The following is a 68,453-nucleotide window of genomic DNA, read 5'->3' on the forward strand; positions in this document are numbered from 1 at the left end:
CAATTGACCCAATTTGTAACAGCTGGGGAGGATCTCAAAGGCATTATGCTGAGTGAAAGAAGCCAGTCTCAACATGTCACATACTGTGTGATTCCATTTATCATTTTTGAAAATACAAAATAGAGATGCAAACAAATTAGTGGTTATCAAGAGTTTGGGATGGTGGGAGCAGGGAGTAGTGTGTGTGACCATCGAGGGGTAGCACAAGGGTCATCTTTGTGGTGATGTCATAGTCTATCTTGGCTACCTTGGTTATGTGGTACAGTCACATAGAACTATATACATACGTGTCGTACCAATGTCAGTTTCCTGGTTCTGGTGTTGTATGTTATGTAAGAACCATCGGGGAAAGTGGGTAAAGAGTATAGAGGGCCTCTCTACATTTTCTTTGTAACTTCCTGTGAATCTGTCATTATTTCAAAATAAAAATTAAAAAAGCAGGCCAAATTTGACATGCAGGCTATAGAGCTGACCGCATCTTTAGAGCAACAATCATAAATAAAATGTTGTCTTAGTGCACAATGAGGTGTCAGTAGTGCTGCAGCTTGGGAACCATTGATGAGATCTTCAGCAGTTGACTTGTTGCAATGACTTGGATTAAGTAAACCTACTGAAACTGCCAACATTTGTTCTTGACAGTAATGTCAAGTATATGCCACAGCATTTCAGCTATTGACATTCTTTGAGCCACAGAGTGCCAAGTGGCATACTGATATTAAAAACAACAAAGCTTAGGCACCTGGGTGGCTTAATCAGTTAAGCATCCGACTCTTGATTTTAGCTCAGGTCATGATCTCAAAGTTGTGAGATCGAGCCCTGCATGGGGCTCCATGTTGACAACATGGAACCTGCTTGGGATTCTCTCTCTCCCTCTCTGGCCCTCCTCACTCGCCCCGCTCATGCTCCTCTCTCAAACTAAATTTTTTAAAAATGAACAAAGTTGGGGCGCCTGGGTGGCGCAGTCGGTTAAGCGTCCGACTTCAGCCAGGTCACGATCTCGCGGTCCGTGAGTTCGAGCCCCGCGTAAGGCTCTGGGCTGATGGCTCGGAGCCTGGAGCCTGTTTCCGATTCTGTGTCTCCCTCTCTCTCTGCCCCTCCCCCGTTCATGCTCTGTCTCTCTCTGTCCCAAAATAAATAAACGTTGAAAAAAAAAAAATGAACAAAGTTGACTGTGCAACAGCCTTTAACATGAGTAGTTTCAGCAAGGTCCACTTGTATGTAGATAAATATTTGTGCTCATCACAACCTAGAAACCTAGAGCTAGATGAGGGAACCCATTTGGGATAATATAAGAAAAGAAGTTAAAATTATAGCATTCTATAGATTCTCCTCTCTTTTCCTGTAAGCTTCCATTGCCTATTGAGTACATCCTGAGTTGATTTTCAAGTGTGTCACACATTTGAGACCACTCCTGACAGATTTCCAAACTGGGGACTCTTCTCAAAAGACAGATTTCTAATACAGTGAATAAATTATCTCAGTGGATAGTCTATCTCACTGGATAGACTGATGCCAAGAGGTATGGCTTCCTAAATGCAAAAGTCAAAAGATTGTCATTTAAAAAAAAAAAGATTGTCATAGACATATTGGAATTTCTTTTAATCAAGTCACCGCTATGTAATGGCATACACAGTAGACTCACACAATAGCCTGTGTGTGGCTGTGAACATTGCTAAAACAACAGAAATACCTAATGTGGTGCTAGGACAGCAGAAACTTACCGAAATTGGCCAGCATGTCCTATTATATGCAGGAAGGGTTTCTTGATGCCAGGAGAGTACACAAAACCTCAAGCTTCCCAGCTGAATTTTCTTCTTTTATGAAATTAATTCACCACGACTTGGGTACCAAAGCCTTTGGCAGTTGTACACGTGGCAATGTTTGTTAATGTATGCCGACTCAGGAGCTTTAGAGGGCCCTCCCAGATTTTTTGCTGGGTGGCTTTGAAAAAGTCCCTTTGTCTTCTACTTGCCCATATTTCAGAGGTTATGCTCATCTTCAGGACTTTGCCAGTAGTATTAAGTGGTTATAAACACATAAGAAACTCTACTTAAGTAGTGGAGATAGGGCTAATCTGAAACAATAGGTACCCAAAAAGTCAGGTGTATATGACTATAGTGCTTGTACTTAAATTCAAATGTATTACTTGAGATCTGTAAATTCATCTGTGAGACAGATGCCTGACCCCAACAGAAAACAGAGGTGGGATTTGCAAATTGTTTTGCCCGGTCAGGTTCACTTCAATTCCATGTTAGCCTTCTTTATGATTAACTGTGGAACTCTGAAGAACCAAGACTAACCTCCTCAATGAATGGAATCAAACTTCCATCCCCAGTAAGCTTTTTATTCCCCCAGCCCGGATTTTTCAATCTGATTCTCCTTTATTCTATTTGTCTAATTTGCAATACCATAGCATCAAAAACAGACTGTGCAGACAACACTTGCCTAAATCTCTGGCCAATTGACCCATTTCAGACTGATGATAAGAGATTTATGCTATCATGATCCAGTCATCACAGAATTGTAATCCACTGTTGTTCTAACATTACCCAAACTGGAACTCTTTGGAGTATCAATTTTGAGAAGTTCATTTGCCTGATTCACAGCCTTATTTTCTCTAATACTTTCGATTAAGGAGGAAGGAGTTTTCCCAGTTCTCTTTGGCTGACTCCCAATGCAGAGTCCCTAGCAGGCAGATCAAACCTCTTCCATTCTTCTCTAAGCCCTGATTCCCCCAGCATGGGCTCTGCAGACCCTGCTTCCTCTGCTCCACAGCTCCCCGCTCCATCTCAAAAGAGGCTGCCACAGGTAAATGTTCCAATGCTTTTCTCCAGTTTTGGAAAAAAAGGGCCCTGGGCCTGTCCAAGGCCATCCCTCCTCATATCCCTACTTATTTTGATTTTTTTTCCCCATTTCTAGTACCTTCACTTCCTTCTGCCTTCAAATATGCCCCAAATTTCCCCTGTCCTGAAAAGTGAAAAACCAAAAAGTAAAAAAAAAAAAAAAAAAAAAAAGTGCAACCTTTGCCTGCCCCTGCTGTTTCTCTCCTTCCAGAGATGAAGCAACCAGACTTCTCTCAGGGTCTGGCCTCTCCTTCCACAATGTCCATTTTTGCTTCCATGAAGTCTGGACTCTGTTCTCCTTGCTTCTCCAGATCAGTAATCCAGTAGTTGTCAGATTTGTTGGGTTTGTTATTGCTTTTTTGTGCCTTGACCTTTGAGTGTAGGTTAAATGAAACAATGTGTATTTTCAAGGGCCTAGAACACCACAGCCCTAAGTGAATTATAGCTACACTTCATCAACACCTTCCTGAAAGGCTTGTCTGGCCTCCATAATGTTATGCTTTCACTGCTCTGTTTTCATGTCCCACATTCTTTTTCTTCCTTCCATATCCTAATTATGGCATTTCCAAAACTTGGTCTTTGGACTCCCCTATTTATGTCATTCCTATTTCATCTGTTCTCTCAGCCTCAGTTCTTGCTTGTGATGGCCCCCAATTACCTCTAGCCCCAAGCTTCATCTCCTGAAACTCTGCCAGATTAACATTTCCTCTCTTTTCAAGTAATCAAAATATCCAAACCTACTTTTATCACATCACCTCACAACTCCCCAAGCCATTTCTTTCTTTCTTCAGAAGGCTTTACTTTAGTAAGTGACAATTCCCCACAGTAAAAACCTGCCCTGAAGAATCATCCAATCATACCTCAACCTCCATCAAACCTTTTGGCCATTATCATGGTCACATATGATTGACTCATTCTACCCCATTTATCAACTGTCCTTTCGTGCCTTCCGTGTATTGCATTAGCTCTCATACAACCTTCCTCTCTAACACCTCCCTTCTCTACTCTAACCCACCCACCATAATGCAGACTAATTCTCCTAAAGCACTACCTTCACCATGATACTGCAATCCAAATCTTACGCCTACAAGATAAAGGTCTGAAATCCTGAGCCTGAAAGTTGAGATCCTTAACCACCTGGCATAACCATTCCTCTACATAAATCTTTCTTTCCAGCTCCCTCCCTGAGCCACCTGAAGCACACCAGGTGTGGGCCTGCTTCATGCCTTTGCTCATCCTGCAGACGTGACTTACATGCTTCCTGCTGGGGCGAGCACCAGAGACTGGCTGAAATTAGAAACAAGTGAGGCAAGGATGTAGCCACAGGTTCATATGGATGGCTCTGAAACTGTGAACTTTTACATCTCAGTGAAAATTTTCTCATCAAGCATCTCACACAAACAAGGTGAGAGACTCCAGAAGGGATATAAAGACCTGTCTAATCTATGACCTTCAGGAACGTAATCAAACCAGTTATATAAGATATGTATAAATAAATAAGTGATGGAAAATGCTATGAGACTTCTTACTGCAGTGGGTATGGAGCTTCACTTTTGCAAGATGAAACATTTGTTGGAGATGGGTTGCACAATACTGTGAACGTACTTAACACTACTGAACCGTACAAGAATAGTTAAGATGGTAAATTTTGTTATGTGTGTTTTATCATGATTATTTTTTTAGTTGTTCCAGACAATCAGTGGAGGTGGTTGCTGAGTTAAGCCCAGGAGTATAGATGGGACAGTGGCAATATAGCTGATACTCTATCCTGAGCCCTTTTTGCACATTAACTCTCTTAATTTCCTCTGACCCCTACTAGATAGATACTACTATTCTCTCCAGTCTGACTCTGGAATACAGGGAAAAGGCAGAATTCTTTAGTTTATCTTACTCAAAAAAAAAAAAAAGGTCAGATGCCAAAATATTCAAAAATGTCCACAGAATGTCCAAGAGAAGAGAATGGGTACATATAGGTTTCTGTAATCAAATTTATTCATGTAGAGAGATGTTGTTTACTGCTTGAAATACTGCCTGGAAAACTTCAACACTGTAATGGGCATCTTGCAAATGTTTGTAAGCATGTAATTTTGATACTCATCTTTTGAATTTATAAAAATTAGAAATGTCCCCCAGATAGTTTTGCAATGTGACAATAGAACCAAAAATATCACAGCTACAGCTACCATCTACTGAATGCTTGATTTAATTTGACAAAAAGTAAGTATCTTTAAATATTTTTGTTAACAAAAGGTTTATGAAGTGGTAACCTTCTCATGTCTGAGCCTGGCAACATTTCAGAAGCATCCCTCCTTCCCTTTTTTCAACATGAACCAGTTTGGCCATATGACTACCGTGCTAGTCCAATCAGTTCCAAAATAAAAAGGAAAAGGTTGATTATGTCCAAGTAGATGTTCAGGGCAGCAAAAACATACTCCTCGGGGTGCAGGTCAGAGTGATGGTGGCGCCCTCCCACCATGAGCTGCACATCCATCACCAAGTACTTAAAGAAAAGAAGGAAGAATTAGCTACAGAAATGGTATATTTCTATCAAATAAGTATCCTAAATTACCTGGAGAAAATATTTCAGCATCAGTAAAATATACTGCATAAAGTCGATTTATGGCTAAGTTAGGTTATTTTTACAGCCTCAACCATTCACTATGTCCCGGAGTTTGTACTCTATTACAAGTGCTTCATCCTCCTGAGGCCAGCAGGATCAAGTCTGTGAGCCTTCTTTTGCTTTCCAAATCCAGAAAACTTTGTTCCTTTAGCCAATGAGGTGGGACAATTGGACACAGAGATAAACTACAAACTGCCCTGTATTTGTGATTTTCCCACATGTTCTTGGTGAACCAAGAATGAAAATAAAGATGGTTCCTGACCTTTAGATTGATGTGCAGCAATAATGCTGAAATTCTTGGAGCTTTGGATGATAGCATTTTTCAAACCTTGCCATTGGAATGGCTTTATGATGATGTTAGTATTTCCAAAACATAGAATGAGGGGAAGGTGGGATTTGTATATAGTTAAATATTTCCCCCGAATAAAAAGTGTAGCTCAGCTGCAGTAGGTAGAATGAGGAGCTCCTAAAACTGCAGGAAAAGAGCCAGAGACCTCGCTCACGCTTGTGTTTGTGGCTGGGTGAGCAGCCCTGGGCAGCATGAGGACATTAGAGGAGGTTTCCTTAGAAACCCCTCGGTCCCAGGCAAACCAAGGACAGTTGGTCACCCTAAAAAGCAGGCTGCACAGCAGCTGAGCTTCCAGACTTCATTTATAACCCTGAGGTCCTGACTTCTACAGAGAAGCGCTTTTCTCTCTTCATCCCCTCCAAGAACTCCTGAATTTACCTTATTTCTTCTCATAAGAGGGATAATAACTTCTAATCGTTTCACAGACATGCCTTGGTGGTTAGGAGTACACCTTCCAGGTGAAATTATGTTTTTGAAGGCAGACAGGAAAGTGAGAGTGAGATGAGCTGGGATCCACCTGTCCCCCTCCCCCTCAGGGAGAATGGGGTTCAGGACACAACCCAAGACACAGCCAGCCCACAGGGAAGCCCCAGTTGGGATTCAAATCCCCAGGGGCATTTGGGAGTAACACCCTGCCTCACTCCCTACAACTCTGGTGGTTAAGCATCCCCTCCCTACCCCGCTGAAAAAATGTCAATGTCCCTCTTGCTTTATCTGTTTAGTGTTGGGTAGACCTGTCTGAGGCTACAAGAATTTTTGCTTTGCCTCCAAACTGGGAACAGAAACACCAATGTACTTTTGCATGGAAACAAACTAAGCCTGAAACAGGACACAAGAAATATAACAGCAGGCATCAATTGCAAAGGCTGAGAGCATAAGAGTAAAGGAAAATGAGCACAAGTTAGTTCCTTTCGGTATTAGGAGAAGAAATAAGAAAACTGAATTATACATACATAACTTCCTGGTCTAAATTTTTCTGACATTTGAAAATAGACAAGACATAATTCTAATAAAAAGGAACGTGATGAAGCAAAATGTGGATATTTTTAAGCCGGTGATAGTATGTGGAGTTTATTACTCCATTCTTGGTACTTCTGGGTATGTTTGGAAATGCCAAAAAATAATTAAAGGAAAACCTAAAATATGTGACACGATAAAAGCATAAAATGGAATACCATGTGCCTTTAAGAAAGAATGAACTTGGGGTGCCTGGGTGGCTCAGTCAGTTAAGTGTCCAGCTCTTGGTTTTAGTCAGGTTACGATCTCATGGTTTGTGAGTTTGAGCCCCACATCAGGCTCTGTGCTGACAGCACGGAGCCTGCTTGGGATTCTCTCTTTCCCTCTCTCTCTCTGCCCCTCCTGCAATCTCTCTCTCTCTCTCAAAAAAAAAATAAACTTAAAAAAAAAAGAATAAGCTCAATCCATAACTGCTAATATGTGAATACCATTATTTTTGAGTGAAAAAGCAAAGGTAGAACCTTCTATATAGTATGATTACACTAAAAAAAAAAAGAGAGAGGGTGGGGGGTAGGTGTGAATGGCCAACACAACATTAAAGGAAAAAAACAACATTGGAGGACTGATTCTGTCTGACTTCAAGACTTACTATGGAGTAAGACAGTATGGTATTGATGAAAGAAGAAACAAATAGATCAATAGAACAGACTAGAGAGCCCAGAAATAGATTCATGTAAATATAGTCAAGTGATCTTTGACAAAGGAGCAAAGGCAATACAATGGAGCAAAGATAATCTCTTCAACAAATGGTGCTGGAAAAACTGGGCATCCATATGCAAAAAAAACAAAAAACAAAAAACAAAAAAAACAAAAAACTGAGACAAAGACCTTACATCCTTCACAAAAATTTGTTTTATCATTGACCTAAGTGTAAAACACAAAACTATAAAGCTCTTAGAAGATAACAGAGGATCTTTTACCTAAGGTATGGTGGTGACTTTTTAGATATGACCCCAAAGGTATAATCCATGAAAGAAATAATGCATAAGCTGAAGTTCATTAAAATTAAAAACTTCTGCTCTGTGAAAGACAATGTCAAGAGAATGAGAAAACAAGCCATAGATGGGAGAAAATATTTGCAAAAGAAACATCTGATAAAGGACTGTTGCCCCAAATACACACACACACACACACACACACACACACACACACACTTAAAACTCAACAATAAGCAAACAATCTGATTTAAAAAGATCATTACTTGTTCTCTGGGCTGAAAAACATAAGCGATACCTCACCAAAGAAGATACATGGATGGCAAATAAACACATTAATAGATACTCCTCATCATATGTCATAAGGGAAACGGAAATTGAAACAACAATAAGATACCACTATTAGAATGGCCAAATTTGGGAACACTTACAACATCAAATGCTGCTGAGGATGTTAAGTAACAAATTCTTATTCACTGCTTGTGGGAATGCAAAACGGTACAACTACAAAACGGTACAACATACTTTTAACCATCTGATCCAGTAATCACACTCCTTGCTATCTACCCATTGGAGTTGAAAACTATGTCCACAGAAAAACCTGCACAGGGATGTTTACAGCAGCTTTATTCATAATTGCCAAAACTTGGGAGCAAACAAGATGTCCTTCAATAGGTGGATGGATACATAAACTGTGGCACATCTAGACAATGGAATGTTATTCAGCACTAAAAAGAAATGAACTATCAGGCCATGAAAAGACCCAGAAGAACCTTAAGTGCACATCACTAAGTGAAATAAGCCATTCTGAAAAGGCTATTATACGGTGTGCAACTATATGACATTCTGGAAAAGGTAAAATTTGGCAACAGGAAAAAGATTGGTGGTTGCCAGGAGTTGGAGGTAGGGGAGGAATCAAAAGGTGGAAGACAAAGGGCTTTTAGGGCTTTTAAACACTCTGTATGATATCATAATGATGGAACCTGTCAATATATATTTATCTAGACCCATAGACTGACTGTACAACACCAAGAGTAAAGTCTAATGTGAACTTTAGGTGATTATAACGCATCAATATACATTCGGCAATGTAACAAAGGTACCACCCTAGTGAGTGATGTTGATCGGGGGGGAGGCCATGCGTGTGTAGGGGCAAGGGATATGTGGGAAATGTCTGTGCCTTCCTCTCCCTTTTGCTGTGAACTTAAAAGTGCTCTAAAAATTGTCTTTATAAAGAAAAATAGGGGCGCCTGGCTCAGGTCATGATTTTGCAGTCCATGAGTTTGACCCCTGCATCAGGCTCTGTGCTGAGACCTTGGAGCCCGGAGCCTGGAGCCTGCTTTGGATTCTGTGTCTCCCTCTCTCTGCCCCTCCCACACTCATGCTCTGTCTCTCTCTCTCTGTCAAAAATAAACATTTAACAAATTTTTTAAAAAAAGAAAAAGAAGAAGGAGAAGGAGGGAAAGGAAGAGGGGGAGGCATAGGAGGGGAAAATGAAATACTGACTCTAGTTGACTCTGGGCCTAGCACTTGTCAATGCACAGACCATATTCTTTGTCAAAGAGAGGGAGAAATTAGACTCACAAGTGAGAAGAGTACAGTTCCAAGTCCAGCATACAATAGGTGCAACCACTGCAAAGAGAAGAAACAATTGTATGTTAAGAAAAAGGTCTGGAATAACGAAAGGGCTCACTTAGTTTACTGCTGTCAGATAAAGACCCAGTATTAAGGAAAGTCACATCTGTGGGGAATTTCATCTTTTTGAACATAGTGGTCAACAGCATCTACTCAATTCCATTCAGCAAACACATGAAAACTACCCTTGCCGAATCAGTTTTGCTAGATAAGTGCTAAACATCTCACGCATGGTAGGACAAGTAGAACATACTAGATATGGTTCACTTTATGCACCATTGCATAGCCCTTCTAGGGCGTCTGCCCCTATACTCACTCTTGGAATGGGTGGCTCTGCGAAAATCGTGACCCTCATATACCCTAGCTAGGGCTAACTGACAGGAGGTGGAAGATGTCTGCTCCAACAGCAGTGACTCTCTTGACTGACCAGAAAGTAAGATCAAACAGATGCACCAGGCCAGTCAGAAATCAATTCCCAGAGGCTGTTGCATCATCAGCTACTGTTGGGGCTATTACTATACAGAGAAGGCTGATCAACTCAACCCAAGAGAGGAATGTGGGATTTCCATTTCTGTGAATCCTGCCGCTTCTTCCCACCTAGGAGTTCCATGAGCTTCCCTGGGTCTTTGCCTCGAGTTAGTCTGGGTAGTGTCTGTTCCTTGCAACCAAAACAGCCCTGATCAGAATATGGGACTGATGTGAATGCCAAAGGGGTTGGCTCTATAGAGGGAGAGGATAAGAAGTGGTATATAACATCTGAGAAAAATAATGTCATTCACTCTTCAGGACAAGAAAGCTCATCCTAGACAAATGGAGCATTCTGCTAACCAGGGAAGATCCTTGGCCGATGACATAAACCAGGAGTCAGTGACATAGTGTGGGAGGGACAGTATTTCCGGAATGAGCTAATAGTAAGAAAATACCTGATTACTGGAGTCTGAAGAATTCAAAATTGCCAAAGTCAAACAAGCCTGTATACTTACAACAAGGCTCTGTCAAAAGTCTTCCCTTCCATTTAAACATGTGTGTAAGATTAAATATTGTAAATATTTGTGAAAGGAAGTTTACAGGGGGAACAAAGGTTCATCTATCTAGTAGGAAACACTGTTTCTTAACTGCACCTAAATGGTATTGTAAAGACCTATGGAACCAACCTAATAAATATTTGTATTATTCCTACCAATATTATTCCTACCAATTTGTATTATTATGGCTACCAGCCATAATAATAAATGGAGAGCTGTGTAGCCTTTTAAGGCACATCTTTGTTATATCTTCGAGTTTACCTCTAAAATATAGATACTACAAAAATAAATAAAAATAAAATAAAACAAAATCTCCCTAACTATAAGTCTACATAGTCATTCATAAAGCTAAACCAATTCAGGCTTAACTCTTAGTTATATGTCTGAAGATCACTTAACAAGTCTACTTGTTGCCAAAGAAACTCTTGGATTCAGCAGTTGGGCCAAGTTGGCCTTAGGGCTTTAGTCAAAAGGTCACAGGCTCTAGGTCAATCCTCAGTGGAGCTGGCTGCCCATAGGGTCTCCCCACAGGAGCCAATGACAAGCCGGGCCCACACCCCCTCTAGCCTCCATCCACAGACTGTGCGCTGGGAAGAGCATGGCACTGGCGTCCCACAGATCTGGCTTTCATCCCACCCCTACCACTTACTCCTTGTGTAGACCTGGGTGAATTATTTAATTTCTCTGAGCATGTGTTTTTAGCTAAACAATAGATGACACATGTACTTTTCATAAAGGTCATGAGAATTAAATGTAATGCCTACGAGAAAACCACAGGCTTATATCTGATATCTGGTAAGAAGTCAGTGAATATATATAAGGAAGAAAGGAAGAAAGGAAAGCAAGCAAGCAAGCTGGAATTACTCTACGCTGCCATCGGGAAAGTCTGAAAAGCCCATCACTCCACTTTCATTACTTCAAACAAGCAGCACCCAGGTATAGGAGAAGTCTGACCAGCCCTGTGGGTAGGTTCACCCCAAGACCCTCTTACGGAAAGACAGCTATAGTCTAGAGAAGTAGCTCCATTTTCATGCCCCACACTTCCAACAGGACCCCAACCACACCACGCTGGGCGGCCGCAAGGACAGGCCTCACAGACCTCCAGCTACTGGGAGGTGCCCGGCCGCTGTGCTGTGCAGCCCACTGCAGTGATTTTCTGGGCCACGCCTATCACTTGTCAGTCACTGGGGAGCAGCAGAGTACTTCCTGGGAGACACAGGACTACAGTCAACTTTAGCTCAAGGAACACCCCCCTCACTCCCCCTACAGCCTTGCTGAACCTTCCTCGACTTCATGTCTAGAATGTTCCCACTGCCCACTTTCCCTCCCCTTCACCTGGTGTCAGATGTGCTACTGTGGTGGGGCACATCTTCCAGCCCTCAGAGGCTCCCCAGCCCCTTTTCTCTCACAGACACTTCTCCCGTTCAAGTCCTCATCCAGTTCACCCAACCGAGGGTCTGCTTCACAGAAGATCTAGGCCAACACAACCAGCACTTTGCCCTCTAACAATTCTCTGAGGTTCCCAAACAAGATCCCACTTACATATGAGCGTATGAAGAGGAAGAACATTCCATAGATGAACAGTACGAAGAGAAAAACGAACAGCATCCCATTTAGCATGGTGAAATCCCACTGAGGAAATATAACACAAAAACAGCTCACTTATCATCTGGAAGGAATTTCAGGAGGTTTAGAGATGCACCTTATGCCCCATAGATAGAAATTGGCCCATTTGCTAATAATCTACCCTGGACAATTCTGAGAACCATAGACATCCATTTGCCCCTATCACTGAAAAACACTACATTAAAAAGTGTGGTGTTGACTGGAATTTGCTTCATGAGGGAGAAGAAGGTAGGAGTATGGATGAAATAACAAGAGCCGTGGATACATGAGGGCTCATTATACTATTCTATTTTTGTATTTATAGGAATAGAATGTACATTTGTACGTACAGTATGGTCATATTTCTGAAAGCATGTGCATAAAATACAGCAATGAACTGGGCGCCTTTCCATGTTGGTATGCATATATTTTAATAAAAATATATACACTAAGCTTTCAGAAATTATTGCTGATTCTTTTGTAATTTTGAAATTTATTAATATGCTTTTTGGTTTTGCCTTCATAAATCAGGGATGAAAACAGCCTGGGGAAGCTGAGGAATTTTTTTAAACAAAGGGGAATATTCATCTTCTGACCTGAACAGAATGATATTATACAGCAAAAGAAGACCCTTGAATCCATGATACTTTCTTGTAAGAGCTTTTTCCTAACTCCTGTATGTCCCCCCTCACTCCTTACTTCTTGCACACCAAGAGAATAATTAGAAGCACTAGGTTTCCACATGTGGTTCTCAAACCAGCACTATCTGGGAAATGCAAATTATTGGGCTGTGTCCCAGACTTTCTGAAGTAGCAACTCCAGGGTGTCCAGAATCTGTTTTAACAAACCCTCCAGAGGATTCTGATGGCTGTTTAAAACATGTATGTCTAGAGGGGCGCCTGGGTGGTTCAGTCAGTTAAGCATCTGACTTCGGCTCAGGTCATGATCTCACAGTTTGTGGGTTCGAGCCCTGCATTGGGCTCTGTGCTGACAGCTTGGAGCCTGGAGCCTGCTTCAGATTCTGTGTCTTCCTCTTACTTTGCCACTCCCCTGCTTTCTCTCTCTCAGAAATAAACATTTTACAAAAAATTGTTTAAAAAAAATTTTTTTTAATGTTTGTTTATTTTTGAGACAGAGTGAGACAGAGAATGAACGAGGGAGGGCCAGAGAGAGAGGGAGACACAGAATCCGAAGCAGGCTCCAGGCTCCGAGCTGTCAGCACAGAGCCCGATGCGGGGCTTGAACTCACAGACCGTGAGATCATGACCTGAGCCGAAGTCGGACGCTCAACTGACTGAGCCACCCAGGTGCCCCCCAAAAATTGTTTTTAAATACTTGTCTAGAGCTATGCATTCCATACTTGTGGCTAGGTAAGCATTCAAAGTGTGGCTAGTCTGAAGTAAAGTATGCTGTAAGTATAATAAAATACACACTGAATTTGAATTTTAGCTCAAAAAAGAATGTAAAATGTCTCAATATTTGCGTTATATTGTTTACTGAAATGTTAATACCTTGCATACATTGGGTTAAATAAAATATATGATTAAAATTAAATTCACCTATTTCTTTTTGCTTTCTTTTTTTTTTTTTTTTTTTTTTTTTAACGTGGTTACTAGGAAAGTCAGAAACCAGAAGGCAAAGAAGCTACGGAGGTGAGGCCCACAGGACAGCAGTGAGCAGGAAGGAGGAGAGATAAGAATGGGTCAGGAAGGGCCAAAGGAACACATCTACACACTCCCTTGTGACAGAAATCTTTTTCGGTGATACATACTTTTGTTTGAAGAGCAAATAAAGTGAGCGATAACGTCACCAGAGCAGTCGCTGCTGTTGCCCACAGCACTTCCTCTGCATTACAGAAACTAAAACCAGAGACTGTGATTATTGTTCACATACATACAAAGAAAAGCACACGCGAGAAAGGAAATATGTATCAAAGACTTACACTGAAACGGCTCCCAGCAGCAGACCTTGAAGAACTGTCTAAAGACAAAATTCACAATCAGAACCCTGGTCCCATAGGCCCAGAATCCAGAGATGATTTAAAGAGTGTGTGTGTTGGCGGGGTCTAGGGAGCGAGTGGGAATATGCACAACCCCGGTGCCCAGAGCTACGGGAAGGTTAATTATGGGACAAAAATAGTAGAACTAAACATTTACCTAACATTCCCCCGAGCCTGACAAGATTCTTCTATTAGTAAAAATTCCTTAGAATGCAGGAGTAACTTTCAGCATATTGATTGCATTAAATATGTGTTAGGAATATGGAAACCATAATAAAAGGTTTATCTGTAAGACCAGATCAGATGGGCCCACCCACACAGACACATCTTAACAATTTATCAAAGCAGGACATTCTGTTTCTACTAATGCTTCACCAACAGTTCAAGTGCTGACCTTTCCTACAGGGCTTGGGTGAGAGTTGAAAACTTCAAACCTCAGATGAGGGAGGAGGATTGAGACCTTTTCAGGACTGAGGATGGGGCTCCAGGACAGATCTCTACGGAGGGTGGGGCTGCACCTGTAGGTGCCCATCCAGGGCTGGGAAGAGGGCTGCACTGAGGTTGCATCAGGCCAGAGGGTCTCCATGGTCTGCTGGGGCCATGTGGGAGAGGGGCAGGTGCTGAGAGCCAGCAGGTGGTCAAGCCAGAGACGAAAAAAAGGCAACGAGGTTGTAGCTGGGTTCGTGGTCAGGCTCCAGGACAGTGGGCAGGTGGGGTGAGGCAACAGTTAACAGTGGCTGAAGGGCCTGAGGACATTCTCCAGCTGGTAGGGAGCTCCACCAGAGGCAAATCCAGAAACTCGGCTAACCCTCTGGTCCATGGCAAGAGCCAGGAAAGAATGCTCTGGTCTCCAGGAGTACAAATGAAGACACATTTTAACCATGGTGCAAGGACTGCTAGAGTGGCTTTGAACTTCTCCAGCTGGCCAACATCATATAGGATAAGAGACGAGAAGAACTGGAATCCTGAGAGTCCTGGATTGCATCTTTGCGTTTCCCAGACTCGGTGAGTAGGTGCCTGATTCTCTTCTTTGTTAAATCTACCAAAGCTGTCCTTATTTCCACCACAGGTTAAAAACAGTGTATCTGTTCCATGTATACATGATTGTTTTTTTAATTTAATGTTTATTTATGTTCGATAGAGAGACAGAGTGTGACTCTCTGGGGGGAGGGGGAGAGAGAGACAGAGACTGAACTGTAAGTACGAGCCTGACATGGGGCCTGAACTCATGGATCATGAGATCATGACCTGAGCCAAATTTGGAAGCTTATCTGACTGAGCCACCCCCTAGGTGCCCCTACACATGTTTTGTTTTGTTTTGTTTTTAAGTTTGTTTATTTGAGAGAGAGAGAGAAAGTGAGGGAGGAACAGAGAAAGAGGGAGAGAGAAAATCCCAAGCAGGTTCCGTGCTGTCAGCTCAGAACCCGATACAGGACTCAAACCCACAAACTGTGAGATCATGACCTGAAATGAAATCCAGAGTCCGATGCCCAACTGACTGAGCCACCCAGGTGCCCCCACATGATATTTTAATAATGTGCTTGCTTCCAAACTTCCTCTTAAGATTTTCTTCTTCTACTTGCTCAAATGCTTCATATTTTTCCATCTTTAGCAGCACATAAGTGTGTGGGGGGGGGGAGAGGATAGTGGGAGGAAGATAGGGCTCAGAAGGAGAGGGAGAGAGAATGATTTAAAGCTGGAAACCACCCTTCAGTTTTCCAAAGAGGAGAACAAGAGGCCTTAGAAGTCAAACCTGCCTGATGGCTTCAAGGGCGCAGAACACAGGCTCAAAATTCTATGGGACAAAAGCTGTCTTCGGTATGTGTGTTTTCCCCTCAACTCCTTTTCTGAAATGGTTTCTCCATATATTTCCTAATACTTAGCCAAAACATAAAGTCTACAAAATGCATCTAATTCTTTGCCCCTGTATATTTCTTCTCTTAAGCTGTTCCCTGTGTCGGGATAAACAACAAAACCTCAGAGATGAGAGCTTTGATCTCTTCTTGTGATAAGCATTAAAAACATGGAAAATTTTTAAATAAAAAATTCAAGTATTTTTAGAAAAGTACCTCCTCTCCCCATCCTATCACCTCTGCTCTAGGACTAGGCTCTAGTATAGTTAGCTTTCTATGCCTGGCTTTTAACCTGCACTTCTTCCTGAGTGTAGTCTGTCCAGGAACTAGGAAACCCCATCTGCTCCCCCGAGTGATGAGCAAGGTATCCACGCCAGGTAAGAAAGGCCTTTCAATGCACTGGCAGCCAAGGAATGCCCAGATGCCCAGATGTGGGCATCAGAGAGCTAGTCTCCAGAGGAAGATGTGCTTCCCAGCATATAAATCACACTAGACACTGAGCTATCTGCATGCTGAGAATGTCACCACTGTTCATGTGTCCTTACTCTCTTTGACCACCCGAAGGCACAGGCCCAGATCTAGGCTCATCACACTCAAGTGCACAGGATTATGCATTTTAAAATTTTTTCATTGAAGTACAGTTGGCATACAATACTGTGTTAGTTTCAGGTATATAGCACAGTGATTTGACAATTATATATGTTGCAAAATGCTTACCACAATAAATACAGTATCAACTGCCATCATACAATATTATTGACTATATTCCCCTGGAACTTTCCATCCCTCTCATTCATTTATAACTGGAAGTTTGTAACTTTTAAAATCCTTCACCTATTTTGCCTATCCTCCCCATTCCCACTCACAACCACCAGCTTTTTCTCTGTATTTATGAATCTGGTTCTGTTTTGTTTGCTTATTCATTTGTTTTGTTGTGTTTTGTTTTGGGTTCCACATATAAGTGAAATCGTATGATATTCGTCTTTCTCTAACTTATTTCACTTTGCACTTACCCTCAAGGTCCATCCATGTTATCACAGATGGCAAGATTTAATTCTTTCTATGGCTGAATAACATTCCATTGCACATATGTCCTCATCTTCTTTATCCACTCATCTATCAGTGAGCACTTAGGTTGCTTCCATATCTTGGCTATTGTTTTGTTGTTCTTATTTTAGAGAGAGAGTGAGAGATTGCACTTGAGGTGGGAAGAGGGGCAGAGGGAGACAGAGAGGATCTTAAGCAGACTCCATACTCAGCGCGGAGCCCAATGGGGCGCTTGATCCCACGACCCTGGGCTCATGACCTGAGCCGAAATCAAGAGTTAGACACATTCAACCGACTGAGCCAACCAGGGGCCCCCCTATCTTGGCTATTGTAAATAATGCTGCAATAAACATAGGGTACATATATCTTTTTCAATTAGTGTTTTCATTCTTTGGGAAGATACCCAGAAGTGGAATTAGTGGATCATATGGTATTTCTAATTTTAAATTTTTGGAGAAACTCCATACTGTTTTCCACAATTTATATTCCCATCAACAGGCCAAGAGGGCTCCGTTTTTGCCACCACTTATTTCTTGTCTTTTTGATACTAGCCATTCTGGCTCGTGTGAAGTGACATCTCAATGCATTTCCGTAACTAGTCACGTTAAGCATCTATTCATCTGTTGGCCATCCATATGTCTTCTCTGGAAAAATGTCTATTCAGATTCTCTGTGCATTTTTAATTAGATTTTTTTGGTATGATTTTTTGGTAGATTTTTTTAGATTTCATTTGTATGAGTATCTATCTATATAGCTATATAGATAAGATACAGATCTATATTAGCTTCTTCTAAGATAAATCATTTGCAAATATCTTCTCCCATTCAGTAGGTTGCCTCTTTGTTTTGTTGACGATGGTTTCCTTCACTGTGCAAGAGTTTTTAATCTGATGTAGTCCCAATTTTTTTGTTTGTTTGTTTCCCTTGCCTGAGGAGACTGATCCAAAAAAATATTGCTAAGGCCAATGTTACAAGAGTTTACTGCCTATGTTTTCTTTTAAGAGTTTTATAGTTTCAGGTCTTACACTTAGGTATTTAATCCATTTTTATTTCATTTTTGTTTATGGTATAAGAAAGCAGTCCAGTGTCATTCTTTCTTCCATATGGCTGTCCAGTTTTCCCAACATCATTTGTTGAAGAGACTGTCTTTTCTCCATTGTATATTCTCGTCTCCTTTATAGATTAATTGACCATATAATTGTGGGTTTATTTATTCTATTCCATTGATCTATGTGTTTGTTTTGAGCCACTATCATACTGTTTTGATTCCTATAGCTTTGTAGCATACCTTGAAATCTAGAATTATCTTGAAATCTGGAATGGTGATACCTCCAGTTTTGTTCTTCTTTCTCAAGATTGCTTTGGCTATTCGGGGAGCATATGCATTTTGTACACTAACCACTGACTTTATTTTCCTACCCTTATTTTTCCTTTCATCAGATTTCCCTACCAGTTTATCTTATCCTCTTATATTGTGGGTGTTTTTATAAGCTGCCTCAAAACTCATATGGAACCAGATGAGGAATAAATCAATTGGTACATAAATCTTCACAATGGAAGGGTGCTGAGTTCCTGGAATCCTTGTGGGCAGCACAGAAAGGAACTGGCTACAGGAAAAGGAGCCACACATTTTCTGTGACCCAGAGAGCAGCACTGATCCACAAAGAAAGGACCTATGTGGTGAGACCTTGTGAGTGGAAGCCCCACAGGAGGCGCTGGTGAAACAGGAACCAGACCGTGCTGAAATGAGGAGAGCCCAGGACCAGAAGCCCCAGCCTCACCCCCAAATTTCTGGAAAAGCCAGAGGTGCAAGGTGGGGAACTAAGGGAACCTGTGCTGACCTGGGTTTCTGCACCGAGACTTGAAATAGAAATAAGAGAACTCTTACAAAAATAAAGTATACTTCAAACACATGAGTTTGTGAACTAAATGTGGAATCCACTCTCCATAACAGAATGTGTTTGTTGTGCCCAGCAGAGGGCCATTAACAGTCAAGTTAACTGTTCCTGAAATGGAGCCTGGATTCTGAGCATGTTCCCCACGTGGCCTCCCAGAGGCAAGGTGGCTGGCAATAAGGACTTGCTCAGTGTCCCCAGATTCTCTAGCTTTAGTAAAAGGGCATGGATACGATCTCATAAACAAGTTTATGACTTTGTTACAGCCAGGATTGAGCCCAGAGGACATCTCACAAATAATTTCTATCTCTATTATTCCACAAGAAGATTTTCCACGATAGAGGCAGAAATAGTAATGTGTCAAAAATATATTTCACAGGTGAGCTAACAACACATGCTAACAAAGTTTACTTACAAATACTCCCAGGAGAATGTAATTCACAGGCACCTGACGCTGGAGATTCCCACAACAAGCAAATACAATAAGTACACCAAAAAATGCTGGCCTGAGGGTAATTGAAAGCCATGTGTTATTTGTTTCCAGTGATTTTATCAAATGATACAGGCAGATGAATAGAGACAGAAATATACATTATTATCTGATAATCACTATTATAAACAAAACTGCATGCAGATTATTACCTTTACTTCTTTTTTTTTTAGCTTTTAAAACTAACTTTTCTTATTTTCATCCATAGAATTTAAAAAAATTTTATTTTGAAATAATTATAGATTCACAAAAAGTTGCCAAGAGACAGAGGTCCCATGCATCCTTTACTCAGTTTCCCTCAAAGGTTACATCTTACATAAATATAGTATAATACCAAAGCCAGTGATTTGACATTGGTACAAGGTATATATAATGCTATGTCATAGAACTTGGACACAAATCTATGAGTAGACATGTGTAACCAGCACCACAATCAAGATTTGAAACTATCCCATCATTAAAACCTCAACAAAGATCTCCTTCATGCCATCTCTTTATGGTACACAACACACACACACACACACACACACACACACACACACACACACACACACCCTAGCTCCTTAGAACCACTAAGTTGCTTGTTTTCCATCTCTATGATTTTATCATTTCAAGAATGTTATACCTTCACCTAATTTTTAATAAAGAACCTCAGTCAATAGCTAATAGAAAAAAAACACACTTTATTAAATCCAAGAATACTTACAAGATTGCATAGGTGAACCAGGCATTCATGAGCACCCAAGCTTTTAAACCCTTCCTGGTTAAAAAATAATTAATATAGTTTTAAATGATAAATTGTTTATTTTTCTAACTAATATAATATTTCAGTAGAAGTAAAACAATCTCATGGGAAAGGGGTAAACCCTTAATCATTGGCAATGATAAATGAGGAGTTAAATGGTGAAACGTATAACCATATCTTGCTTCTTAAAATATATTTATAAAAAGATAGTCATAATAAGTTGTAAGTTAAATTTGTATGAATGCAAATGTCCTGGTGACATTTTTATTTTTAAAAAATACTGCTAAGTGTACAAAGTAAAGAAAATCAATTTCTCATATATTTGTTTTGTAAATAGAGATTTTCACAGGATAGGTTTAAGCAGTGATGGGTCATAGTCCCTGAAATAATTTCAACATTCCAAGTCTCCAAGGCCTCCATAATCTCACCTTTTTTCCTTTATCCACTTTCATCTGTGGAAATAGCCAGGGAAAATAGAAAATGAAATAGCGCCCCAAAAAGACTAAGACAAAAAGATCTTGGCCTAGGAAGTTGAAGTAAAACTGTGGAAATCTACCAACACCTTGGTCTGAGAGTTGCCTCAGAAACAACAAAGCTATAGAGATATTATAGCCTATGAATGATTAAGAAAAAATAGATAATTTTTAATGAACAAAATTGAGTTGATTCGATAAGAATTAATGTGAACAACTTAATATTTCATTTACATCAGTAACAAAGACTTACCAGAAAATAAACACGCTGATAATCGCCCCAGTGACCACCAACTGAGCCGACAGGATCAGGAACACTTTTATAATGAAAGCTGAAGAGACAGAAACATTATGTTTATGATACAATGTTCAAAAGTAAAAAAAGAAATATAGGGGCGTCTGCGTGGCTCAGTCGGTTAAGCGGCCACTTCGGTTCAGGTCATGATCTCACGGTTTGTGAGTTCGAGTCTTGAATCAGGCTCTGTGACAGCTCAGAGCCTGGAGACTGCTTCAGATTCTGTGTCTCCCTCTCTCTCTGCCCTTCCCCTTCTCTCTCTCTCTCACTCTCACACACACACACTCTCTCTCTCTCAAAAATAAACATTAAAAAAATTTTTAATAGAAATGTAATTACCTATTTTTGATACTTAACAAAAGAATATTTCCTCTGATTTTTTTTTTTTTTTTGAGGATGGGAAAAGGAGTAGTAGTTTAGAGTCAGCAAATGGAATAACCACAAAAATACAGCTCTACAGAACTTGTGGGAAATATTCCATTTGGATGGTTAGAGGTGTTTTATTGGCCATCTGAGGATTTATCCACAGAAGTCCCAAAAACCTAAAAGACAAACCCAGGAACTTAATTCCTTATGATTCACACCCTGTCCTCCTTAGGACCACAAGTGACCTGAAAGTCTCTGAATATTGCAGGCCATTACTAGGGATCCAGCTCCCGCATGCATGCAGAATGGAGCACTGAGAGGCCTCAAAGCTGCGGGTAGCGAGGGTGGTTAGCCCTTGGAGATGGCCTTGGGCTCGCCCTGAAGTTTGCAGATTTCCCACCACTTTTCTTGCCAGCCTTCCTGCCTTCAGCAACTCCCTTCCCTTCTACTCGAGCAGACATCAGGTAAAACAAGGAATTACAAGACCAAGGGGTTCCCAGCCGCACTCCCAAGCACAATACAGAACATGTCGGCATCTCCTTTTGCTAACTTCCTACTGCACAGGCTTTTCTGGAGTGCTCTGAATATGGTGCTGGGGATGACAATGAACTGTTTTGTAGCTTTCTCTCAATTTTAAAAGGAGAAAAAAAAACAGAGAGTGCTGCTTAAAGATGACTTAAAGGACTGTCAACTGTGCCGTTTTGCTGTGTGGTTTCTATGCACAGGAAGGGTGACAACAAAGAAATGGGACTGAGCTATGTTAATAAAAATACCAGAATGTATGTGCCCGATTTTGGGCTGCCTACATTAAAACCTTCATGTAATCAACATTTATTTCACCTCTACTATGTCTGGGTGGGGATGGGACTGGGAGGGAATGCTTTTTTTAATGTTTATTTTATTTTTGACGGGGGGGGGGAAGGGAGGGAGGGGCAAAGAGAGGGGGAGAATACATACAAAAGGGTGAATTGGATCCTCCCTTAGGTCATACATACACAAAAACTAATTATTAGTTTAAAACGGATGGAGGGGTGCCTGGGTGGCTCAGTTGGTTGAGTGTCCAACTCTTGATTTCGGCTCAGGTCATGATCTCACAGTCCGGTCTGTGAGTTCGAGTCTCATGTTGGGCTCTGCATTGTCAGCACGAAGCCTGCTTGGGATTCTCTCTCTCTTTGCCCCTCCCCCATTGGTGATTTCTCTCTCTCTCTCAAAATAATTTTTTTTTTTTAAAAAAAGATAATAAGAAGTGTTGACAAGGACTTGGGAGAAATAGGAACCCTTATACACTGCTGGTTGGAATGTAAATGATGCAGTCACTTTGGAAAAGTTTGGCAGTTCCTCTTAATGTTAAACAGAGTTACCACATAGCTTAGCAAGTCCTAGGTATCTACCCAAGAGAAATGAAGATGTATCTCTACACAAAAACTCAAATATGAATACTGACCACAGCATTATTCATAATAACCAAAAAGTAGAAACAACCCAAATGTCTATCAACTGCAGGATAAATTGTGGTAGGGTCCCCTCCCTAAGGAAAGAAAAAAAAAAGCCTCAAGGCAACCTGACTATATGCATAGGTGACAACATCCCTTAGGACCTTGTAACATGAGACCACATAATCAGACTACATGTTTGTGTGTTACCATATATGGGAGACGAAGTAAAAAAAATACATAGAAAACTACACCACGTGGCGTTCGGGGCTCAGTTCTTTGGGTACGAACCCAACTGAGCGGTGCCAGCAGGAATAAAGTTGCTTCCTGGAAAGAAAAGCCTCGGTGTTACGACTCTCTGTGCGAGAATCCTGCTACATTACTGGGGGGCTCGTCCGGGATTCAGACAGTGCATTTCCACCTCCTTTGCCACCGGGGCTGCAAACCTCGGGGTGCCGGGAGAGGCAGCCTCACCTGGTGCCAGCAGGCCGCTTGATCCACAGGAGACCAGCCCTCCTGGCACACCGGGACAACAACCCCTGTATGTCATGGAACCCAAGAGGCCCAGGAACCGGCTCGGGGATGCCCATCAGCCTTCTAAGAACCCAGGTTCGTTTTGGCAGACCTGCCCGTAAGAGGCAAAAGGGGAGCCTGATCACCTCCCAGAGGTGCACTAGTAGTTCCACAAGGGACGAGGAACGAAGCTGCAACACTAAGGTGTTGGTGCTGGGCAGCATGTTGGAGTCGCCGTGTGACTGTGTATGGGGACTTGTGTCTCCTTTATTTCCTTGGTCAACGACTATAATTTGAGCCAACTGTCTCTGGTTATTTTACCTCAGAACGGGGACTTGAGGGAATATTCCCAAGCAGCTGCCAAAACTCCTTTTGTTTCAGGGAAATTCCCTGTCTTCTCAGGACTCACATGGACTGTCTCATTCCACTGGTGGCAAACAAAACAAAAGAAACCTGGAGTCTGCTCCTCTGAGCTGCCAAGATTTAAAACTGGGAATTCTCTTCTCTGCCTTCCGCTGGCACCTGTCTCTTCTGTCTTCCCTTCCCCACTCCTGTTTCTGCACCACCTGGGGGGCGGCTGGCACAACTGGCTCCTCAATGCCTCAGGCACCATCAGCTCCTCCTCCCACCCTAGATGTCCAGGAACAAAGACCACCGATGTCAGATTTCCCCACCAACGTTGCAGGTAAAAATTAACCAAGGGGAACAAATTGTTTTACATGGACTCAAGTAAAACGTATTCAGTGTTTAAGCTAATTTAAGTTTGTTGGTTTGAGATAGATGTTTATCAACATTAAAAAAAACTTTTATTCTACCTTGATTTGCTGAGGGTCAAATAAGCTCATGTTATCTCTGTTCCAATTTGTTAACAAAAGGATGACTTAAAGTGACAGTTAATTTTGTTGGTCTCTTAAGTTTTCATGGGTAATTGTTAAGATAGCTTTTAAAGTCTTTGGTAACCTAAAATGTTAAAGTTTTGCTTGCATGCATGCTAAATTGAGATTGAATTCATTCGATATCTAATGAGATAAGAGGTTAAACCACTAATTACTAGATGTAGGTTTGTGCTTCTGACTTGTTGCAGAAACAAACAAAGGATATTTGGAACTGTTGAAAAACATGCTTTGTGCTTAATGGATTCCTAAGTTTGCCATTTAAAAAAATTCTGATGTAACATAGAGTTCACAATTGGTTACTACTTAGTTTTCACTGAAGACTAAGGTTTCTAAGAGTTAAAATTCTGCTACATGTAGTTAAAACTGATAAAAATAAGAAAAGCAACTCTCTATGTAGAAAGTAGTAGATATGAAAGAAAGATATAAGAAATGGAAATATATTTTTGTTGAAGGTAAAAGAAAGTAATTTTGTCCTAAATGAGACTGGTTATTTGGAGAGAAATGGCTTGGGACAAAATCTAAATGCAAGGAAAAATTGTAGAATGTTCGTGAAGGAAAATATTTAAAAAGAAATTTTATGTGTGGTCAGGGTGGACTAAGGTTAAAATAAATGGATTTTAAAAGTACACAGGGTTGAGATTAAAATTCTTCCTCCTTTGATCCAAAGGCTGGGAAAATGATGACAATACCCTTAGTGCAGTCCTCCAAATCCTTCATATTTGTGTTGTTCCTATTTACAGAGGAATGGATGCCTCTGCCATATGAGGAATAGATAATATACAAAGGGATTTTACTAAGATACATGAGAGCCATTTTACTAAACGTAGCCCATTGTATGCCAAAAATGGATTTCCACATGACTGAAACATATTTATGTGGGCGTTGTTGAAAAAGGCAGGGGAATAGACCTTGACTTTGGCTCTTTAACCCCTTTCCTCAATGGCCAATGATCAATATATAAGTTACTGTTAGTACATCCTATGGCAACCAGGAAAGTCTTGCTTAGTCACAGTCCATACTCCCAAGGTCCTACAGGTGGGAAACAGAGGGGTAAAAACAAACAAACAAACAAAAAGACAAGACAAAACAAAACAAACTGGAAAGACCAGGCCAGCTCTCAGAGGTAAGGTCAAGCCCAGGTAAGAATGACTACTCCCAGCACCTCACAAGCCTGACAGGGCTTTTGGCTGCCAGTCGCATAGCCAGCCAAAACAAGAGGCCAGGGAGACTTGAAATAAGGGACAACTTTCTTCCTTTTTCCTACAGATGGGTAATTCCCCAACCAAGGCCATTACTCCTTTGGAATGCATTATGATTCATTTTCTTTTGCACCAAGGCTTGGCCCCAATACAAATTGGAAAAGGGAACCTGGACACCAGAGGAAAATATCAACGACAATACAACCCTACAATTGGACATGTTTTACAAATGTGAAGGGAAATGGGGAGAATTCCCTTATGTTCATTGTTTTTGGGCCTTAAGAAAAAAATCGTATGTATGTATATATATAAGCATATATATAAAAGCATATATAAGCACACACATTATATATATATATATATATATATATATATATATATATATATATATATATATATATGTGGATCCTAATTTAATGACAACCCTTTCTAAAGTCCAGCAATCAGGAGGGGAAACAATTAAGGGCCCCTTACCTGTACCCAAAACAGACCTAGAGAAGGAGGAAGGGAAGTCTTCCACCTCAACCTCCTCCTCTTCAGGTCCTTTATCTATCTATCTATCTATCTATCTATCTATCTATCTATCTATCAAAAAAAAAATACAATTCTGCTCCCTGCTAGCCACCTTATCCAGGCCCTCCCTGTAATGTAACAGGCATGTTTCCCTTACAGGAAGCTAGAATGCCAGAAGAAAAAACTTTTACATTACAAGGTTTAAGACAGATAATAGGAGATCTAGGTAAATTTTCTTTTTTTTTTTTTTAATTTTTTTTTCAACGTTTATTTATTTTTGGGACAGAGAGAGACAGAGCATGAACGGGGGAGGGGCAGAGAGAGAGGGAGACACAGAATCGGAAGCAGGCTCCAGGCTCTGAGCCATCAGCCCAGAACCTGACGCGGGGCTCGAACTCACGGACCGCGAGATCGTGACCTGGCTGAAGTCGGATGCTTAACCGACTGTGCCACCCAGGCGCCCCGATCTAGGTAAATTTTCTGATCAGATAAGCATATAAAGCCTTTCCAGAATATTACATATTTTTTTGAGTTGACCTGGAAAGATACAATGCTTTTGTTAAATCAGACTCTTAATAAGATAGATGTTTTGAGAAAAAAAATTTTAAGGAAATCTAGCTTTTAAATTATGCTAAATTAGCCACTATTTTACAAACACAAAATGGGAGCCCAATGGCCTTCCTGGAGAGGTTGAGGGAGGCTCTCATCAAATATATGGCTATCTCCCCTGACACCCCTAAGGCTGAGATGATTTTAAAGGACAAATTTGTCAATGAGCCCTAGATATTCAGAGAAAATGCAAAAATTGGCTGTTGGCCTTGAAGGGATCCTTGGAGGAGCTCTTATGAGCTGCCAATTGGGTATATTACAAACAAAACAGAAAAGGAGGCCGGAAAAAAAAAAAAAAGTCTGAGGCCTTAGTTGTGGCCTTATGTACTATGTCAGACCAGACTTCCTGTGGTCCTGGCACCAAATGCCATTTATATGGCCGTTCAGAGCATTAAAATGAGAACATCCTCAGAAGGGACAACCAAAATGAAAACCCCATAATCCATGCCCCTTGTATAGAAACAATCACTGGAGATCTGAATGTCCTCGGGGACCTCTATCTGTGAGGGCTCAGATAACCAATGTCCCTGGAAGGGACTAACCAGGGCCTGGGGCTCTTCACATAGGCTCCCCTAAACCAACTGTCTATCAGAAACCCAGAGCCTTGGGTAACTCTAAATATAGAAGGAAAAACTGGTTGATTTCCTTCTTAACACCAGAGCTACCTTTTCCGTCCTCCTTTCCACTCCAGGCCAACTACCCAAACGTGACCTCTGGAAAACTTCTAACTAAATTTTTCTCTCAGCCCCTGGGATGTAGATGGGGAAATCTAATTTCTTCTCATTCTTTTCTCATAATGCCAGAGAGCCTTACTCCATAGCTAGAAAGGGACATTATAAGTAAATTAGAGACTAGGGTGCTACTAACTACAAACAGATAAACAATTATGTGAGCTTTTGAAAATTACTGGATATTGTAGGCTATAGATAACAGGATTCAGGAAAATAGTTTGCTCCTATATGAATTATTAAAGGAGACTCAATCCCACCTACTCTCTGCACCCCCCCCCCCCAAATAAACTGGGGTCTGACTTCTAGACACTGTCTCCAGTCCTTGGAATGGTTACAAACAGAGCAGGGCAATTACTGTTACCATGCTCACAGAGCAAAAGATTATTAAAATACAGCACCAGGCCTTTCATTTAGGGAGGGACAAAACTTATCAAATGGCCCAAAGGATGTTTACTCGAAAAAACTTGTCAAGGAGAATTCTGCAAGTAGTTTCAGGCTGTAAAGTATGTCTTAAACACAATCCTTTCAACCACAAACTTGCTCTCCCAGACAATCAAGGAACTGGAGACTATCCAGGAAAGACTAACAATAAGGTCTCACTCAGATGCCAAAGTAAAAAAAAAAAAAAAAAAAAAATTCCAGTATCTGTTTGTGGGGGTTAATACTTTCACTAGTTGGGTAAAGGCTTTCCCCTACAAGATAGAAAAGGGACAAAAAGTAATAAAAATTCTGCTTTATAAAATAATACCCAGGTTTGGCTCAACTGAAAATTTACAAATTAATAATGGTAAATGGCTACCTTGACTCTTTCTCTAGTAGAACTCCTGGCTCTTGAAAAAGTTTCACAACTCAAAATAAAACAAACTGCGTATACTCAGCAAAACTCTAAGTAACACCTTACAAGCATTAGACGCTTAAAAAAAAATTTTTTTTAATTCAGTTAGGGCCAAAGTCTTGGAAATAGAGCCACCATTGATTACTTACTGCTCTTGCTTCTCCATCACTTGGGTTATGAGAGATTCCCTGACATATATTGTTTACAAAGTCAGGGTCTCTCCTAGATTATTTGACAGATTTGGAAACTGTAGACATTAAGATGCCATCTTATTGGTCAGTATAATCTTTACTTTGTGTTTTTCTCTTGGTGTCTGCTAATGTTTATGCCACCGCATGCCTGCCAGCCTTCCTGTAAAACCATACTGTGGGCCACTTGACTGACCCATGGGTAGACTCTAACTGCTATACCCCTACACCATCCCTTACCAGCTTGAAGAAGCCAGAACAGTTATCACCCCTGTTCCCTAACAGCAGTTACAGGCCCTATTCGAGGGGAGAAATAAATAGGGAAAGGGTTACATTAGGGAGGGAAAAAAAAGGGCCATCCAGGGAGGCAGACTGCGGCTGCAGTGGGAGGCTAAAGAAGCAGATGGGGTTCTCCCTTTATAAAATCCTTTATAGGTGCCCTCCCCCCATTATCAAGGGCATAAGGCAGGGGGATCTAAATGAGACAGACAATCTAACCCTAAGACAACAGATGTGGGCCCTTGGCTTTACCTTAACCACCTTAGACCACTGGGTCAGGGAGCGATTACATGTGAATCTGACCACAGACACTCACCCCTTTTAACCAGGAGATGCAACATGGATAAAGGAATGAAATGTCCAACCCCTCTGGAGGGGCACATTCACTGTCATTTTGTTCACCCCTACTGCAGTACAGATCGCTGAAGTGGGTCCCTGGATTCACTACAGCAGCGTGAAGCTGGAATCTCAAAACTGGGAGTGCATTCCTGATCTATCAGTGCTGTGCAAGCTCACCATATGGAAGAAGCGGTCTGCAACTCCAGAGGCTCCAGGAGACTGCAGCCCCGCTTTAGTCACTCCAGAAGCTGACTAATCTACCCAGGGCAAAAGCCTGAGGAATCAACAGTCCAGTGAAACAAAAGACTGTCCTTATTTTCTATATGTTTCCTTACTGTGATGCACTGTCACACCTTGCTTCTCACTATTATTATGATTCTTGCTCTACTCTTTGCTATAGGATGGGCTGAGGCCGCTCTGGCCAGCTAAAAACGTGATAAGTAATGTGATAAATGTGATAAATGTGTTTCTGTTAACACTCACCTTCCTTTTGTGGATAGGATACTTCCTTGATACCAACATGGCGAAACAAAGGCCATAAAAGACTAAAAAAGTTAGATCCCCACAAACTTATAGTAAAACAAAATACCCCAGTCCTACTATCAGGGTTTGGCTTCTCAAAAGGTCAATTATTGAAAAAAAACTGTCTTGCTTAGTGTGAAAAAAGCTCATCGTCATCTCTGTTAAAAACTTAACATGCCTAGGCCAAACATTTTCTAACTCAACTGCCTGAAAAACCCAATGGTGGGGGACCCAGATCACCTTGAGCCAGATCCCCACTCCTTGTCTAACTTCTCTCATCTCTGAGAGGCCTGGGACATCAACGCAGCTATCAAATGCCGGGCCCCAGGTGGACTATATACTCGATATGTGGAAGGACAGCCTATATAAACCTCTAAACCAAGATGATGCTCTTTGACCCTAAATAGAGGGGTCGGAGCATCAAAGGGGGGAATGTGGTAGGGTCCCCTACCTAAGGAAAGAAAAAAATAAAAACCTCAAGGCAACCTTGCTCTTCGCTTACCTGACAACATCCCTCAGGACCTTGTAACATGAGACCACTTAATCAGACGCATGTTTGTGTTTTACCATATATGGGAGACAAAGAAGTAAAAAATACATAGAAAAAAACTACTCCACGTGGCGTTCAGGGCTCATTTCTTCGGGTTAGAACACAACTGAGTGGTGCTGGCAGGAATAAAGTTGCTTCCTAGAAAGAAAAGCCTCAGGGTCAGGACTGTGTGAGAATCCTGCTACAAAATAACCACAATGTGTTCTATCCAAGCCATAGACTACTATATGATCATAGAGAAGGAAGTACTGACATGTACTACAACATGGGTGAACCCTGAACACATTATGCTAAGCACAAGGCAATCACAGAAGATCACATACTGTAGGATCCCATTTATATGAAATATCCAGAATAAAAAAATTCATAGAGACAGAAAGTATGTTAGTGGTTTGTCAGAGGCCAGGGGGAGGATGGGATGAGGGGTGACTGACTGCTAATGGATATGGGTTTCTTTTTGTGGTTGCACAACTGTAATATGCTAAAAATCATTGAATTGTACACTTAAAAGGAGTGAATTTATGATAAAGTGTATAAAGCTGCTTTAAAAAATTATAGCCCCCCAGCCCCATAACTTTTTTTTTAATGTTTATTTATTTTTGAGAGTGAGAGACACAGAGCATGAGCAGGGAAGGGGCAGACAGAGAGTGAGACACAGAATCTGAAGCAGGCTTCAGACTCTGAGCTGTCAGCACAGAGCCCTAAGTGGGGCTTGACCCACGAACCATGAGATAATGGCCTGAACCAAAATCGGACGCTCAAACTACCGAGCCTCCCAGGCACCCCTACCATAACTTTTAATCCATTACCCTGCTATATTTTTCCTTTGTTTCCATAGTGCTGTCAATATACCATATAATTTTTTTTTTAAGTGGGAAAGGCCCCAGCCTCTGCCCTCCAGGAGAGGCAAATGATTAACTCTAACAGTGGTGAGGAGGCTTTACATGTTTTCAATATAACCCCTTAAACCTGATTCCCTCATCTGTTAAATAACACTACAATGACTTCATTCACAGGGTTGTTGTAAGGACCAAATGCAAAAATATTCCTCTTGCACAACACCTGGTGATGAAAGATTGGTACCCGTGGCAGAGGTGACTAGTTGCTTAGTGACATCCATTCTCCCTGGCTCCATCACTATCCACCCCAAATCTTGTTAAAGATGGCAATGGGCCCAACTGAAGACCTACACGTGGAGGTGGCCACATGATCCTGGTACGGTCAATGACAGGAGATTGGAAATTCGTGGGTGTGGTTTCTGGGAAAGCCTCTCAATAGAGGTCAGATTTGGCTGACTCTCAGGACATCTGAGACCCATGAATGGCACCTCTTGCGGTTGTCAAGGCAGCAGACCAGCCATGGCCTTTCTTTGCCCTTGCCTTTCCCTATCTGGAAGGCCAGAGCTCCAAAAGGCATCTTTCCAGCCACAAGATGGGGGGTGAGGGCCACAGGGAGTCGGCAATGGGATTCAAAGTTCACAGTCGACTTTTAAGTTGTCTAGGCCCTAAGAAGGTCTAAGTGTGACAAAATGATCATTGGGGACCTGCAGCATTTGCCTTGAACTGCCTACCTTCAAATTTCCCATTTCATGAAAGATAAAAGAAATATTTATTTAAGCCATAGTGTTTTAGGTTCCTGTTGCTCACAGCTGAATATACTTCCTATACAAAATTAATGTCTAGGGCACTGAATTAGTATGCTTTAAAACTTAAGACAGGATCATGGCATCACGTTGTATGTAGGTAACAACATTCCACAATCAATGAGTAATTCATATATCCTAAGGGAACCACAAGTTATTCCCCATATGTTTGTGATGAACTTCTGAATGCCTTGGACCACTCTGGGGCCATCTACATCATGGCCCTACATCATGCTTCATGGTAAAGTATGACTTGGAAACAGTAAAGGCAAAGTTAAGTCTTCTAACAGTCCACTCTGGAAACATTTTAAGAGAACACTTGCTTTTCTGTTCCAAAAAGTTAATTTCTTTATTCTTACCTTTGCGGATTGATGAATCTGAGAATGGATGGCTTAAAGTATTGCTGAACTCTGGGGTGGTATCCTCTGAAATCTGTACCACATAGCTATCCATGGGCTCTCCAGTCTTTGCATGTGGTTCTCCATGATTTCTTTGTGGCTCAGATGAAGGTGAACTTGTGGAGGCACTAGACTTGGTCTGGACGTTACTATCTACTGCTTTCCGAACCAGACGCTGATGATCTCCAGAACTAAAGTCTATTGGTTCACTGACCTCCAAGTCCATTTTCCTGAAGGACGAAAATCATTATTTAAGTCCTTGTGCTCATGAACCCACTACAACCTTAGCATCCTCATACCATTCAAGGAATTTTTTTTCTTAATTTTAACTGCCTTAGCTCAGTACTTACCAAGTCAGTACTTAACAAATATTTATTGGATGAATGATGAATACTTTTAAGATGAGGTCTATAGAGTAAAATAACTTGCATTCTATCATAAAATTAATGTTTATAAATTCATTCAGCAAAGACTTAATAATCTCCCTCTTATGTGCCAAGTGTGCAGCTGTCCTCGTCACCTCTGCCCTCAAAGTGCTTATATTTTGGAAGAGAAGATAACCAAACAATAATATAAAAGGCAAAATTTGACAATAAACTTCATATTAAAAAACACATATATAAAAGGCAAAATAAGCAGGGTCAGGAACAATGGATGATATGAGAACCCCCAATGAAATCTGGAGGAATATGCAGGAAGTAGAAGAGGTTGTCAAAAGCTTCCAGAGAAAGTGAAGTTTAAGCCAAAGTTGGAAGATGAGTAGGAGTAAGAGGTGGGGAAAGGCAGGGGAATCAGCCTGGACCAGAACTGGAAGCAGCAGAGAGGTCAGGTTCCAGAGCAGAATGAGGTTAGACAGAGGACTAGTTAGGGCAGGTCAATGAGGGGCTGGCAAGCCAAATTCATCCTGAAGGTAATGACTGTGGTAGGCAGAATAAATGCCCCCACCCCCAAAGAGGTGCACATCCTAATCTCTGGAACTGGCAAATGCTACCTCCCATAGCAAAGAGAACATTGCAGATGTAAGTTAAGGATTCTGATGTAGGGATGTGATCCAGGGTTATCTGGAGGACCCAGCTGAATCACAAGCATCCTTAGGATTATACCTATAAGAGGGAGGCTGGAGGATCAGAGTCACAGAAGGAGATGTGACCACAGGAGCAGAGGTCAGAGTAATAGAGTTGCTGTCTTGGAAGATGGAGGGAGGGGCCAAGAGCCAAGGAATGCAGGAGGTCTCTGGAAGTTGGAAAAGATAAGGAATACATTTATTCTCCCCTAGCATCTCCAGAAAGGAATGCTGACACTTTGGTTTTAGCCCAATGAGACTGATTTTGGACTTCTGATTCGCAGGACTGTAAGATGAAAATATGTATTGTTTTAAGGCATCATGTTTATAGTAATTTGTTACAGCAGCCATAGACAACTAATACAATGAGGAATTACTGCAGCTTCTCTAGCAGGGCACCGTGGGGATCTGACTAGAAAGGTTGCACTAGGCACAGTGTGGACAAAGAGCCAGAATAAGCAAAAACAGAAGCAAAGAGACCAGAAATCCAGATAAGAGATTACGGTGGCTCTGCCACAGTGCTTTAGAGCAGAACACAGTTCTTGGAAAACCAGTACTAAATGAACCAAAAGTGGCAAATAAAGGCTCCCCACCATTAACCTCAGGAGGACATAAAGACTCAGACAAGCCCCTGCTGCTGGCCTTCTGCCCCACAAAGTCTGAGGAGATTGTTGAGAGGGCCAGGGATTGGGCAAACCATAGTCCAACTGGGAATGGCATAAACAGAAGGTCTGAACAGAACACCACACTCTTGGAGAGACAGATTCTATTTTGTAAAGATGTCCTTCTCTTCAAATTAATCTCTAAATTTTACAAAATTCATTGGGTTTTTTTTTTTAGTACTTGAAAATGTTAACTCTAGAATTCATCAGAAAGAGTAAATATATGAGAATAATCAAAAAAATTGAAAGAGAAGGATTATGGGGAGGTGGGGAGTAGCGATTTACCTTATCAAACATCAAAATATCATGAAGCTATAGAATTAAAAGTGTGGTGCTAGCACGTCAATAGATAAATGGATTGATGGAATGGAAGACATGTAAGAAATAGACCCATGTATATATGAGAATTTAAAATCTGATGAAGGTGGAGTTTGAAATTATTGTCCCATGGTGTTGGAACAATTAGCTATGCATGGAAAACAAAGAACCATTTCACATCTTTTACAAAAATGTATTCCAAATGAATTAAAGATATTATAATATCTCATAAAATATAGAATATCTAATTGCCATAGATATTCTGTAAGAAAATATCAAAAAAATCTTCGTAGGCCTTTGGAACAATGATACCATAAAAGAAAGGCTTGCTAAATCTGGGGTACAAAAACACTTAAAATATCATTATAAAAAGATACCAATAAGTCTGAAATGCAAAATTGTGAAAATAAAGTTTGCAATGTTTACTGTGAAAAGAAGTTTCTAACAAGGAAAAGATGAGCAATGCAACGGAAAGATGAGAAAAGAATATAAATAGGAAATTCATAAAGGAAAGTTACATGGTCAATGAATTTAGGAGATAATCCCTCACAAATATCCAAAGAAGTGCAAGTAAAAACAACTGTGAACTGTCTTCAAGTAAAAACAATTGTGGTTTTTGTTTTTTGCATAAAAGACCGGTGAAAACTAAAAAGATAAATCTCAGAGTCGCAAGGGTATAGAAAAAATGGATAACCCGGGGCCACATTACGACTTGTGGGGGTCCCACATGCATTTGCCTTTGGGGATCCCCCTCCACACAAAAAATATTAAAATATACATTTTATGACTGCACTAGTGTAAAAAAAGTACAATCCAGGCTGGATTAATTGTATACTATTTATTCATTTTTTTCTGATTTTAAAAGAAATTAAAATTTTTTCATGACCCCTAAGAGACAGTGGGCCCTAGGCAACGTGCCTATTGTGCCCAGTGGCGAAGTCAGCCCTGAGGTAACCTCAGGGAGTTGGCAGCTGTGTAAACCTTTTTCTTGTAGTAATTTGGCAGCATCAGATTCAAAATGCCCAACAATTTTCAGGAGGTTATCCCGTAAAAATATCTGAACAGGCAATGATACAGGTATAAGAGAACTCATTACCTTATTCACTGTTACTGCCCCAAATTTTAAAAGACTAAATATCAGCCATGAAGGAAATGGTTAGGTTGATTTTGGCAAAGAAAAGGTAGATATACATGGATTCATGCCATAAGTTCACTACGATACACTTTTGAATTATATACACCACACACACACACACAATTTCCAGAGACTGAAGACATATACTACAAACTGTTAGTATGTTTATCTCTAACAGCAGAGTTGGGGAATACACTCTGAGTTGTATGAATTTTTATAGTGAGCATTTATTATTTATATAAAAAAAGATATTTACATTTTGAAGAGAAAAAGAAAGACTTCTCTGTTTTGATAAAGTCTGGAGCTCCTCTGAGGAAAACGGTCCTCCCACAAGCGCTGAAAGCTGCTTCAATACCTGGGCTGGTTTCCTCCCCAGCAGTCCTGCAAATAAGAAGCTGGGGAGGCAGCAAGAGTTTCAAAGCACTTGAAAACAAAAACAAACTAACAAAGATCAAAGGCAGCTGAGCTCTTCTCCTGAAACTACAGTCAGCCGTGCCTTAATCTTAGAACAAGGCATTCACCTGGTCCTCAGAAAGGTTTCTTGTCTCCTAAACCAGAGGTCATCCAAAGGACAGGCAGACCCTGAGGCTGAGAAGGGAAGTTCTGAGTGACAGTTAGGGGAGTGGCAGTTGGAGCCTGGGGTGGGACAGAGTCCCTGCTGCCTAGGAGAGGGGCTCTGAGTCAAGTCTATGCTTAGACTCACAGTGGTTAAAGGGTCATGGCTGATGTGCTGTGTCCTGAGTCTCAATGAGGCCCTACCCCTGAACCTCCAAAACCAACCACAGGTGAAGGAGAGTCCTAAAACCTTGGTCCAAGGCTTCCAGGGGCGGGGGTGGGAGCCATGGGACACACGTACAACTGTATTAGGTTATGACACGGAAGGTGTGTCTGTGGGGGAATGTGGACATCAGGATGCCTCTCCTGAGGATGACAAAGGGAAAGGTCAGCAAGAGTATCTGCCTAGGCTCTCCTCTCCTGCACCATCTCTGTCTCGTCCACAATCTCTCTCCCTAGTTTGTCGTCAGTTGACAACTTGAGTTAACTATGTTTTCCCAAGGTTACATGTCAGGGGGGAGTAGAACTAATGCCTTGACCAACCTGGTCAAAAGAAATGCTTCCCCCTCCCCCTCCTCTTCCTCTTCCTCTTTCTCCTCCTCCTCCTCCTCCTCCTCCTCCTTTCTTATTGGCCTCAGAATCAACATTAATAAATTGGGCATTTATCAGATGCAGAAGTTGTTTACAGTCTCACATGTACTCACTCACTGAATGCTCACATTGACCCTGTGAAGTATATGCTCTTATTATCCTCCTTTGACAGGTAAGTAAGCGAGGACTCAGATGCTCTGCACCTGAGAGGTAAAGGACAAAGGTATGAGTGGTCAAGGAGTTCCACGCTGCCCGTATTCACTGGGATGAATAGCATTCTCTTTGAAACCAACCTGTGATATATTTTATGCATCTGCTCTCTCTTTTTTTTTTAATTTTAAGACTGTAAATTAATGAACCATGCAAATTAGACTGTCAACACTGATAATTCCCTGGGGAATTAAGCTTTATTCCTTTCCCTTAGGAAGACCTTAGGAAGTATTTATTTCTCTCTTCAAAGCTCTCTCTCTCTCTCTCTCTCTCTCTCTCTCTCTCTCTCTCTCACACACACACACACACACACACACACACACCATGAACAGAATTTTCTCAAGCATCCCCGTAGGTACAACTTGTCTCTGTGGGCAACAACTGAACCCTTCGCTTGGGTTCAGGCTGGGTGTCTCTCTCTGTCTTTGTTTCAGTCTCAGACCTCTCCTCTAGCAGCTCAGGGAGCCAAGCCTGGCCAATTGTGGCTCTTGCTCTTACTGAGGCACCCGTGAGGAAGCAGGGGATTGGGTCACAGCCTACATCGAGTTGCCTTCCTGAGTTCTTTTCTCCCACCCATTTCCCTCACCTCCTGACTTGTCTCTCCACCCCTGACCGCATCACCTTCTCTGCCTAGCAGCCCAGTTTGTCCCCACAGCACACCACTCTGTTACACTCTAGTACGTCTGCACAGGACTGACAGCCTTGCTGCTTGGGGGAGAAGCCCCACTTATTGACTTAGAACTATGAACCAAGTACAAGAACTGATCAAATCTTCACATAGCCCTAAGGTGAGCAATACCATCCTTGCTTTACAGACAAGGACCTGAGCCACAGGAGGAGATCCGGCTGCCAGTCCTTGAACTAGACCCAATCCACTGCACACTATCTCCAGCTGGGAGAGGATTTTAAGGGCTGAAAAACTGCCTGTGTTTCCTTTTTTCCCATTTGATACTTTCTCTATTTTTAAAAGAAAAGGAACATGGGTGCCTGGGTGGCTCAGTCGGTTAAGCGTCCGACTTCGACTCAGATCATGATCTCGCAGTTTGTGGGTTTGAGCCCCACATTGGGCTCTGTGCTGACAGCTCAGAGTCTGGAGTCTGCTTCGAATTCTGTGTCTCCCTTTCTCTTTAACCTCCCTGCTCATGCTCTGTCTCGCTCTCTGAAAAATAAACATTAAAAAAGTTTTTTAATAAAAAAAATAAAATAAAAGGAACACACGATGTGGTGAAAAGAATTCAAACAATGCAAAATGAAACGTGAAAGTCTCCCTCACCAATTCTGTTACCATCAACTGACAAGTTTTCTTTCTAAACGACTAACACAAATACTCATCACACACATACAGCTTTCAAATGTATGCAAAATGATCATATTTTATACACTGTTTTATAAATTGCTTTCTTTCCTTTATCTTCATATAAGCACATAGAAGAGCCTCAAATAGTCATGTGTCACTCAGAATGAAATCCTAAGTCCTTACTTTGGCCAACATAATCTTGATGCAAAAATTTGACAAAGATATTACAAGAAAGGAAATTATAAGCCCATCTCATGAACATAGACACAAAATTTGAAAAATATTACTGAACCAAATCCAGCAATATGTGAAAAGGATGGTGTATCACAACCAAGTTGGATTCATTCCAGGAGTTGTAATGTTAGTTTAACATTCAGAAATCTACCCGTGTTATCCACACATTGATAAAGAAGAAAAAACATTGTGATCATCTCATAGAGAAAACTATTTGATAAAACTGTATACATTTCTGATGAAAGTAGAACCAGAAGGCAACATTCTTAACCCAACAAGAGGAATCTACAAAATCTATGGTGTCTGAGGCCAATACCCTGGTTATTTCTGGATAAGGGGCAAGTAGGGGCTTTCATGGTGGTAATGTTCTATTTCTTGATTTGGTGGCCAGAGTTACTTTGTGATAAAAGGGAGGGAAATGTAGTTCTTCCTGATGATCTCAGAAGGAGATGACCAGGAGCTGTAGGAGCTGACAAAAACAGGAGATGGAGATATGGGCTGAGGAGGAATGGAGGAAACAGTGTTGGGTGTTTTCACACATGTGGATGTTGACCCAACCCAGGATGGTGTCCTATGGTGGAGAGGAAGCTGGTGATCCAGGGGTCAAGGTTCTCAGTGAAAGAGAGGGAGTAATCTACAGATGAACTGCAAAGAGAAGTACATTAGGAGACGGAGAGATGCATTAGGGGGCATGAAATTTACCACCTAGGTGCCCTTCACAGAATGCACTATTCTAAAATGAGGAGACATTACTCCTTACCTATTTTTCTCAACCATTTTTACACTTGGTCTTAATCCCCAGAACGGTCCTGGAAAGTAGTTAATAGTTTGTTCTACTATTGGGAAACCTAGACTCAGAGCAAGAATGCCTGAGCCACAGCCTGCTTTGAAGGTCTTTCCAGATGTGGTGCCAGAGCAGAGGCTATGTGCCTGCAGCGGGTCCAAATCATGGTCCTCCGTTAATCATCAGTTAACAATAAAATAGGGATAATAACTCCTTTCAGGGTTGTCATAAGCACTAAATGAGATTTTGTGATATCATAGCCTTTCAGTATAGTTTCCTTCTTTTTCTCCTTGGGAGATGCCACCAACATACACATTGAGATCTCTCCAAGTATATCAAGCCTAGAACACCCAGGATCTTGAAGACAGGTATGCAACCACTACACTATGAAGTGAGGCTGAAAAGCAGAGACCCCTTTACCTGGTGAAGCCTGTTTGACTAGCAATATTAATAAGAAGGGGGCTGGCTTGTCATAATGCCCTCGTACTAGGTCAGCTGTTCGCCAGTGTGGCCCAGGGAGGCCCCAAGACCCTTTCTGAAGGTCCTCCTGGTCAAAAGTGTTTCCAACAAAGCCAAGCCAGTTATTTGCCTTTCCACTCTCATGCTTTCAGTGGAGTGCTCAAGATCAGAGGCTACAGGGCATGTGACGACATCAACACCCAACGGCTAATGAACACATGCTTGACATGGTAGGCTTTAAAATGTATTTCAGAAAATGTGGGTGGAGAAGATGGCGGCGTAGAAGGACGCTGGGCTCACCACGCGTCCTGCTGATCATTAGATTCCACCTACACCTGCCTAAATAACCCAGAAAACCGCCAGAGGATTAGCAGAACGGAGTCTCTGGAGCCAAGCACAGACGAGAGGCCCACGGAAGAGGGTAGGAAGGGCGGAGAGGTGGTGCATGCTGCACGGACTGGCAGGAGGGAGCCGGGGTGAAGGGGCAGCCTGCCGGCCAAGCAGAGCCCCCCGAGTCTGGCTGGCAAGAGCGGAGGGGCCAGACGGAGTGTGTTCCAACAGCAAGCGGGACTTAGCATCTGGGAGGTCATAAGTTAACAGCTCTGCTCGGAAAGCGGGAAGGCTGGAGGACAAAGGGAGGGAGAGTTGCTGAGCCCCTGGACGACAGAGCTCAGTTTGGCGGGGAACAAAGGCGCTCGCCAGCGCCATCTCCCTCGCCCATCCCCCAGCCAAAATCCCAAAGGGAACCAGTTCCTGCCAGGGAACTTGCTTGCTCCGCACAAACACCCAACGCTGTGCTTCTGCGGAGCCACCCCTCCGGCAGCGAGTCTGACTCCCTCCCGCTGCCACTGGGCCCCTCCTGAAGTGGATCACCTAAGGAGAAGCGAGTTAAGCCTGCCCCTCCTGCCCCCGTGCACCTTGCCTACCCACCCCAGCTAATACGCCAGATCCCCAGCACCACAAGCCTGGCAGTGTGCAAGTAGCCCAGACAGGCTACGCCACCCCACAGTGAATCCCGCCCCTAGGAGAGGGGAAGAGAAGGCACACACCAGTCTGAGTGTGGCCCCAGCGGTGGGCTGGGGGCAGACATCAGGTCTGACTGCAGCCCCGCCCACCAACTCCAGTTATACACCACAGCACAGGGGAAGTGCCCTGCAGGTCCTCACCACTCCAGGGACTATCCAAAATGGCCACACGGAAGAATTCCCCTCAAAAGAATCTCCAGGAAATAACAACAGCTAACGAACTGATCAAAAATGATTTAAATAATATATCAGAAAGTGAATTTATAATAATAGTCAAAAAATTAATCACTGGACTTGAAAACAGTATAAAGGACAGCAGAGAATCTCTTGCTACAGAGATCAAGGAAATAAGGAACAGTTAGGAGGAGCTGAAAAACGCTTTAAACGAGATGCAAAATAAAATGGAAATGACCACGGCTCGGATTGAAGAGGCAGAGGAGAGAATAGGTGAACTAGAAGATAAAATTATGGAAAAGAGGAAGCTGAGAAAAAGAGAGATAAAAAAATCCAGGAGTATGAGGGGAAAATTAGAGAACTAAGTGATACACTAAAAAGAAATAATATACGCATAATTGGTATCCCAGAGGAGGAAGAGAGAGGGAAAGGTGCTGAAGGGGTACTTGAAGAAATAATAGCTGAGACTTCCCTGAACTGGGGAAGGAAAAAGGCATTGAAATCCAAGAGGCACAGAGAACTCCCTTCAGACATAACTTGAATCGATCTTCTGCACGACATATCATAGTGAAACTGGCAAAATACAAGGATAAAGAGAAAATTCTGAAAGCAGCAAGGGATAAACGTGCCCTAACATACAAAGGGAGACCTATAAGACTGGTGACTGATATCTCTTTTGAAACTTGGCAGACCAGAAAGGATTGGCACGAGATCTTCAATGTGTTGAATAGAAAAAAATATGCAGCCGAGAATCCTTTATCCAGCAAGTCTGTCATTTAGAATAGAAGGAGAGATAAAGGTCTTCCCAAACAAACAAAAACTGAAGGAATTTGTCACCACTAATCCCTACAAGAGATCCTAAGGGGGATCCTGTGAGACAAAGTACCGGAGACATCGCTACAAGCATAAAACATACAGACATCACAATGACTCTAAACCCATATCTTTCTATAATAACACTGAATGTAAATGGATTAAATGCGCCAACCAAAAGACATAGGGTATCAGAATGGATAAAAAAACAAGACCCATCTATTTGCTGTCTACAAGAGACTCATTTTAGACCTGAGGACACCTTTAGATTGAGAGTGAGGGGATGGAGAACTATTTATCATGCTACTGGAAGCCAAAAGAAAGCTGGAATAGCCATACTTATATCAGACAAACTAGACTTTAGATTAAAGGCTGTAACAAGACATGAAGAAGGGCATTATATCATAATCACAGGGTCTATCCGTCAGGAAGAGCTAACAATTATAAACGTCTATGCGCCGAATACGGGAGCCCCCAAATCTATAAAACAATTACTCATAAACATAAGCAACCTTATTGATAAGGATGTGGTAACTGCAGGGGACTTTAACACTCCACTTACAGAAATGAATAGATCATCTAGACACACGGTCAATAAAGAAACAAGGGCCCTGAATGATACATTGGATCAGATGGACTTGACAGATATATTTAGAACTCTGCATCCCAAAGCAACAGAATATACTTTCTTCTCGAGTGCACATGGAACATTCTCCAAGATAGATCATATACTGGGTCACAAAACAGCCCTTCGTAAGTATAAAAGAATTGAGATCATACCATGCATACTTTCAGACCACAGTGCTATGAAGCTTGAAATCAACCACAGGAAAAAGTCTGGAAAACCTCCAAAAGCATGGAGGTTAAAGAACACCCTACTAAAGAATGAATGGGTCAACCAGGCAATTCGAGAAGAAATTTAAAAATATATGGAAACAAACGAAAATGAAAATACAACAATCCAAACGCTTTGGGATGCAGCGAAAGCAGTCCTGAGAGGAAAATACATTGCAATCCAGGCCTATCTCAAGAAACGAGAAATATCCCAAATACAAAATCTAACAGCACACCTAAAGGAAATAGAAGCAGAACAGCAAAGACAGCCTAAATCCAGCAGAAGAAGAGAAATAATAAAGATCAGAGCAGAAATAAACAATATAGAATCTAAAAAAACTGTAGAGCAGATCAACAAAACCAAGAGTTGGTTTTTTGAAAAAATAAACAAAATTGACAAACCTCTAGCCAGGCTTCTCAAAAAGAAAAGGGAGATGACCCAAATAGATAAAATCATGAATGAAAATGGAATGATTACAACCAATCCCTCAGAGATACAAACAGTTATCAGGGAATACTATGAGAAATTATATGCCAACAAATTGGACAACCTGGAAGAAATGGACAAATTCCTAAACACCCACACTCTTCCAAAACTCAATCAGGAGGAAATAGAAAGCTTGAACAGACCCATAACCAGTGAAGAAATTGAATCGGTTATCAAAAATCTCCCAACAAATAAGAGTCCAGGACCAGATGGCTTCCCAGGGGAGTTCTACCAGATGTTTAAAGCAGAGATAATACCTATCCTTCTCAAGCTATTCCAAAAAATAGAAAGGGAAGGAAAACTTCCAGACTCGTTCTATGAAGCCAGTATTACTTTGATTTCTAAAGCAGAGACCCAGTAAAAAAAGAGAACTACAGGCCAATATCCCTGATGAATATGGATGCAAAAATTCTCAATAAGATACTAGCAAATCGAATTCAACAGCATATAAAAAGAATTATTCACCATGATCAAGTGGGATTCATTCTTGGGATGCAGGGCTGGTTCAACATTCGCAAATCAATCAACGTGATACATCACATTAATAAAAGAAAAGAACCATATGATCCTGTCAATCGATGCAGAAAAGGCCTTTGACAAAACCCAGCACCCTTTCTTAATAAAAACCCTGGAGAAAGTCGCAATAGAAGGAACATACTTAAACATCATAAAAGCCATTTATGAAAAGCCCACAGCTAACATCATCCTCAATGGGGAAAAACTGAGAGCTTTTTCCCTGAGATCAGGAACACGACAGGGATGCCCACTCTCACCGCTGTTGTTTAACATAGTGTTGGAAGTTCTAGCATCAGCAATCAGACAACAAAAGGAAATCAAAGGCATCAAAATGGGCAAAGATGAAGTCAAGCTTTCACTTTTTGCAGATGACATGATAGTATACATGGAAAATCCGATAGACTCCACCAAAAGTCTGCTAGAACTGATACATGAATTCAGCAAAGTTGCAGGATACAAAATCAATGTACAGAAGTCAGTTGCATTCTTATACACTAACAATGAAGCAACAGAAAGACACAGAAACTGATCCCATTCACAATTGCACCAAGAAGCATAAAATACCTAGGAATAAATCTAACCAAAGATGTAACAGATCTGTATGCTGAAAACTATAGAAAGCTTATGAAGGAAATTGAAGAAGATATAAAGAAATGGAAAAACATTCCGTGCTCATGGATTGGAAGAATAAATATTGTCAAAATGTCAATACTACCCAAAGCTATCTACACATTCAATGCAATCCCAATCAAAATTGCACCAGCATTCTTCTCGAAACTAGAACAAGCAATCCTAAAATTCATATGGAAACACAAAAGGCCCCGAATAGCCAAAGTAATTTTGAAGAAGAAGACCAAAGCAGAAGGCATCACGATCCCAGACTTTAGCTTCTACTACAAAGCTGTCATCATCAAGACAGCATGGTATTGGCACAAAAACAGACACACAGACCAATGGAATAGAATAGAAACCCCAGAACTAGACCCACAAATGTATGGCCAACTCATCTTTGACAAAGCAGGAAAGAACATCCAATGGAAAAAAGACAGTCTCTTTAACAAATGGTGCTGGGAGAACTGGACAGCAACATGCAGAAGGTTGAAACTAGACCACTGTCTCACACCATTCACAAAAATAAACTCAAAATGGATAAAGGACCTGAATGTGAGACAGGAAACCATCAAAGCCCTAGAGGAGAAAGCAGGAAAAGACCTCTCTGACCTCAGCCGTAGCAATTTCTTACTTGACACATCCCCAAAGGCAAGGGAATTAAAAGAAAAATGAACTACTGGGACCTTATGAAGATAAAAAGCTTCTGCACAGCAAAGGAAACAACCAAGAAAATGAAAAGGCAACCAAAGGAATGGGAAAAGATATTTGCAAATGACATATCAGACAAAGGGCTAGAATCCAAAATCAGTAAAGAGCTCACCAAACTCCATACCCGAAAAACAAATAACCCAGTGAAGAAATGGGCAGAAAACATGAATAGACACTTCTCTAAAGAAGACATCCGGATGGCCAACAGGCACATGAAAAGATGCTCAACGTCGCTCCTCATCAGGGAAATACAAATCAAAACCACACTCAGATACCACCTCACGCCAGTCAGAGTGGCCAAAATGAACAAATCAGGAGACTATAGATGCTGGAGAGGATGTGGAGAAACGGGAACCCTCTTGCACTGTTGGTGGGAATGCAAACTGGTGCAGCCACTCTGGAAAACAGTGTGGAGGTTCCTCAGAAAATTAAAAAAAGACCTACCCTATGACCCAGCAATAGCACTGCTAGGAATTTACCCAAAGGATACAGGAGTACTGATGCATAGGGGCACTTGTACCCCAATGTTTATAGCAGCACTCTCAACAATAGCCAAATTATGGAAAGAGCCTAAATGTCCATCAACTGATGAATGGATAAAGAAATTGTGGTTTATATACACAATGGAGTAGTACGTGGCAATGAGAAAGAACGAAATATGGCCCTTTGTAGTAACGTGGATGGAACTGGAGAGTGTGATGCAAAGTGAAATAAGCCATACAGAGAAAGACAGATACCATATGGTTTCACTCTTATGTGGATCCTGAGAAACTTAACAGAAACCCACGGGGGAGGGGAAGAAAAAAAAAAAGAGGTTAGAGTGGGAGAGAGCCAAAGCATAAGAGACTGTTAAAAACTGAGAACAAACTGAGGGCTGATGGAGGGTGGGAGGGAGGGGAGGGTGGGTGATGGGTATTGAGGAGGGCACCTTTTGGGATGAGCACTGGGTGTTGTATGGAAACCAATTTGACAATAAATTTCATATATTGAAAAAAGAAATGATAAAAAAATAAAAATAAAAATAAATAAAATAAAATGTATTTCAACTCCTAATGCATAAATGTCCATGGATGTAACTCCTGTAAACAAGAGTATTGGTAGCAACGTGGATGGAACTGGAGAGTGTGATGCTGAGTGAAATAAGCCATACAGAGAAAGACAGATACCATATGGTTTCACTCTTATGTGGATCCTGAGAAACTTAACAGGAACCCATGGGGGAGGGGAAGGAAAAAAAAAAGGACGTTAGAGTGGGAGAGAGCCAAAGCATAAGAGACTGTTAAAAACTGAGAACAAACTGAGGGTTGATGGGGGGTGGGAGGGAGGGGCGGGTGGGTGATGGGTATTGAGGAGGGCACCTTTTGGGATGAGCACTGGGTGTTGTATGGAAACCAATTTGTCAATAAACTTCATATAAAAAAAAATAAAAACATTAAAAGAAAATTAAAAAAAAAAAACAAGAGTATTGGGGGGCGGGGGGGGAGAGGGGGTTCTAAATTATAATTTTTAAGACCGTAAAGGGGTCTTCAGTAGGAGTGTCAGATTTAGCAAATAAAAATACAGCACACCCAGTTAAATCTGAATTTCTGATAAACAAATACTGCATGGGATACACCCATACCAAAATATTATCTGAAATTCAAATTTAATTTGGCGTTCTGCATTTTACCTGCCAGTCCCAGGCCTAAGGCCAAAAAGTTTGCAAAAGTCTGCCCTAGTAGGAGATCAGTTCCCCTAGTAGGAGATCAAGGGTCCAATTCCAGAAATCCCGGATGGGGCACTTCCGGTCGGGGGGGCGGGCAGGCCAGCACCGCAAAGGCCCCGCCCATCGCCGGAAGTTTCCCAGGCCGGGTCCCGCCTCCGAGCCCACCTCCCGGCGTTGAGAGCCTCCGGGTGTAGGTGTCCCGCGCCTAGCGGGTGGAACCGCCTTCCTGCCTCCAGGGGGCAGCGGCCGCGCTCTGGTCCCTTCGTGGACAGCTCGGCGCCCGCGCCGCTCTTCCTGTCGCTGGGAGTGGCGGGCCGACCAGCGGGCGGCCCGGGCCGGCGGTCGCCATTCCCGTGTCGCTGCGCCCGCGGGGGCCGCCGGAGCCCGCCACGATGCCACTGGGCCTGAAGCCTACCTGCAGCGTCTGCAAGACCACGTCGTCCTCTATGTGGAAGAAGGGCCCGCAAGGGGAGATCCTCTGCCACCACTGCACGGGCCGGGGCGGCGCGGGCGGCGGGGGCGCCGGCACAGGGGCGACTGGCGGGACGGGGGGCAGCAGCGGCGGTGGCGGCTTCGGCGCGGCGACCTTCGCTAGCACCTCTGCTGCCCCTCCGCAGAGCAACGGGGGCGGGGGCGGCAAGCAGGTGAGCTTCAATGGCCCCTCCCGCAGGCGGAGGCCGACTGGGCTTGAGGTGGGCGGAGGCCGGCCGGGCGGGGAGGGGGCGCGCACTGGGGCCTTCCCCGACCGTGGGACCCTGCTAGAGCGGGCTGCCTCCTCCCACCACGAAAAGATCTTCGTTGATTTGGCCCATCGTAAGCACCTTTTGTTATTTTCAGAAATTGAAAGTGTACAGAAAGTAAGAAAATTAAAAACCCTTCAGAAATCCCCCTCATTGTAATAACAGTTGCAGGAGTAACCAGACATCTCAATACACACACGTATACACAGACACTAAACAGGATCACGCTACTGGACCTTTCTCTGTTAAAGTTATTTTACCATTATGTCATGTTAAGTAATATCATTGTCATTGTTTTAAATGGCAGCATAAGTATTCCATTGTAGGAAGTGCCATACCTAACTAACCATCGCCCTGGAGAGTTCAGTCGTTAAGGGTTGTTCACTACTATAAATGCCAACAAATGAATAGTTCTTGCCTTGGCCTAGACTTACTCGCACTCCTGCCCCCCTCCCCTTCTGTAAGTAGTTCACACGTTTTTGGAGGCTATGGAGATGCTTGCCCAGGGCGTTCTAATTAGCCCAGTTCCTGTGATTACCCAACATAAAAGGAAAAGGTACATTTTTACTTAATTTTTATAAATCACCATAAAGTGCGTACTCTGGAGTCTTTGTAAGATGGTTGTATCGGGACAGCAGTCTTTCTATAATTTTATTTATCTTTTTTGTTATTTAATTGTTCATATAACAGAGTAAGCAGGAAATTCACAGGAGGTCTGCTCGGCTGAGAAACACTAAATACAAATCTGCTCCAGCTGCTGAAAAGAAAGTTTCCACCAAAGGAAAAGGGAGAAGACATATTTTTAAATTAAAAAATGTAAGATGATTGTGGACAGTGTCTTTTACGGTAATGGCATTGTGTGTGTAGTGTGTCTGTCACTGCCTTCATCTCTCATTTGGACTTCGCTCTTGGGAGGCTTTCTGCAGTATTCTGGGGAGTGGTCCACACTACCTGAAAGGAAGTTAACACTGTTGCAGGAGGCTTACTGTTTATAGTTAATAATATCCTTTCTCTTTTTTTTTAGCTTTTAATTGTTTCCACTGGGAAATATAAAATATGAGTCTAAAAGAAACCTAAGCCTCAAATGCATTTTATTGGGTCCTCTGTGCAAAGGAGGAGGTGGGATTATGGTTCTTGGTATCACCAGGTATATTAGGAAAAAAAATTTCTTTTTATTCTTTAAAGATTGAAGTAAATAATACCGTAACTTATTCATTTACATGTTTGTTATTACAGCCCCAGAAAATGTATCTTACTGACTTATGATGATCAGTTTGATGAGTATGAATCAAATATTTTGCTAACCTTTTCTTCTTCTGCTGTAAGAAAATAGATGGTTGACAGACTTGTGCTGGGGGTAGTTGAAAGCGCCTTTTTTGCAGTTAAATACTCAGGATTTTTGTAAACACAAGGGGAAAATGGTCAAACACAAATGTAGACTACTTTTTTTAAACCTTAGTATGGTGAAAAAAATAAAATAAAATAAACCTTAGTATGGTGTTCTTTCAGAACAGGAATGTTTCACTTACCTGCAAAGGCATTTCTGAAGTTGGGCATATTCATTTGTAAAACACAGAGGGGCCCTGCAGTATATTCTTGTGCAGATTGCAGATTCTTTTCCCATTGAGAAGAGTTGCCCCTAATTTACTTAAGACTTTTATAATTTAGTTTTCTTAAAATGAGGCATTTATTGACTAGACAAAGCATGTTAAGTAAATGTGCATTTGACTATAGTTGTGTCACTTAAACACATATTTTCCTCTCGTGTGGCTGAATATGCCCTGCAGTTATTTCAGTATCAATTTCTCTAGCAACCCCTTTCTTCAAGGATGATGCCAAGACATACTTGGGGAGGCCTGGTTTTTGTGTTGTGGCACACAGCGTATACTGCAGCTTTAGAAGGGATTTCAGGAATGGTTGGGTGGTGACAAATTTACTAAGAACTCCCAAGGAAGCTTCATATAGCCTTAGTTCAGCCTTGCTAGAAAATTAATTCTGATGACAATTAGTATCCTAGTAGTTCCACAGATAAGCTGAGATGGAAAATGTCTTCAAAGGAGACACTTTTTCACCTTGTGTTCACCTACACATTTTTTATGACTTCCACTCCTATCATGCCCAGGCCATCGGAGCCAGGATATTTTTATAACTAGAATGTTAATATGTAATAAAGCTTTGAGAGTGCATGCAGTGGATCTAAGCAGCATAATCAGAAGCTTGTGCTTTGGTTCTCAGCAATTTTTAAGCTGCTGGTAGCAGAAATAGCTGTGGAAATATTCAAACTGCCTTGCCACAACATTCAGAAAATCGTTTGTCTTTTTATTGCACTCCTTGTCAATAAATAGATTTAGGATTTCTGAAGTTACAGAATTCTCATAGATGGCTGGGAAAATGTCTATACACACTACACACATATAATACACTATGAGTGTGCTAATATGTTTGCTTTTGTTTTTTTTCCTAGCCCATCAAAGCTCCTGAGTCTGTTTCCACTATAATCACTGCAGAATCGATCTTCTACAAGGTAAGCACCTGTAGGGTCACTGAGGGAAGATTTGGACCTGTTGTGTGATATGCTGCCAAATGTTGGGTTAGTCCAAAGGTCTCTGCTCCTCTGTACGGTATGTGATTATTTCTTATTCTTTTCTAAACTATTTTCCCTCATAGGTGGCTGGTATAAGACATCTCATCCAGCGCTGAGGGGTAGTTGCTTATTGAAACATGTTATTTTTAACTATTTTAAGTATCTCCAAATGCTAACGTATAGTGTGGAGTCATGAAAGAGTGAACCATCCTAGTCACTGTGACAGTCACTGTGTGAGAAGCAGAGTAGGGGCTTGGACTAGTAGAGATTGTATAGACCTGATATCTGGTGGGTAGAGGAGGCACAGAGATTCTAAAATGCCTTTAAGGAGAAGTGAGAGGAATAAGGATAGTGGTGGTGATTAACATCTACTAGAAGTCCATGGTGAAAGAGTCCAAAATGTTTTGATACAAGAGTGAGGAAGTCAGGTTTCCTGGGATCCAAAGCCCACAGACATCTGCTACTCTGGAGAGACATGACCTATTGTTATTTTTTAACCAGAAGCCTTAGGAAAGCAGTTGCAACATAGAAAAGAGCCCCAAAACCTGCAGGCCTGGCACAGGCAGCAGCCATTAAATACTGTTGATGTTTTGGGATCTGAATTATCTTTTGGGGGGCAGTGACACAAATTAGTGCTTCATACCTGACTGAAGTGGACCAAACGCTGAGAAACTCAAGTGTTATACTGTGTACCTTTTTTTTTTTGTTAGCCCAGACTAACGGTCTGTATACACAGGCAAACATCTGTCCTGTATTTCCAGCCTTTCATCATTGTTAAGAATAAAATAGCTGAAGTTTAGCATGTGCTTGCTATGCATCAGCCACCGAGGTGAGCATGTCACATGCTTTACTTCATTCAATCCCCTCCATGAAGTGCTGCTGTTATTCCCACTTTATGGATGAAAATAGTGAGGCACAGAGAAATTAATGAACTTGTCAAAGATAAAATAGTCAACAAGTCATGGAGCGAGCTCAGCTCCTGGCTGCACTGGCAAGTGGCTGTGTGACTGGGCTGTGTGGCAACCTCTCTCGTGTTTCTTCATCTATAAAATAGGGATTGTAAATAGCAGCTACCTCAGTGGGTCAAGCAAGATCATGTATGTTAAACACTTAGCAGAGTAAGCACTCAATGAAGAGTAGAAATTGATATCCATCATGTTTTCAGATTTGTGTATCACTCTCACAGCTGAACATACAGTTTACAGATTGAGTCCAGAAGCAGCTGGTTTGGGGGGCACCTGGCTGGCTCAGTCAGAAGAGCATGTGCCTCTTGATCTTGGGGATCTCCACACTGGATGTGGGGTTTACTTAAATAAATAAACTTAAAAAAAAAAGAAGCAACTGGTTTGGCTAAGGATTTAGTGTACTAGTGATTTCCACGAATGTCTCAACTGACAAAAAGGCAATGGCATGTGGGACCTGTTATCACAAGTATCAGGATTTCTTATTGCTATCTACCATCCACATTTGTTAAGCAATAAGGACAAAGTGCAACAAGATATTCGGGTAATGCTGCAGATACCATACCCAGTACTGCAGAGGCCATCACTGCAGTGCCACTGTGGTCAGCACCAGGGCAGGAGAGTTAAAAGGTCACTGCCATCTGTTGAACTGGAGTCCAGATCAGGCATGCTAGGGGGAGCTGAGTGGGAACCACTGGGTCTGATGGCCCAGAGTATGGGCAGCCAAGACCCCAGATGGTTAAATGGCCTTCCTGTGGCAAAAGAGCTCCATGAACTACTCTGCTTACTCCTAATCCAGTGTTCTTCAGTATGTTGTGTTGACCTTCTTTCTTGTCTGCCAAAAACCCTGAAACCTCCCTGCAAATGAAGGGACTCTTTAGATCAAGTACCTTAGTCACGTCCATTGCTCTATGTAGGTACATACACAACACATGTTAATAAACACTTACCATGTGCCAGGTACTGCTTGCCATTGGAATCTTTCACCAAGATATTGTCTTTGCCTTGCAGTTCTGTTTTCACATGATTATATATTTTGAGTTAATATTTATTAAGCATATATTTGAGTGCCTACGATAAGCAAGGTCCTGTTTTTTTATGTGTGAAAAAACAAACTAATCATTGGTAATCTGGGAATAATGATTCTATGTGTAGACAAAGTAAACCATAAGTGTAAAGTATTTATATGACAAAGAACTTTGAGTAGTGTCTACAAGGACCAGATGATGATGGATGTGAACTAGGAAGTAGCAGATTGTAGCCCCCATTAACCCTACCTGTCCATAGTGATCTACATACAGCAGTCAGCCTTAGACACATGAATGAAGTATCCACCTGGAGAAACTCCTGTCACAGTTCACTCACTGCAAGTATTTCTTCAGAATTATTTTTAGGGTTGAGACGCACAATATCTTTAATGGCTTTACCGGCTGCCAAGGCCCTATTTTGAGTGAAGCAGTGATAAATCACACTTGGTTCCTGCAAGTCAAGGATTCCTTCACCAGCTGAGAACCACACATACCTAAGGAAGTGCTGAGTATCATTTGGATCAGCCATTATAGGTGTTGGAAGGAGAGATTATTTCCTTTTCAAGACCTAGGGGAGAAAACATACAACAGATAGCAGACAGAGTCATAGGGAGGGCTAGACACAGGACATGTACAGATTAGTTAGTTGGCTGTGAAGTAGAGTGGGGATAAGACATGAGGCCTTGAGGGGCACCTGGGTGGCTCAGTCGGTTAAGCATCCAACTTTGACTCAAGTCATGATCTCGCAGTCTGTGAGTTGGAGCGTCAGGCTCTGTGCAGACAGCTCAGAATCTGGAGCCTGCTTCTGATTCTGTGTCTTCCATTCTCTCTGCCCCTCCCAAAGATAAACATTAAAAAAATAAGTATAAATAAATAAAAAATACATTAAAAAAAGACATGAAAGCTTGAGTGCCAGACATACAGGTAATTGTCTTGTGGGAGGATATCAAAGTGAATGGGAAAGGACCTATCCTGAAGACTATAATCAGAAGAGTTTCTGTCATTTCTTTGGGTTTGAATTTGTCACGTCCGTTTTCTTTATGGACGCCAATGAGGGAGATGTATAGAGCATATTCTCATCCAGGAAGCACTGCTTTTCAGTACAGGACAGAGAAGGACCACTGAGCTGATAAAGGAGCCCCAGCTGCGTTCTCTGCCTTATGTAGCCTTCAGCAAGTCTGATATGAAAATCTGATATGAAAATTCTGATATGAAATCAAAGTGTCATTATAAATAAATGTTTCCTCCAGATGCAAGTTTCATGTGTGTGTAATTTTCATTCAAGAGTGAAAAACTTCAGGATTGGCATCAACAGTATAAATGTTGATGCATATTAGACCATCTCAAAGGTGTTTTACTGACTACTTTGCAAACTATTTATTTCATGTTAAGGAGGTTTCAGTTCATAGCTGTGGTTTTTATTTTCACTTCAAATATGGGATTATCTTCTGTCTCCCCCAGGGAGTCTATTACCAAATTGGAGACGTTGTTTCTGTGATTGATGAACAAGATGGAAAGCCCTACTATGCTCAGATCAGGGGCTTCATCCAGGACCAGTATTGCGAGAAGAGTGCCGCACTGACGTGGCTCATTCCCACCCTCTCTAGCCCCCGGGGCCAGTTTGATCCTGCATCCTACATCATCGGTGAGTATGACAAGTGGCACAGGTAAGTCTCCACTATTACATAAAGGAATGTATTAGTCTGCTCAGGCTGCCATAACAAAATAGCACAGGCTGAGTGCCATAAACACAAAACCTGTTTTCTCACAATGCTGGAGGCCAGAAGTTGAAGATCAAGGTGCTGTCAAGATCACTTTCTGATAAGAGCTTTCTTCCTGGCTTGTAGGCACCACCTTCTCCCTAAGGCCTCAAATGGCCTTTCCTCTGTGTGTGTGCACACTCCTAGTGTCTCTTCCTCTCCTTAGAAGAACATCAGTCCTAGCAAATTAGGGCTCTACCCTATGACCTCATTTTTTTTTTTATTAACTTGTTTTATTTTTTATTTTTTTTTAATTTACATCCAAATTAGTTAGCATATAGTACAACAATGATTTCAGGAGTAGATTCCTTAGTGCCCCTGACCCATTAAACCCATCCCCCCTCCCACAACCCCTCCAGTAACCCTCAGTTTGTTCTCCATATTGAAGAGTCTCTTCTGTTTTGTCCCCCTCCCTGTTTTTATATTATTTTTGCTTCCCTTCCCTTATGGTCATCTGTTTTGTCTCTTAAAGTCCTCTTATGAGTTAAGTCATATGATTTTTGTCTTTCTCTGATTAATTCCACTTAGCATAATACCTCCCAACTCCATCCATGCAGTTGCAAATGGCAAGATTTCATTCTTTTTAATTGCCGAGTAATACTTCATTGTATATATGTGCACCACATCTTTATCCATTCATCCATCAATGGACATTTGGGCTTTTTCCAAACTTTGGCTGTTGTTGATAGTGCTGCCATAAACATTGGGGTGTGTGTGTCCCTTCGAGACAGCACACCTGTATCCTGTGGATAAATGCCTAGTAGTGCAATTGCTGGGTCGTAGGGTAGTTCTATTTTTAGTTTTTTGAGGAACCTGCATACTGTTTTCCAGAGTGGCTGCACCAGCTTGCATTTCCACCTATGACCTCATTTAACCTTAATTATCTCCCTAAAGGCACATCTCTAAACACCATCACTTCAGGGGTTAGGACCTCAACATATGAATTTGTGGGACTATAACTCAGTCCATGGCAAAGAAACATAAGCATCATTAAATGTTAAAAAGGAAAGAACTTTATAGAAAATATGAAAGATATTTTATATAGTTGGGGTTTGAGTGCTATCAGTTTTTGAGTTGAGGCAATACATACCTACTAACAAGTGATGTGGATAAGATTTTTTCTGAGCAACCCAGGTTAAACTCTATTAAAAGAATTTATTGCTCAGGAGTTAGGCTTATTTAGGCATATTGACTTATAAAAATCTAGTTAAAAATAATTTGAAAAGCAACCGTCCCTATTATTTCTGGCATCTTAACAAATTTTCATTATGTATCCCTCCACATGTCACACATATTCATCCTAGACGTTTATAACATGTCATTGTGTACAGTTGGAATGGCAGCCACTGTACTTTTATGCATTTCAAAGCTGACAAAAGAAGTGGTATAAATGTTTCTCATAGACTTGCAGGAAGAAGTTGCTGATTAATACAGTTTAAAACGTGTTCAGAGTTTTTAAATTACCCCATATTTTCAACCTTTCTGCAGTGAACTTGCATTACTTTTCATACGAAGGGTTTTTCGTTTTTTCCAGAGGGAACTCAGGGACAAATAACTACTGCTGTTATTCTCACCTATGGGTGAAGCTTGATACACAATCAGTTCTAAGTCTTCTGCTTGTAGGTACATAGAAGAGTGGACTTTCATCTCCCTGACTTCTAGGACTGACTGGGTTCTCAGCAGAGGTGGTGATGTGAAGAATCACCTCTGGGGCTCCTCTCCCACCTCCTCCTCTAATCCTCAGATACTAGAGTGGGAAGTATGGCATAGAGATTCAGAACACAGGTGCTGGCGCCAGACTGTCTGGGTTCATAGCCAAGCACTTACTAGTTGTGTGGCCCTGAGCAAGTTCCTTAATCTCTCTTGCCTCATTTTCCTGATACATAGAACAGGAATAATAATAGTGCCTTCCTCCAAGCAAAGTTGTGAGGACTCAAAGTATCCGTGTATGTGCAGTACTTAGAACAGTATGGGCACATAATAATAAACACTGGTGTACTAATATTTTTAGAGTCCTTCCTATATTGAGTCACTGTTTGGGGGAGTTAAACAGGTAAAGTAGAAAAAGTAGGGGAGAGTGACTTCAGAGTAATACATGTGTCAAGGACTAATGTCAGGTCACCAGAGTGGTTTGTCCTACCATTTAGGAATTTTAACCCTTTGTGAAAATGACATATATGTTCAAAAGATATTTAATCTTTCCACTGACTGCCTTTTAGGACCAGAGGAGGATCTTCCAAGGAAGATGGAATACTTGGAATTTGTGTGTCACGCACCTTCTGAATATTTCAAGTCACGTTCATCACCATTTCCCACGGTTCCAACCAGACCAGAGAAGGGCTATATATGGACTCATGTTGGACCTACTCCTGCAATCACTATTAAGGAAACAGTTGCCAACCATTTGTAGTTTAGAAAGTAAAACTTATTTCCAGTTATCTTGGATTCATAGTACTCTAAGACTTGCCACATATTTCTTTCATGAAATTCCTAGATGGAAAGAAGACTAAGAAGTTTTTCCCTACTACCCAGTAACCAGTAGCTTATTTATTACTAGTCACTTGGAAAGTGAAAAGGGATAACAAGGAATTAAATTACAGGCAAAGGCTATAATTTCCAGGGAGACCATTAGGAACAGGTGGTATCTATTTTTCTCCATGGATTGTATTCTCTAAATGGATTGTATTTTTCTACAAGAACAAAATGGTAATTAAGGTTTAGATTTCTAAGGACTTAATCAAATAAAATATAGCTATGACCAACTGTATCTATCACAAAGTTACACAAGCTTTATTTTCTCATCTAGAAAATGTTAGGTAGACTCTTGGCCACTTAAACCTTAAAGAAACTGATAGGTGGATGATTGTATTAGACTGGGCTTTTTAAAAGTTTATTCTGCAGCAAAGAGATTCAGAATTATTTTGTTGATCTTAACAGAGCTGCTCATTCTCCATTGTTTTTACCTCCCTTTCTCAAACTGAGGTTTCCAATCAAACAATAAAATTTTGTAGAGCAGACTGAACTTCATGAAAAGCACATAGGAGACACCTAGTGTTCAGGCATCCCACTTGGTAGTTTCTTGACTACCATTAGAACAACCTTTTGGCAGTCATAAAAATGATTAATGGGCCATAAGCATTTAATATCTTCAAAAAGTCTACCATCTGCTATAGAGTCATAGTAACAGGCCTAAAACAAAGTCTTAGACTTAGAAGCCCTGTTTTCTACGAAATTGTCCAGAATTCAGGTGTAAGTTTTACTTCAAATGCAGGTCAGCTAAGTAAGGGGACAACAATGTGAAAATGGGAAGAAGTGGGGACCATACACTCGTGCCTCCAATTCTGTCGTGACTTAACCAGCATTTTTCAACTCCAAGAAAATTTGTCAGAATCGTATTTAATCGTAGTGATTTTGAGTTGTAGCAAAACAACTCTTACTTAATCGTAGTGATTTTGAGTTGTTGAGTTTTACCTGTTCACATTTTTCTACACAGTGATGGTTTGTATGTTAGGAGCAAGCAACTGTAGATAGCTCTATGTACATAGTTATCTCTACAAAAGTTACAGTAAAATTTGTTGTAAATACTATTGTAAATAGCTAAGTGCCAATATTCAAACTTTTGGATTAAAATGTATTTTTCATATTGTATTCACTTTGGATTTATTTCACTTAAACATTTAAATGTGGGGCTTTCTAATGGTATAAATAGAAAACACCAAGGTTATACTCTTAATTTGGAGCAACAGATTGATCAACATATACTTGATTTTAGGAAAATTTCAAAGAATGGCTATTTGGGAAAAGAAATAATGTAAGATACTTATTAAAATGTAAAAATAATGGGGTGGCCTGGCTGGTTCAGTCAGGGGAGCATGGTACTCTTGGTCCTGGGGTTGTAAGTTCAAGCCTCGTGTTGGGTGTAGAGATTCCTTAAAATCTTTAAAAAAGTAATTAATAAAATTAGGAAATATTGAAAAAACAATAAATACCATGTGTTTATAAATTGGTAAATACTTGTGTAGTATCTTTTAAAATAAAGATTGAATTTTCACGTTCTTCCTCAACAGACTCTACAGACTGAGCTAGCCAGGTACCCCCCAAAATTTTTAAATTTCTATCTGTCAGTAAAATGTGTATACAAAATTAAAACCAGGGTGCCTGGATGACTCAGTCAATTGAGCATCCAACTCTTGATTTTGGCTCAGGTTATGATCTCCCAGTGTGTGGGATCGTACCCCAAGTCAGGCTCCGTGCTGACAGCGAGGATCCTGCTTGGAATTCTCTCTCTCCTTCTCTCTCTGCCCCTCCCATGTGCACATACCCTCTGTCAAAAAAATAAAATAAACTTAAAAAAAAATTAAAAACCAAGGGGAGGAGCCAAGATGGCAGAACAGCATGGAAGGTTTTTTTGTGTGTGTCTCTTAGCCATGAAATACAGCCAGATCAATGCTAAACCATCCTGCACACCTAGAAAACTGATTGGAGTATTAAGACAACAATCTACACAATCTGAACCACAGAACTCAGCAGGTATAAGGCACAGAGAGGTGAACAGGAGAGAGAAGCCATGGAGGGCAGGGAGCTGTTTTTGCTTGCAAAGAGAGGACAAAGATGGGGGATAGTATGGGAAAGCCCTCCCCACCCCCCACCAAAAGCACCTGGAAAGTGGAAAAGTGAAAACAGCCACAAGGACTAAACTAAAAGGGGAGAAAGGAGAGCGTTTAAATTGCATTAAGACTCTATAAACAGGGGGAGCACAGAGTCTGAAACACCGCAAGTCAATACCTGACAGTGCTCTGGTGAGAAGGGCAAATCCCCAGGAGCAGAGTGAATCCAGGGGTCCTTGAGCCACATGGGGAGAGGCGATTCCACTGCAGGGAGGTTGTTTGGTAGAGACTGTGTGGCCCCCCTGACAGGCAAAGGCCCCAGTGGACCCTGGAAAACAACCATATTTGCTGATGCTGGAACAAGATTGTTAAGGGTTAAGCCTGGTGCCAGATGTGTGTTGTGATTTTCCATAATCCATGAAACACTGCTGCTACACGATCCCATGAACTTTTATTGGGTCAGGCTGCCACCCAACTGCAGTCTCTGGCCATTGGCAACAGCATGGTCCCGCAAACATTCCTGGGTGCAGCCAGCACTCAGCCTTGCTCAGTGAGACCCTCCCCCAGAGGGTCAGAACAGGTCAAACCTTCAGTCCCTCAGAAGCAAGGGGCAGGAAAAACAGCCACAGTTGAGATAAAACTCAGGAGGGAGGTGCCACCTGGCAACCTGATGGCTTGGTCACAGACAGTGTAAAAGCGGGGAGTGGATGGAAGCCAGAGACAAAGGATGGGTACGCAATTGCTTGTTGGGGAGAGCAGAGTTCCGATACCAGACACTGGGTAGCTGGGCGACACCATTTCCACCGCTCCCCGCACATGCACTTACACACCTACAAGCACCACAACAATCCACCCCAGTAAGCTAAGCAGCGCCATCTAGTGGGGAATGGAGCCGTTGCACTAAGCCCCCCAAACTGGGCCAACCTTACTCTTCAGGAACACCACAAGTCTCTCCGCCTGCTTAGTGTACAGAATATAAAGTGCCTAATAACCTGACTTCAACGGGAAAACAATGTAATTTCACGAATTTCAGTCCGTTTGCTGGTCCATCTATTAATTTTCTTTTTTTCTTTTTCATTTCTTTTTCATGAATACAGAAAGAGAAAAAAATTATTTTTATGTTCAATTTTTATTAAAAATATTTTTATTTTTTCTACTATATTGTTTAATTCTTTGTAAATTTTTCAAATTCTATTTTACTTCCATCATTTCATTATTTTCTATTTCATTGTATTCATTTTCTCAAATTTTCAAACATTTTCCTTTTATTTTTTCCACTTTTTCTCTAATCTATCAAGCTCCTTTAAACACCCAGACCAAAACACACCTAGGATCTAGCATCATTTATTTGATTTGTGTGTGTGTGTGTGTGTGTGTGTGTGTGTGTGCGCGCGTGTGTGTGTGTGTGCGTGTGTGTGTGTGTTATTTTAAACTTTTTAATTTTAATTTTTTTTACCTTATTAATTCCTTTTCTTCCTTCAAAATGACGAAACGAAGGAATTCACCCCAAAAGCAAGAGCAGGAAGAAACGACAGCCAGGGACTTACTCAACACAGATACAAGCAAGAAGTCTGAACCAGAATTTACAATCACAATAATAAGAATACCAGCTGGGGTCAAAAATAGATTAGAATCCCTTTCCGTGGAGATAAAAGAAGGAAAAGCTAGTCAGGATGAAATAAAAAATGCCATAACTGAGCTGAAATCTCGAGTGGATGCCATGGCAACATGGATGGATGAGGCAGAACAGCGCATCAGTGATACAGAGGACAAACTTATGGAGAATAATGAGCAGAAAAAAAGAGGGAGACTAAGGCAAAAGAGCATGATTTAAGTATTAGAGATCAGTGACTCATTAAATAGGAACAACATCAGAATCATAGGGGGTCCCAGAAGATGAAGAGAGAGAAAGAGGGGTAGAAGGGTTACATGAGCAAATCACAGCAGAAAACTTCCCTAACCTGGGGAAAGACACAGACATCAAAATCCAGGAAGCACAGAGGACTCCTGTAAGATTCAACAAAAACCGACCATCGGCAAGGCGTATTATAGTCAAATTCCCAAAATACTCAGGCAAGGAAAGGATCATGAAAGTAACAAGGGGAAAAAAAATCCTTAACCTACAAGGGAAGACAGATCAGGTAGGTTTACAGCAGACCTAGCCACAGAAACTTGGCAGGCCAGAAAGGAGTGGCAGGATATATTCAATGTGCTGAATCTGAAAAATATGCAGCCAAGAATTCTTTATCCAGCAAGGCTGTCATTCAAAATGGAGGGAGAGATTAAAAGTTTCCCACACAAACAAATATTAAAGGAGCTTGGGACCACTAAATCAGCCCTGCAAGAAATTTTTAGGGGGAGTTTCTGAGGGGATAAAAGTCGAAGAGAAAAGAGAGAGAGAGAGAGAGAGAGAGACCAAAAACTACAAAGGTCCTAGAAAGGACCAGAGAACACCACCAGAAACTCCAACTCTATAAGAAACATAACGGCAATAAATTCATATCTTTCAGTACTCACTCTAAACGTCAAAGGACTAAATGCTCCAATCAAAAGACATAGGGTAACAGAATGGATAAGAAAACGAGATCCGTCTATATGTGCTGTTTACAAGAGACCCACTTTAGACCTAACGACACCTTCAGACTGAAAGTAAGGGGATGGAGAACCCTCTATCATGCTAACAGTCACCAAAAGAAAGCCAGAGTAGCCATACTTATATCAGACAATCTAGACTTTAAAATAAAGACTGTAACAAGACATGAAGAAGGGCATTATATCATAATTAAGGGGTCTACCCACCAAGAAGACCTGACAATTGTAAACATGTATGCTCCAAATGTGAGAGCACCCAAATAGATAAATCAATTAGCCACAAACATAAAGAAACTCATTGATAACAATACCATAATAGTAGGGGACTTCAACACCCCACTGACAACAATGGACAGATCATCTAAACACAAAATCAACAAGGAAACAATGGCTTTGAATGACACACTGGACCCGATGCACTTAACAGAGATAGTCAAAACATTTCATCCTAAAGCAGTGGAATATACATTCTTCTTCAGTGCACATGGAACGTTCTCCAGAATACATCACATACTCGGACACAAATCAGCCCTCAACAAGTACAAAAAAAAGTCGAGATCATACCATGCATATTTTCAGACCACAACACCATGAAACTTGTAATCAACAACAAGAAAAAAACTTGGAAAGATAACAAATACTTGGAGACGAAAGAACATCCTACTGAAGAATGAGTGGGCTAAGCAAGAAGTTAAAGGGGAAATTAAAAAGTACATGGAAGCCAATGATAATGATAACACCACAGCCCACAACCTCCAGGACACAGCAAAGGGGGTCATAGGAGGGAAGTATATAGCAATCCAGGCCTTCCTAAAGAGGTAAGGAAGGTCTCTGATACACAGCCTAACCTTACACCTTAAGGAGCTGGAAAAAGAACAGCAAGATAAGGGGCGCCTGGGTGGCGCAGTCGGTTAAGCGTCCGACTTCAGCCAGGTCACGATCTCGCGGTCCGTGAGTTCGAGCCCCGCGTCAGGCTCCGGGCTGATGGCTCGGAGCCTGGAGCCTGTTTCCGATTCTGTGTCTCCCTCTCTCTCTGCCCCTCCCCCGTTCATGCTCTGTCTCTCTCTGTCCCAAAAATAAATAAAAACGTTGAAAAAAAAAATTAAAAAAAAAAAAAAAAAAAAAAGAACAGCAAGATAAAACCCCAAACCAGCAGAAGACAGGAAATAGTAAAGATTAGGGCAGAAATCCATGCTATGGAACCCCCAAAAAACCCAGTAGAACAGATCAATGAAACCAGAAGCTGGTTCTTTGACAGAATTAACAAAATTGATAAACCCCTGGCCGGTCTGATCAAACGGAAAAAGGAAAGGACCCAAACAAATAAAATCAAGAGTGAAAGACGAGAGATCACCTCCAACACAGCAGAAATAAAAACAATAATAAGAGAATATTATGAGCAATTATATGCCAATAAAATGGGCAACCTGGAAGAAATGGACAAATTCCTAGAAACATATAAACTACCAAAACTGAAACAGGAAGAAGTAGAAAATTTGAACAGTCCCATAACCAGTAAAGAAACTGAATTAGTAATCAAAAATCTCCCAGAAACAAAAACAAACAAACAAACAACAAACAAACAAAAAACCCAAGAGTCCAGGGCCAGATGGCTCTCCGGGGGAATTCTACCAAACATTTAAGCAAGAGTTAACACCTATTCTCTTGAAGCTGTTCCCAAAAATAGAAATGGAAGGAAAACTTCTAAACTCTTTCTATGAAGCCAGCATTACCTTGATTCCAAAACCAGACAAAGACCCCACTAAGAAGGAGAACTATAGACCAATTTCCCTAATGAACATGGAGGCAAAAAGTCCTCAACAAGGTATTAGCCAACTGGATCCAACAATACATTAAAAAAATTATGCACTATGACCAAGTGGGATTGATACCTGGGATGCAGGGCTGGTTCAATATCTGCAACACAATCAATGTGATTCTTCACATCAATAAAAGAAAGGACAAGAACCACACGATCCTCTCCATAGATGCAGAGAAAGCATTTGACAAAATACAGCATCCTTTCTTGATAAAAACCCTCAGGAAAGTAGGGATAGAAGGAGCATACCTCAAGATCAGAAAAGCCATATATGAACGACCTGCCGCTAATATCATCCTCAATGGGGAGAAACTAAGAGCTTTCCCCCTAAGGTCAGGAACAAGATAGGGCTGTCCACTGTCACCACTGTTACTCAACACAGTGTTGGAAGTCTTAGCCTCAGTAATCAGACAGCACAAAGCAATAAAAGGCATCCAAATTGGCCAGGAGGAGGTCAAACTTTCACTCTTCACAGATGACATGACACTCTATGTGGAAAACCCAAAAGATTCCACCAAAACAAACAAACAAACAAACAAACAAACAAACAAACTTCTAGAACTGATCCATGAATTCAGCAATGTTACAGGATATAAAATAGTGCACAGAAATCGGTCATATTCCTATACACCAATAATGAAGCAACAGAAAGAGAAATCAAGGAATCGATCCCATTTACAGTTGCACCAAAACCCATAAAATACCTAGGAATAAATCTAACCAAAGAGGTGAAAAACCCATACACTGAAAACTGTAGAAAGCTTATGAAAGAAATAGAAGAAGACACACACAAAAAAGGAAAAATATTCCATGCTCCTGGATAGGAAGAACAAATATGGTTAAAATGTCAATACTACCCAAAGCAATCTACATATTCCATGCAACACCTATCAACATAACACCAGCACTCTTCACAGAGCTAGAACAAACAATCCTAAAATTTGTATGGAACCAAAAAAGACCCAAATAGCCAAAGCAATCTTGAAAAAGAAAACCAAAGCAGGAGGCATCAATAATCCTGGACTTCAAGGTGTATTATAAAGCTGTAATCATCCAGACAGTACTTACTGGCACAAAAACAGACACTCAGATCAATGGAACAGAATAGAGAATCCAGAAATGGACCCACAAGCGTATGGCCAACTAATCTTTGACAAAGCAGGAAAGAATATCCAATGGAATAAAGACAGTCTCTTCAGCAAGTGGTGCTGGGAAACCTGGACAGCGACATGCAGGTGATATTGAAGCCAAGTTTCATTACAGTGCAATATTAATTTCTCTTTAAATTACCCAATTTAAATTGTGCCCAATTCTCTAGGATGCACCCTAGTGCATCCTTGGGATGTTCATAGCAGCCCCCATTTAGGACCTGCATGTGGGGATTCTTCCGTGACACTATGGTTTCCCTCAGTCACATAAGACCCAGATTCTGCACTTTGTTTTCCTGCCTTTATCTTTCCAGGCACAAGAGGAAAGCAACAGCAGTTCACTCTGCTAAGGTTTTAGATGGAGTCTGCTAGATAATTACCCTGAAATTAAGTGTATAATATAAACGGGGAGAGGAAGTTTGACTTGCTAGCCCAGAATAGGGAATCTGGCAAAACAGATGTTTTAAATGGCACTTGAGGCAGAAATAGACAAAGGACAGGTCTGGATGTTGTCCTTCCAGGCAAATACAACAAAAGGATCCAAATGCACAACAGAAGTCAAACAGTTGTGTTGCATTAAGCAAAAATCAGGTTGGGTACAGAGGGAGGATAAGATTCTAAGAAAGTATTGTCAGGAATGCCAGAGAGCTAAGGTAAAGAGTTCCTGGCCTTGGTGGTCCCCAGCTGAGTGAGGTGGATGAAAGTCACAGGGTTTCCTAGAAACTGAAGAGAGAGAGAGAGGTTCTGAGGGACGAGGAATTATGCCATTCATCAATGTGACGATAGTAATACAGACAAACCAAATCCTATAAATGGGATAGTTTCCAATGTGCTTGTAAACAATAGTGAAGCAAACAGCTGAAAGGTAAGTGGGAAGAAGATGGAAGGGAGGAAGTAGACATCTCTGGACATGCCCAGCGATGCCACTGAGCCTGTGACACAGCAGACACAGCAGCATGATAAGGTCTGGCACTGTGAGTAGGAGGGTGTGGTCTACAAAAGACAGAAAACCAGCCTGGGTGTAAATCCCACTCCTTCATACCTGCCACATTTCCAGCCCACCGTGTGTCTCCTCTACCATCATCCAATAACCCAGCGCAACTGGGGCGGCAGGACCATCCTTTGGTCCAACAACAGGATTGTCCAACAATCTTTAAGGCAGTTCTACTGTCCCGGAATTGCCTCAATTCAATCTTGATGTACCAGAACTGCAATGACACAGTCACCTGACAGTGGACAAAAAAGTAGAGAGACAGTTAGGAGTCTATTCTAGGGGAACAAAGTGGTGGGTGTAATGGGCTACTTACGGGGACAACTTCTCATAGTCACCAAGGAACTGATCTTCCTCTTTGATGTGTCTTGGTTTCTCCCAAGCAGCAGTCTAAAACTGCTGTAGGGGTTTGTCACAGCACTGGATGATCAATCTTTCCATGTGCATTCCTGGCCGAACCAGAAATTAGTTGCCATGAGAGAGAGTTCCCTATAGGACTGTTCCCTTCGGGGAAAAGAAGCAAGAGTCCCATTTCTTCAGAGCTAGTGACTCAGTCTCTTATGCCAACCAACAACCTTGAAATTGTCCAGAAGCCAGAGTGGAGAGAGTTTGTGGTGAAAGTAAAACTTGGAGCCAGCAGAGCACACAGAGAGCAGGAGGAACCTCCTGTGGTCATCTGAGTTACTAGCCCGGGGAAATGCACCAGTGAGCCCTGGTGCACCACCATGAGATCCTGCTCTGTCTTGGGATCCCCGGAGGTGGTGTCAGAGCACCAGGAGAGGAGAGAGTGAGAACAGGTCCCCAGACATGTTTTTCCACATTTCCTTCTTCCCAGAGAACAGTCCAGTTCACAGAAAAAGTACAGAGATAGGAAGTAACCCTGTACTTTCCAACTCTGTTTCCCAGAGGAGGAACATACCAGTACCCCTGCATGGTGAGGAGGTCAAATTGTACTACACAGATGTAGTTTGGGGTACCGTTGTTCCTCTAAGGGTTCCTTTATGTCATCAAAATATGATGCGGGTAAGCCAGGTCCAAGGACCCAGAGGAGGGTCCTTGGCTTTGTGCAGGATAGAAATCAAACGTGAGCCAGAGAAAGTGAAAACAGAGTTTATTGAGTGGTGTGACAGGTAGAGAGTAGCAGATGGAGGTCTGGGAGACTCAGAAAGGAAAGAATGTCTGTCACTTGGGGTTAGGGGTTTGTATTGAAGGGAGGAATCTAGGGTACATGTTCCCCCGGGGAATCCAGGGTAGGATCCGACCAAAGGTGCGTGTCAGGTGAACTATAGGTGTTATTCCATAAATTACCGAAGGTAAGGGGTTTTGATGCCAGTGTAACCTAAGATTTGTTTGAAGCTAATGTCCTAGAACATGCTTGGGATCTGGATCTTCTTAGATGTCATCAGGTGTTTGGGGGCCTAGGACAAAATTCAGGAAAGGATTAACTTTCTTGCTTCCTCCTTGAAGTGAGAACATGGCTGCTTGGGTTTCTTCAGAGGCAAAATATGGAATACAAGTAAATGAGGCCTAGCAGAAAAACAGCAGGGATGGAGCCTTTATAAAATGGAACCCTTTAGGGGTCCCACCTGGGTAGCTACCCACCTGGGTAGCTCAGTTAAGCCTCTGACTTGATTTTGGCTCAGGTCATGATCTCATGGTCATGGGATAGAGCCCCGAGTAGGGCTCTGTGCTGAGTGTGGAGCCTGTTTGTTTCCGTTTTCCCCTCTCTCCTGCTCATGTGCGCACATGCTCTTTCTCTCCAATAAATAATAAACCAAAACTTTCTTTGAAAAAGTAATAAATAAAAATAAGTGGAGTCCTTTTAGCGCTCCTACCTCACTGAGATGGCTGAAATACCTTTGTGTAACATAAAGGAAGAAATTCAAAGACTGTGAGATAGACATGTTGAGTGAATGAATCATGTCTAACTCACCAACTTACCACTACCCAACCATGTCCCCCAAGATAGAGGGGGTGTCAGAAAATACTCCCTCAACAAGGCCTTAGAAATACACTGGTGTATTTGTTAGGATTGATCTTGGTTGTAATAGGTACCCTACTCAGAGAAGTAATCAAGAGGTTTATCTGTCTCTGGCATATAAAAAAAATCTGGGCATAGGACATCTAGGGCTAGTAGGTCACCTCAGTGGTGCTCTCAGGGAAACAGGCTCCTTGTGTTCTTGCACTGCCTCAGTCACCCATGGTTCTCACCTTCATGTTTGAAGATTGTTGCTGCATCTCTAAAGGTTGTGCCCTCATTTCAGGAAGAAAGCCTGTCCCAGGGATTTCTACTTCCTTGTGCTATCTAGAACTATGTCACATAGCCATGTGTGGCTGTAATGGAAATCACGTGACTCAGTAATTCACTTGCCAAGGAGCATAGGAAGGCAAGGGAGAGAGTGCTGGAAAGATTGTCGAGTGACTCTGTCCATAGAAACTGTGACAACTGGTGGGAGATGCAATTGATAGGGAGACATTGCAGTACAAATGGGCTTTCTGGTTTCAGTGGGGATGAGTGGATCCTGGGATAGCAGAGACCAGGTAGCTGCAATGTGTGAAGCCAGGTGGATGTGGCTACCATAACCAGAAGACAGTGCATTTATTACAAGGGTCTGACCCGCAGGGTTCTTTGGTGCTGCCCAACTAATTGTGGGGTCCTGAAGACCAAAACAGATGGTCAAAGATCCTATTTGATTTTTAGAATTTAAAAATCTTCCACTTAATAAACAAAGGTCTGATTGGAGTTGTCACAACATAGTCATGGCACCTGACCCAGTCTCAGGTCTAGGTCAAAGAAAGAGGAAGCCAGGTGTCTAGGGAAAGGGCCCTGAAATAGCATCATAAGTACTTGCTATGGATCTTGCTTCCTCCAAGTTTTCCCCAAAGGACCTGAAGCCACTCACCGGACCATTGTCCAGGTATCCTGAGAAATAACCAGACATTCTGGGGATTATCAGAGACACTGGGCCTGTGCTAATGTTAATTCCTGGAGACCCAGAACTCCACTGTGACCTACCCGTCTAAGTGAAGGCACTGTTACTATACTAGCCCTGATGACCAGTGGACACAGAAAACCCTCCAAGGCAGCAGAATTTTGGAGCAACATGTCTCTTCCATTGTGGCAGGAGGTAGAGATGACTGATATAAAAATCCATGCTAATCCATAGTCTGTGGCTAATAACCTGGTGATCAGAGATTTGTGAGAGCAGGACTAGAGCACTGGCAGTGAGGAGGTCTGCGGGAAAAGTATGGTCAGATTTCTTAGAATGAGCAGAGGGGAAGAAGCAGCAATTTGTCCTCCCTGGAGGGGCACATTCTGGAATTGGGTTTGCTTTGTCCTCCAAACTTCTGCCAATACCATCTTTCAAGGACTCACTCGCATGTTTTTATGTTGTTAAGTTATCCCATTGGACACTTGCTTTCTGATCACAAAATTTTCTTCACACTGAAGAGGAAGATGGTAGGCTATACCAGCAGAATTCACTATATTCAACATAAACACCCAGCACCCTGAATCAGCTGGCCTTCCAAGGAGACCGCAATTTGTGAGGTTGGAATAAATACAGTACTGTTGTTATATGGTGTGAATCCATGACCATAGCCTCTATATAAGCAAGGGTCTGGGAACTAAAGAGGAAGGGGGATAGCACTCCTCTGTTAATACCTCAGTGACCCAAAATCTCTGCCTCCATTCCCTGTGATTCTGGGCTTTGCTGATTGAGAGGTGAGCAAAGGAGAAATACAAGAGGAACACAGTGATGATTCCAGTGGTTTGGAAGGTGTGGGGAGGGTTAGAGTGTTGGCTGAGTGAACAGTCTTGCTGCTGCATGATAAAGGATGGGAGAAGTATGGATGGAACCCTGTGGTAATACTAAATATAGTAGGAGTTAATGGAAGATTTCTGTGATAATAAACAGACCACCAGTAGCTCAGATGGCAATGAAGGTTTAGACCATTCCACCTACTAAAAGACTAATCCACTGATGTTCTGGCTGAACTCAAAGAAACATGGAATAAGTAACTGAAGACAGAAATCAAAAATACCAGGGGCACCTGGGTGGCTCAGTCGGTTGAGCGTCCAACTTCAGCTCAGGTCATGATCTCGCAGTCCGTGAGTTCAAGCCCCGCATCGGGCTCTGTGCTGACAACTCAGAGGCTAGGGGCTGCTTCGGATTCTGTGTCTCCCTCTCTGCCCCTCCCCC

At 41.8% G+C, this 68,453-nt stretch overlaps 2 protein-coding genes across 2 annotated transcripts; one reads left to right on the forward strand and one right to left on the reverse strand.

The window, feature by feature from the left end:
* Window positions 1-5,190: 5,190 nt before the first annotated feature.
* LOC124524543 (protein lifeguard 1-like) lies at window positions 5,191-32,064 on the reverse strand. The gene is made up of 9 exons (XM_047096852.1): window positions 31,800-32,064; window positions 20,784-20,862; window positions 20,019-20,072; window positions 19,238-19,328; window positions 13,972-14,009; window positions 13,801-13,888; window positions 11,967-12,056; window positions 9,349-9,396; window positions 5,191-5,343 (listed from the first exon to the last, which is right to left on the reverse strand). The coding sequence occupies exons 1-9, from the start codon at window positions 32,062-32,064 to the stop codon at window positions 5,191-5,193; spliced, it is 906 nt and encodes a 301-aa protein (XP_046952808.1).
* Window positions 32,065-46,301: 14,237 nt separating this feature from the next.
* On the forward strand, window positions 46,302-56,742 carry GATAD1 (GATA zinc finger domain containing 1). Its single transcript, XM_047096523.1, has 5 exons — window positions 46,302-46,664; window positions 47,451-47,576; window positions 49,225-49,284; window positions 52,796-52,979; window positions 55,314-56,742. Exons 1-5 carry the CDS (start codon window positions 46,413-46,415, stop codon window positions 55,502-55,504), a joined length of 813 nt encoding a protein of 270 aa, XP_046952479.1. The 5' UTR covers window positions 46,302-46,412; the 3' UTR covers window positions 55,505-56,742.
* Window positions 56,743-68,453: the final 11,711 nt, after the last annotated feature.

The sequence above is a fragment of the Lynx rufus genome, unplaced genomic scaffold (assembly GCF_022079265.1).
Source record: "Lynx rufus isolate CCGP_SWC_20201006 ecotype Redwood Valley unplaced genomic scaffold, mLynRuf1.p SCAF_4, whole genome shotgun sequence".
Lineage (NCBI taxonomy): Eukaryota > Metazoa > Chordata > Mammalia > Carnivora > Felidae > Lynx > Lynx rufus.

Bases quoted from the DNA above. Each gene is read 5' to 3' on its own strand.
- GATAD1 (XM_047096523.1), top strand. From the start codon at position 46,413: ATGCCACTGGGCCTGAAGCCTACCTGCAGCGTCTGCAAGACCACGTCG. The intron at 46,665-47,450 runs GTGAGCTTCAAT...TTCATATAACAG, and splicing joins GGGGCGGGGGCGGCAAGCAG to AGTAAGCAGGAAATTCACAG. The intron at 52,980-55,313 runs GTGAGTATGACA...ACTGCCTTTTAG, and splicing joins TCCTGCATCCTACATCATCG to GACCAGAGGAGGATCTTCCA.
- LOC124524543 (XM_047096852.1), bottom strand. From the start codon at position 32,064: ATGGACTTGGAGGTCAGTGAACCAATAGACTTTAGTTCTGGAGATCAT. The intron at 20,073-20,783 runs GTAAGTCTTTGT...TTTTTTAACCAG, and splicing joins ATCAGCGTGTTTATTTTCTG to GAAGGGTTTAAAAGCTTGGG. The intron at 9,397-11,966 runs GTAAGTGGGATC...TTCTCTTTGCAG, and splicing joins TCCTCTTCATACGCTCATAT to TGGTTGCACCTATTGTATGC.